General features: G+C 39.9%; 3 protein-coding genes across 9 annotated transcripts; 2 read left to right on the top strand and 1 right to left on the bottom strand.

Moving 5' to 3' along the window:
* Positions 1–20032: 20032 nt before the first annotated feature.
* Positions 20033–37830, top strand: LOC113096290 (fucolectin-like). Its single transcript, XM_026261652.1, has 5 exons — positions 20033–20066; positions 20559–20838; positions 20932–21071; positions 30121–30203; positions 37741–37830. The coding sequence occupies exons 1-5, from the start codon at positions 20033–20035 to the stop codon at positions 37828–37830; spliced, it is 627 nt and encodes a 208-aa protein (XP_026117437.1).
* A 13223-nt stretch (positions 37831–51053) lies between these two features.
* Positions 51054–61062, bottom strand: LOC113096283 (receptor-interacting serine/threonine-protein kinase 3-like). 6 transcript variants are annotated; one of them, XM_026261648.1, is made up of 13 exons: positions 60745–61062; positions 60460–60639; positions 59815–60130; positions 58856–59007; positions 57946–57995; positions 57723–57878; positions 57565–57647; positions 57322–57394; positions 56372–56421; positions 54315–54351; positions 54180–54229; positions 54078–54096; positions 51054–51450 (listed from the first exon to the last, which is right to left on the bottom strand). In XM_026261648.1, exons 2-13 carry the CDS (start codon positions 60615–60617, stop codon positions 51356–51358), a joined length of 1239 nt encoding a protein of 412 aa, XP_026117433.1. In that variant the 5' UTR covers positions 60618–60639; positions 60745–61062; the 3' UTR covers positions 51054–51355. The 6 variants fall into 6 exon arrangements, 3 of the variants coding, with proteins under 3 accessions (XP_026117433.1, XP_026117432.1, XP_026117434.1); XM_026261647.1 differs by lacking the exon at positions 60745–61062 and having other exon boundaries at positions 60460–60733; XM_026261649.1 differs by lacking the exon at positions 60745–61062 and having other exon boundaries at positions 59815–60127; positions 60460–60733.
* Positions 61063–61440: 378 nt separating this feature from the next.
* On the top strand, positions 61441–69787 carry LOC113096278 (protein KHNYN-like). Of its 2 annotated transcripts, none has more exons than XM_026261637.1 (9): positions 61441–61877; positions 62825–63033; positions 63277–63411; positions 64567–66035; positions 67386–67516; positions 67600–67696; positions 67869–67976; positions 68183–68284; positions 68951–69787. In XM_026261637.1, the coding sequence occupies exons 2-9, from the start codon at positions 62836–62838 to the stop codon at positions 69285–69287; spliced, it is 2577 nt and encodes an 858-aa protein (XP_026117422.1). In that variant the 5' UTR covers positions 61441–61877; positions 62825–62835; the 3' UTR covers positions 69288–69787. The 2 variants fall into 2 exon arrangements, with proteins under 2 accessions (XP_026117422.1, XP_026117421.1); XM_026261636.1 differs by having other exon boundaries at positions 61443–61877; positions 68948–69787.
* Positions 69788–72089: the final 2302 nt, after the last annotated feature.

Genomic DNA, 72089 nt, shown 5'->3' with positions numbered 1-72089 from the left:
TTGAGAAGAGTCGTCAGTTTTTCGATGATGGGGTGGCCCCCATGTTTTCGAATTTCTGCTGATATCATGTCTAATCCAGGCACTTTGTTATTCTTTAGCAGACAGATCACTGTTGCCGTCTCTGTTGTTGTGATGGCATCCAGATTCACGGCCAGATCCTTGTCAGGAGCGGATGGGTTGAAGGCAAAAAGCTCTGCTGACATTGGTATTTTCTTAAACCTGCACCCGCCCGCACCTGCTATGTTTGTGTCCACTCCTGCCCACTCCCATGGACTTTATCTCAGAGTTTGTGAAACATTTACACAAATAGGTAGGCAGGATAAATATTTGTTCAATATAACATCCAGAATAACAGATTTTAATCATGATTTCATTTAAATAATATGAAGAAATCGATGCTAAACCAAAGCACTACATACAACAAAAACATTCTGTATTTTTTTAGCAGTATAAAACATTAACCGTTAAAACAAAACCACAAATAGCGGCACCGCACACTTGGCCTACTGCATACATGCACCAAACCAGGGCCGTGCACAGGGGGGTGGCCCGGTGGCCAGAGCCACTGCCAGTCTGCCCTCATAGACTGAGGTGCCCCTTTTCCCCACCGCTCCGCTCAAAGCATTCCGTTGATTCCGCGAATCGGCTCCAGGTTTTCCCGCTCGCTCCGCACTCCGCAGCATCGCTCACAGTATGTGTCTGCGGCGCTTGTAAACACGACAGTTCACGAAAGCTGTTGCATTAACAGGTAGGCTATGCAAGACAATGGTTGAATCTGCGAAATTAGTCTCTTTTTTTTTGTATTTATGTCGGTAATGTTTTGTGCTCTTGGTCTTCTACTAGTGCTAACAACTTGTACAACATATCCACGTTCTAAGAAGCTGCTTGTCTAATCAAATTATAATTGTACTCTCGATCAGATCAGATCTAATACAAATAACTACATTTTCTGTTGTTGGCACACTTTGTAGACAAGACAACCATAAAAAAAAAAAACAATGCCTTCACAAAAAAAGAAGACAGAGACAGAGAGAGAAAGAGAGAAGGGAGGCTGCTAAAGGCAGTTCAACATTGCAAACATGGATTCAAAGCTCCAGCAAGCCAGCAAGTAAATCATCATATAGAACAGTTAGCAGACAGTTTGTCTGTTTAATTATTGTAAGTATATCTCCCATTATAATCACTTGTCTTAGTTGACACTAACACATCAGGCTCTAAATGAGTTGTATATATAGATTTAGGCTGTATGATAATATGAAATTAAATGTCTATTACTTATTACTCCATTGAAGATGAGGCAGAGGCAGGCTCAGAGAGTGAGGGAGAGCCCATTCACCATCAGCCAAATCAGACACTTACAGGTAAGTGTTGTTAAATTGGCTGACAATAAAGGATTCTGAATATGCTAGAGTTTTATAACAAGAAAGATAGACATTCAATTATTTGAATGGAAGAGTAATTATATTACAAGAACATACATTTAATTAGCACTAAAGCCTAACAATTGTATTTAAAATATGATTGTAACAGGTTTGTTATTCATTCTCTATATTAAGATGAAAATGCCTCAGAATCAATTCAACAGAGTAAAAGTGAAGGTCTTGGAACTGAGCCGGAGACAGAAAAAGTTCAGAATGAGAAAGAAAGGCAATACAATGAGACAGAGAGGGAAGAGACAGATGCAGAACAGGAAGAAATGGAGAGTGAGGCAGCCACAGCCATGTATACAAGGGAGAAAAAGCCAGAAGACTGAGATCCTGCTCATGTAAAGAAATACAATGTAACATACAGTGTTGCTGTAAATGGAACAAGTAAATATAAAAAAGTATCAGTAATGTGTAATTGTGATGTTCTATCAAAACTTCTACAATAAAGTGTGAAATGTATTTGAGCGTGTTCTGTCTTCTTTTTTAATTGTACATTTTGTAATAACTGGATAATTTGTGTTAACAAGCAACCACCCCCTTAGTGCCCCTTTATTTGGTTTAGGCCACTGCCCCTAAAAATGTCTGTGCACGGCCTTGCACCAAACATTTAACTAGGACATAACTTTACCATTAAATAAGTAAACACAGAGAACTTTGAACATAAGCTACATATAATTTTTACACAATTAATGCAAAACAAAATAAATAAAACAAAATAGAACGTTTTTTTTTTAAATGTGAAGCGTTTTATATTAATGCAATTTCAATTCTCTGTATATGTGTACTGTACATAGGGAAATTTGACAATAAAGCAAACTTGACTTGACTTGCTCATAAAATAGTCCTTAATTTTTGATCATACAGATAAGAGTAATACATCTTTCAAATCTGTAAAGACTCTAGGTTTATTTGTGTGCACTCACAATACCATGCTTTTGTAAAATAATGAAAGTAAACATGATGCGCTTTCTACCGTCTCGGTCTGTGAACTTAAACGAGAAAACTCTGTGTATATTTTTGCCTTACAGACAATAAAATATATATCTATAGAGAGTGAAATGTATACTTTCAAATGAACCAATTCAAATGGAATACAAATTCTCAGATTATGTATGAAACATGTATACAGGCACATATTCTATACTGTGTCAGTGTCACCGGCTTCTGAAAACAAAGAAACACTAGTTTATCAAATTATTAAAATGTTCATGCAGCCTCCTTTCCTGTCACATTCACAATCATTTCTTCTGCCAGTGTGCTGTAGCAAGCTTCATGCGTGTTTGAGCGTTTATTAGGCTATGTGTGCAATTAAAGGCTCATTATAATGATTTAAATGGTTTATTAACAAACATGCGAATAGTTGACTACTGCATCTCATGATCGACTACTAATCAACCAAAAAGAAAACCTTAGTTGAGGGCAACCCTAGCTCCTAAAGACAATTTTATGATCAGTTTATAAAGGAAAACCTTTTGTCCATTTTTATCACAGGTTAAGGCAGGAAATATATTTTATAGTTTCTATAGGCTACTAAATGATAAGTCAAACAGTACTGCATTATATAAATAGTTTATTCTACAGCATCTAGTACTTCAGATTCATTCATCACACCCAAAGAAAGACTGCAGTGCTTTACAAATATAGGACAGGAAGATCTAATTTAACCTATCACTGCATCTAAACCATCAACATTCCTATTAGATCATATACCCACAAAATTACTGCAAGAGTTGTTACCTGTAGCAGAAGAACTGCTTCTCGATATTATTAATTCATCGTTATTTTAAGGTCACGTCTCAAAACCATTCAAACTGGTGGTTATTAAACATCTTATTGAAAAACAACAACTAGATCATAATGAACTGGCAATTACAACCCAATTTCAAATCTACCATTTATGTACCATTTATTTTAGAATAAGTTGTGTCTGCACAATTGTGCTGCTTCTTGCAAAAAAATAAATAAATCTCTTTGAAGAATTTCAGTCAGGCCCCACCATAGCACAGAAACTGCACTGGTGGGTGTGGTTTTCAGATTATGACGCGTGTCGATCTGTCTCTATAAGTTATTGGTTTGTTGGTTTGTTGCGCAAGAGCACCCTCTAGCATAGGGGTTTTTACCTCTAGAGTTTTACCTCTACTTGAACACACCTACCTTAATAAAGTACGGGGGACGAATTTACATTTCATTAAAATGTTATATTTATTAAATATAATGCAGCTATCGTTCTACACACAGCAATATAAACAAATGGGCCTGTTGTCTTTCGTTCTTGCTACTTGATTGAGAAAAGTTCAAAGTGCATTGATGGATCTTGTCTTTATATTATCTGACAAAAACTATTACTTTAAATTTTTATTATTACAGTATTTATTACAAAAATGTGGAGTGTCTTAAGAATAATTATCACAACACTGGTAAAACTGTCTCTTTATGACCACATCAAACAGGAGAATTTTCAGAAGTGCACTTCAGCTTCACTTCAGCATCAGGCACAAGTGAAACGAGTGTTAAAAAGCTAAAGCAGCCAAATGAGTTTCAGTAGAACAACTGTAATGTAATGTTGTTAGAATATGTCAGTAAAACATTCACATCAGCCATTTTACTGTGCTCACGGCAAACACTCTTCAACAGTACGCAAATGTGAGGTGCACTCTCTATATCACTTCATCATAAATAACCCGCACAAGAAACTATGAGCATACATACCAAGTTCTGTCTTCAGCTGAGTCATGAAATCATCAAAAAGTTGGTTAAAGCTGTAAATTGTGCATGTATACACAGCGCATAAGAATTTCTCTCAAATGCATGTACTAAAATATATTCTGCAGTTCGATATCTCAATATAAGGCACAAGTTGATATGCATTTTTTTTATTTGCAATTTATAATAGAACATATGCAAAAATGATTTAACTGCATTAATTAAACAAATTTTATATTCTGGCATTTATGTCTACTGTTGACTTCCAGCCTTTTTCACATTTTTATCACCATCTGCATGCTTCATCCATGAGTATGCAATGTTGGACAACAAGCATTTGGGAGTTTTGAAAAGGAAGGAATAATACAAAAATTGTTATATTCACTCAGTATTACTTGATATATTTCACAAAATGTTGTAGAAATTAATTGTACTCAGTTGTGTACAGTCCAGTACATTATAATCAAATAATCAAACAGATTTTATATTGAAATAATAAAGATTTCTGTGCCAGTGACACCTCAGGCTGTTTGCTGGCCCCTCTCTGGCCACCCCTATGAAAACATGCTTGCTCCGCCACTGAACAGATCAGATTTCTTTAATAGTACTAACTTTGATTCAATATTTAGTTTCAATCTCATACATTTTGAACTCTGTGAACAGAGCTGTTTTTGACAAGGTCAAACTGATTTACACGGCCTTTGAAGAATTTTAACCAAAGTTTGTTGAAGACATTTCATGAAGAATCATATAATCTTGTGGAAAATGGGCATCTGATGTCCCCTTAAGAAAAGAAAATTTTCAATTTAAGCCTAAACATATTTTAAATGTTGGGTGCTTGATGGAGTGGAAATCAGGAGAGATAAACTAAATGTCTGTGAGTTCATCTGGATAAGCTGGTATAATTAACATACAGTACATGAAGAGATTTAAAGCATTTGTCCAGATTTCATCCATATACGAAGAACAAAAGCAACTTTGTACAGCTGTACTTTCACACTGTGTTCCTGGTGATTTGTGTAGTTTTGAGAATTTCCACTGGTCTGTCAATATTGTAATACATATCTATTGAGTTTTACCTATTCTATATCATGTTAAATCAGTGAGAATCTTGAGTTTGCCTCAGAAATCCCTCTATTTTCAGTGAATCTTCAGTGACTGAACAATTTTCCACCAGAGACTAAAACACAATCTCCTGGACACAACCTGAGAAAGCAATAAAAAGGGGGTTTAAAATGGACAAAACATGAAAGGAGAATAATTGGTTAGTGTAAACAAATGTTGATCACAATCTACATGGTGATTTTGTGACTGTTGTGTATTGAGGTATTAAACACAAGACCGGAGTAATTCCTTCGATGCTCTTTTATTTAACACATGCCAAACTTGTCTTCTAGAACATATCACCTCTTACTCTTTTTCCAAGCAGCACTTCAACACTTCAACATTCCACTGCCACCTTGTGGTTAACTATGAACACAACATTTCCCCTCTTACTTGAAAGATTCTTCATATCACAGACTAGTATTCAGAACAAAGTTACTCTTGTAAGATTACTGGGTACTTGTTACTAACTCACAACAACTTAACCAATGTAGTAACTGACCTTGTTTTACTCTTTCTAATGCACAGTTTTAAGTATTTAAGCAATTATAACAGTTCACAAGCTCACAACATAACCAAAACAAAGATGCATGTTTTCTTTTCTTTTTCTTTCTTTCATGCATGTACAATTTCACGTCACTTCACTGTAAATCATATTCCTTCAACCACGTTGGCATTCTACGCACTCTACTACTCTTCCTAAGATTAAATGTCACTGGTGCTTGCAAGTTCTCATTCTGTGTGGTAACGGGCTGTAAAGCGAGCTAGTTTCGATACATTCCATTTCTTTTTGTCACTCAGAATGAAAGTACTCTTTCCAATTTGTTGCTCAATGTTCAGTGGTGGTGAGAACTGAGAAACACCCTTCCTCACATGCCCAGGTTGTTTCACTGGTCTCCTGGTTTGAAAGTGTGGTACTTGGCACCACGTCTTTTGTCAGTGTACTCTTTACTCTTGTACTCTTTGTTACTCACAGTCTCTTTCACTCGAGCACATTTGTCACTGTTGGGGCCAACAGGAAAGGCATTCAGCTTTGTACGCATTTTGCGATGATGGAGAAGCTCAGAAGGTGAAACGGCTGTAGTACTGTGAGGGGTAGCTCTGTAGCTTTGCAAGAACTCAGTCACTGCATGTTTCCATGTTTTCCCCATCTGTTCCGCAGAGAGGATGCATTCTTTCAATACTCTGTTCCACCTCTCCACAGCCCCATTGCATTGTGGAAAATAGACTGTACTACGCATGTGACTTATTCCTCTCTCCTTTAAGAATGCTGCAAACACACTGGAGAGGAATTGAGGCCCGTTATCAATCACACACACTGAGGATTTCCCTCTCTACTAAAAACTGATTGGAGGAATGATGTGACCACCTCAGCAGTGACTTTCTGAGAAAATGCTACTTCAGGCCACTTACTATGGTAATCCACCATACAAATGGCAAAACGACAGTCAGACCTGCATACCGGCCCGATCAATGCCTTTGGTTGCCAATAGTGTAGTGAGCGCACAATGATCAGTTCTGAGCGTAAAGTGTCGACGCCACAAATACGGTCACCATTTTTCTACGGCCCAGACACAAGCCAACGCCTCCTTCTTGACAGTAGAATATTTCCTTTCGGCAGCAGTAAGGGTTCTAGAAGCAAACGCTACAGTTCTCTCAACACGCTCTGTGTGTATTTGTGTCAACCCCCCCCCCCCCCAATCCATAGTCAGAAGCATCAGTCAACACTATAGTGGGGAGGGAAGGGTCAAACAACGCAAGCACCTGACATCCAGAAAGCAGTTCTTTCAGCTCTTTGAAGCTGCGTTCAGCAGACACAGTCCATTCAAATTTAGAAGTTGACGCATCTCTAAGTAGTGCACCTAACGGCTCAGCAACAGAAGCAAAATTCGGCAAGAACTGAAAATCCTTAGACAGGGACACCCCTAACAGTTACTCTCTTTATCTTGTGTGAGTTTGTCAAACGATGTTTGACAGCTTGGATGGGAAAGCTGGTTAACATGTTGTTTTAATGGACAACCATTTCAAATTCTGTCAACAGACAGAGCTAAAAATGAACTAAAACTATAAATACAAATGTTATTTTGAATTTAAATATTAAAACATAGTATGTGAGCACTGAGAGAAGGAGAGAAACAAACAAATGTAAAATGCTGACACTACGTAGAATGAAAATATATTGCAATTATGTCATGAATAGTCTATGACATCATTTAGTGACATTCTGCAACTTTTTGAGCAGCCTTTAGCTACTTTCCTTTGAAAGAAGTTGGCAACAGTGGTTCAGATGTGTTTGGATCTCGATCTTTCAGGAAAGCAGATCTTCAGGAGCAGAACTGATGATTGTGAGCTCCTGCTGCCTTCAGCTTCCATCATGCTGTTTATATAGTAATAATATTGTCCTATATGCTGTTAAAAAACCAGAGTTGATTGCATGGGGAATTGAGCTTCACCTATCTCCCTTCAATTAGTAGTTTTTTAATGCACTGTTAATTGGATCTCAAACTAATTGTTCCTAATTACAATATAATGATGAGCATGTCAGTGGATTACATATTTGGGGGAGAAAGTGTGCATTTTGATGTCCCCAAATGCAATTATTCCCATTCAGCAATACTGTAGAGTCCACAAATGAAAGACAATTCCCAGAGGTCATCTGTCCTCTTCTGTGAAGTTGACCATAATTAAAATCAGGCTGATTGAAATTATCTCAAAATTTAGAGCATGTGCTCTGTTGATCACACTCACTTGAGGGGCATTTATAACCAGTAAAACCCAATGGACTGCAGGACTAGATTTTTGAGATGTGCAATGTGTCTTAGTACCTTCTGAGTAAGAGTTTCACAACAGAACTATTTTAGGACTGTGATTTTCTATTTTATCTTTTCTGTTTTTCTCTGCTGTAGTTTTCCTGGATTACAATTTAATAGTTTTATGACATTTTAATACTCTAAAAGGATGTCCAATCAATTGAATTAATAAATCTTTAATGTCATAATTTATTAAATTTTTATTAAATAATAGTATCATCTTTATATATATATATATATATATATATATATATATATATATATATATATATATATATATATATTTTTTTTTTTTTTTTTTTTTTTTTTTCATTCATTCATTTATTTATTTTTCAAATATTCTGTTTTGTCTGATTTAATTATTTGGGATTTTGTGCTAATGTAATTTAGTACAGTTTATTAAAAAAATATATTGTAATCAGATGAATGCACAACATTTTAACAATTTAATTCATTTTAAAATGTAATCAAATAAAATTTGAACAGTTCCTTTCATTTATGGCAATCAAAGAGCTTCACAACAAAGGCTTATGGTTCAAATTAAAACATGATCTAAAAATTTGTATACTGTATACTGTAACGGCGAATGAAGGTGAGGAAGCAAGTGCAAGTGAATAGGATATTTAATAAACAGAGTCAGAAACACAAGGAACATAAAACAGGATAACAGGTGGGTGAGGTGAAGTCTGATGGCGATCCGGGAAGTAACAATGTCCGTGTCATAACACTGGGAACTGTAAACAACGCTCTGACAAACACAAGACGAAAGACAGGGATCGGGTAATGAGCTGGTGAAAATGAACAATCAGTGCTGACACGAGACACACACAAACTCCACCACCATAGTGCAAATCCCAAGGCCACGGTTTACCAACCGTGACAGATATTTCCTAAAAACTTACTTTTTTAATGAAGTATTATAATTATTAGTTTCAGAAGAGCATTGTATTGCACAATAGTAGTAGAATATTTACAATAATATTCCTGTCAGTTTCTTTATATTTTATTTGGTGGTTTGTAGTGAAGATCTTTGAGTTTCTGTGTATGTCTGATGATAGTTTTCTCAAATGAAATGGTGAAATGCTGGTGAAGTGACTCTCAGATGAAGTTCATCATGTAGTGAGACACAGTTGAGCTTCAGTAAGTGCAGTAGAGCAAACAGACATCTACTTGACAGTCTGTTAGTATTTGCAGACACTCATCCATGTCATGGCTTAAGTGTATAGCCCTACTTTCATTTTTTCATCCAAATTTTCCCAAATTCTGCATTATACAGTAAATTCTACTTTCATCGCTGGATTCTGTGATTCCGTCCCTGTGTTTTCCACAACATGAAAGTTATAGAGTCTTACTATTTCTGCAGTATATAGCATGCACATTTTCTTTCTGACCTACTGTACCAACATTTTTCAGACAGTATTTGTGTAGTATGTGACAATGGCACACTATATGGAATACAGTAGCATCCCACAATGCAATGCACTCGAACTTACCTTCTGGTTCTAGTGAGAAGGACTGTGTAAACTGCAAGTCATCAAGAAATTTGAACACAGTGAAGAGATTTAATCTCATTGGCAGGCACTCACCTATTACTATCCGTATTGCTTTCAGCAAATCAGTCAGTATGAACACAGAAAATGTGATTAATATTCATTAACTCAGCAGCTTATTAATAGTGCATTTTAAATTTTTAGTAGTATTTTTTTATCTGAACAGTATTGTTTATCTTTGAATATATATATTTATACAGTATTGTTCAAAATAATAGCAGTACAATGTGACTAACCAGAATAATCAAGGTTTTTAGTATATTTTTTATTGCTACGTGGCAAACAAGTTACCAGTAGGTTCAGTAGATTCTCAGAAAACAAATGAGACCCAGCATTCATGATATGCACGCTCTTAAGGCTGTGCAATTGGGCAATTAGTTGAAAGGGGTGTGTTCAAAAAAAATAGCAGTGTCTACCTTTGACTGTACAAACTCAAAACTATTTTGTACAAACATTTTTTTTTTTCTGGGATTTAGCAATCCTGTGAATCACTAAACTAATATTTAGTTGTATGACCACAGTTTTTTAAAACTGCTTGACATCTGTGTGGCATGGAGTCAACCAACTTGTGGCACCTCTCAGCTGTTATCCCACTCCATGATTCTTTAACAACATTCCACAATTCATTCACATTTCTTGGTTTTGCTTCAGAAACAGCATTTTTGATATCACCCCACAAGTTCTCAATTGGATTAAGGTCTGGAGATTGGGCTGGCCACTCCATAACATTAATTTTGTTGGTTTGGAACCAAGACTTTGCCCGTTTACTAGTGTGTTTTGGGTCATTGTCTTGTTGAAACAACCATTTCAAGGGCATGTCCTCTTCAGCATAGGGCAACATGTCCTCTTCAAGTATTTTAACATATGCAAACTGATCCATGATCCCTGGTATGCGATAAATAGGCCCAACACCATAGTAGGAGAAACATGCCCATATCATGATGCTTGCACCTCCATGCTTCACTGTCTTCACTGTGTACTGTGGCTTGAATTCAGAGTTTGGGGGTCGTCTCACAAACTGCCTGTGGCCCTTGGACCCAAAAAGAACAATTTTACTCTCATCAGTCCACAAAATGTTCCTCCATTTCTCTTTAGGCCAGTTGATGTGTTCTTTGGCAAATTGTAACCTCTTCTGCACATGCCTTTTTTTTAACAGAGGGACTTTTCGGGGGATTCTTGAAAATAGATTAGCTTCACACAGACGTCTTCTAACTGTCACAGTACTTACAGGTAACTCCAGACTGTCTTTGATCATCCTGGAGGTGATCATTGGCTGAGCCTTTGCCATTCTGGTTATTCTTCTATCCATTTTGATGGTTGTCATCCGTTTTCTTCCACGTCTCTCTGGTTTTGCTCTCCATTTTAAGGCATTGGAGATCATTTTAGCTGAACAGCCTATCATTTTTTGCACCTCTTTATAGGTTTTCCCCTCTCTAATCAACTTTTTAATCAAAGTACGCTGTTCTTCTGAACAATGTCTTGAACGACCCATTTTCCTCAGCTTTCAAATGCATGTTCAACAAGTGTTGGCTTCATCCTTAAATAGGGGCCACCTGATTCACACCTGTTTCTTCACAAAATTGATGACCTCAGTGATTGAATGCCACACTGCTATTTTTTTGAACACACCCCTTTCAACTAATTCAACTAATTGCCCAATTGCACAGCCTTAAGAGCGTGCATATCATGAATGCTGGGTCTCATTTGTTTTCTGAGAATCTACTGAACCTACTGGTAACTTGTTTGCTACGTAGCAATAAAAAAATATACGAAAAACCTTGATTATTCTGGTTAGTCACATTGTACTGCTATTATTTTGAACAATACTGTATATATATATATATATAATGTATTACGCACTACCACCTGTCCTCAGTTCAGTTAAAATGAAAATTAAGCATTCACAAACATGGGGTAACCATGTTTTAGTTTTAATTATTAAGTTCATAACTATAATTTAAAAAAAGAAATGCTTGATTGGCTGATGTTAAGAGTGTACTTTCAGATGAGTATAATAGTAACTATATTAGTTTGGCAAGGCAACTAAAAAAATCTACTAGCCCATGGTGATTCATTTGCCAAGGTGTGTATAGAGGGTTGGAAAACACTTTTTCCTTCTCTGCACTCTCTATTTTTATGCAGTAGTTTTTATGAAGACAGTTGGGTAACACTTTCTATGAAGCCTGTATTTATAATACATTATAAGGGTATTCTTAAAGCATTATAATGAATGCACAATGCATTATAAAAAATTGTATACGCTGTATCATCTCATGAATATTCATAAGAACAGTTTTAATACATTATATTTACTTATTTGTGGTTATAGCTTTTAAGAGTATGATGATTTATAACACAATGAACACGTTGCATCCACTTTTACAATGGATTATATTTCTCATAGTTATAATGCATTATAACAAATAACAAACCACATATAAGTAGTAGTAATAATAATATATATGTATGTATGTATTTATAATACATTATAAGTATATTCTTTCTATAGCTCATATCTCAATTTAGACGGTTTAACATAACATTTGTAATAACCTGTTATGTACATAAATTGTTTATTTAGTATTAGCCAACATTATGTATTTTTAACAGCGTTATTTACCGATCATTATTACCTCATTGTTTTTTATATAATGCATTTTAAGTTTTTAGTTTTTATAACAACAATAAAAATATTACAGTATATTAATACTTCTTTGCAAATTATTGAAGAAACAAAACCATGGTTAATTTGCAGTTACCATGGCTACAAGAAACATGATTTTGGTGTTATTCTTGTTAAAACCATGGCTAATTTTCATAAGGGAACATGGAAAGTCAGAGAGAACATTAGATGCGTTAGTGGTGAAATTATTTCAATATTAAAACTCGTTATTAATGTCAACAGCCAAAAAAAAATAAATAATAATAAATAAAATTAGAAAAGCACAGGAATGTGCATGAAACAGGCCTCTTTTTTACCTTAATGATTTACAATTTACTTTAATAAATATTAAAAACGTTTTAAAATGTAAATGTAATAAATATTAAAAAAGGTGTGCCTTGAAGCTGACACCTAAATGAACACATTACAGTTTGTTTGTATGACTGTAAGTCTTTCTCCTCAAATACTATTCAGTTTCAAATTTGTGTTTGAGCCCATTTGGTTGTGAAAAAGTAGCATCATTTACATATTATCTAGACTGGACAATTGTAAAGCACTTCTAGGTGGTTGTCCTGCTACGTCAATAAACAAGCTACAGGTAGTCCAAAATGCAGCAGCTAGAGTCCTTACGAGGTCAAGAAAATATGATCATATTACCCCAATTTTACAGTCTCTGCACTGGCTACCTATTAAGTTTCGTATCAGTTACAAATTATCATTACTTACCTATAAGGCCCTAAATGGTTTAGCTCCTGCGTACCTAACTAGCCTTCTACCACGCTACAACCCATCACGCACCCTAAGGTCACAAAACGCTGGACTTTTGGTAGTTCCTAGGATACTAGTCCACTAAAGGAGGTAGAGCTTTTTCACATTTGTCTCCCAAACTCTGGAATAGCCTTCCTGGTAATGTTCGGGGTTCAGACACACTCTCTCTGTTTAAATCTAGATTAAAAACACATCTCTTTCACTAAGCATTCGAATAATGTATCTCTTAAATTGTGAGTGTAGTTGTATCTGATGAAATGTGCATTCTTATTCTTTAGCTTGGGTTAAACTCATTAATTTTACTTTGTTGGAACAGCAGCTATGCTAATGATGTCTCTATTTGTTTCTATGTTTTGCCACAGGATTTACATCATCTCTTCTCAGGATCCAGAACACCTGAGAAGAGATGATGCTGACCCCCAGAGGACCTCAGATTATTCTATCTCTGAATCAACACACAGGACTAACAAATATTGCTACAAGTGTGACTGCATCATATAATAATTGCTGTTAATAATGTTCATCTTCTGGCTGACTAAGTCTTGTATTATTTTTTCTTAAAAATCCTGTCCTACATGCACAAACTGACAGTCACCACTTATAAGCTTCTACTAAATATTGTAGAAACTGAATTTTCTGTAAAGTTTTGTAATGATTTGTAAATAAATAAATACAAAAAATGTAAAAGGTGTGCATTATAGTTGACACCTAGATGAACAATAACAGTTGTTTGTATGACTGGAAGTCATTCTCCTCAAAAGCTATTCGACGTTAGAAAGGTGTATACCAATATTACATCTTTAGAGACGGTCACTAAATCTGCAACTATCAAATGTTCACCACCAAGATAACTTTATGGCTGTTTTTGTTTTACTTTCTTTTGTTTTCTTTTCTCTGCCCCAGATTGCTGATGTCTTTTAACCAGACATAGATGTCCATACAGCCGCAAGCGTTTGTTTTCGACATCAGCATGCGCATGCACGCGAGGGGAGTCAGAATTAGAAACACCTGTTTCACATAAGTTAACGTTAAAACACAAATTTGGGGACAATAACTGCACAAAAGCCCGAGCTCACTCAGTACGCGCTGAAGGCTCGTTGCAAAATAGCCAATGCGTTTAACAGACCAGAAATAGAAGATCCTCCAATAACCAACAGGTCTGGTGTTTGGGTGCACTTTGGATTCCCTGTAAGCTATAATGGTGATGGCAAGAGAGTGGTGGATAAAAAACAATGGTATGTCGCATCTGCTACATGACAATAGGGTACACCAGCGGGAATAAAAAAACAAAAAAAAAAAAACACTTGAAACTTGAATACTTGAAACATGAGACATTTACGCTGACATCACCTTAGTATGTCAGTATCTGGGAAAAGACGGAAAAAAGGAGAAACATACAAGCAACAAACTATCCCCGCAGCATTTAGACAGACATTTCCAACTGACTCAAACAGGGCAAAAGACATCACTGCGACAATTGGTAGCCTACATTTATGTTACATTTACATTATAGCCGCGGATATGAGACCTTACTATTTACCATTCATTCTATCATCACCATTATAGCTTACAGGGAATCCAAAGAGCACCCAAACAGACCTGTTGGTTATTGGAGGATCTTCTATTTCTGGTCTGTTAAATGCATTAGACATTTCGCAACGCGTGGAAAACACTAGGCGCGTCTTTCTCCTCCTTTCCAAAGTGCTCGGGCAGAAGTGCCCCTGAGGCGTCTGCCTTTGCTAAGCAACAATGACGTGCTCTCTCCATAAAGACGCGGAAATTTCGGCAAAGGATAAATGGATTTGCAGCTCTAAAAATCGCTTGCAGTAGGCTAGCTCTGCTACTAAATTTATTTCAAAATTGCAATCCATATTCAATTATGATCAGCTGTTCCTTCATCTTGGCTGAGCTTTCAACATTGTTACGGGAAAGGATGAAGCTGATTGGTTAGTTCTTGTTGTGTTATCACTGTGTCATCTTCGTGTCAAGATTCACCTGTGTCTGAAACCTCTGATTCACATTAAACACTATTGCACTGAATCCTCTGTGTCCTTGTCTGTGTCTGAAAGAAGACCAGACCAAATGCAGAGCTCTTCAGATACAGGCGAGGACCGCACCGCGGATCCCTTCACTGAACTATTACCATCATGTCCAGTACGACCTCCATGCCCAGCGGTGAGTACCATCCATATACCACCTTAAACTGCTCCGACCCCGCTTGATGAGGCATGACTAAAACCTGGGTTACTTTAAGACATCTCCACTCTTCTGTTTCAGTACAAGCCCTCATCGACTCCGGTTCGGCGGGGAACTTCATCAAGCAAACATTCACTCGTCTAAGTGTCAAGCGTCATCGAAGCCCCGTCGAACTCAAAGTAACAACTATACAAGGAAAGCCGCTGGGCAGAGGTCATGTCCGCTATTTCTCCCCCACAATCATCCTCCGCGTGGGTCTCCTGCATGAGGAAGACATCACGTTCATGGTGCTGGAGGAATCCACCGCAGACATCATCCTGGGATGCCCATGGCTTAACCAGCATCAACCACACATCCATTGGCCCACAGGTGAGATCCTGAAATGGGGAAAATCCTGTCATTCCACCTGCATCACTCCACCAGTTAAAGTTCCCAAGGTCATTCCTTCCCTCAAGAAGTCATCCCTACCGGTCCAGTCCACATCAGTGGAAAGCCCCGAAACTAAGGTTGAACATACCATCCTTCCAGAATATCGGGCGTTCCAGGATGTGTTCAGCAAGCGGTTGGCAACGAAACTTCCACCTCATCGGCCATGGGACTGCGCTATCGACCTCCTGCCTGGAGCAACCCTTCCAAAGGGACGAGTCTATCCTCTGTCCATTCCGGAGCAGAAGGCCATGGAGGAGTACGTACAGGAAGCTCTCGCTCAAGAATTCATCCGACCATCTACTTCCCCTGCCGCATCCAGCTTTTTCTTCATGGCCAAGAAGGACGGAGGCTTGAGGCCGTGTATAGATTATCGCCATCTCAACTCTCAAACAGTCAAATTCAGCTATCCTCTTCCCCTGGTCCCAGCTGCATTAGAACAACTACGCAGAGCCAAGATCTTCACGAAACTGGATTTGAGGAGTGCCTATAACTTAATCCGCATCCGGAAGGGGGCGAGTGGAAGACGGCTTTCATCACTCCTTCCGGGTCATGCCGTATGGGATATCCAACAGTCCATCCGTCTTTCAAAACTACATGAACAAAGTCTTCAGAGAATACCTTAACTAGTTCGTAATTGTCTATATCGACGATATCCTCATTTACTCAACATCCAAGGAGGTACACATCCAACACGTCATATTCGTACTCCGAAAACTCCGGGAACACCATCTGTACCTCAAGTTGGAAAAATGTGAGTTACACACGCCCTCAGTCCAGTTCCTGGGATATGTCATCGACCCACGTGGCGTGAAGATGGACCAGGGGAAGGTGAAAGCCATCACACACTGGCCCCAACCTGGTTCCATTAAAGAACTCCAACGCTTCCTGGGCTTTGCCAACTTTTATAGGAGATTCATCAAGAACTACAGTTTACTCAGCTCACCTCTAACCTCACTTCTCCGGAACTGGTCCAAGTCTCTGTCCTGGAACCCCATGGCCACTGAAGCTTTCCACCAGCTAAAACAAGCCTTCAAGACCGCTCCGATCCTAGCTCACCCTGATCCCAACCGACAGTTCATCGTGGTAGTGGACGCCTCATCAACCGGGGTCGGAGCGGTACTCTCCCAGCGGCAGGGGGATCCTCCACGACTCCATCCATGTGCCTTCTTCTCGAAGAAACTATCCCCGGCGGAGCAGAATTACGACATTGGTAACCGTGAGCTACTGGCCATCAAGCTGGCTCTGGAAGAGTGGCTTCATTGGCTGGAGGGAGCCAAGGTCCCTTTCGAGGTAATAACTGACCACCGGAACCTGGAATACCTCCGTAAAGCTAAGAGACTGAATCATCGCCAAGCTAGATGGGCCCTATTCTTGATGAGATTCGACTTTAAAGTCACTTATCACCCTGGATCCCAGAATAATAGAGCTGTGGCTCTCTCCCGCCTTCATCAGGCAGATCCAGAACCAGAATCTCCTGAACCAATCCTCCCTCCAGCCATGATTGTAAGTCCCATTCAATGGGATATTAATCGTCTGATTGAACAAGAAAACCTTCAACACCCTGCTCCGCCAGGAGGTCCAGAAGGGAAAATCTTCGTCCCTCCTCAACATCGGATTACCCTTCTGGACTTAGCTCATACCTCTCCGGGATCTGGACATCCAGGCAGGAGGAAGACCCCTCGCTCCTGCAATAACGTTACTGGTGGCCCTCGATGGATCAGGATACCTTCCTTTACCTCAAAGGATGCTCAGTCTGCGCCATAGCGGACACCCCTAGGAGACTCCCAGAAGGTAAACTGGTGCCTCTGCCCATTCCAGAATGTCCATATAGGTGTGGATTTCATGACTGACCTCCCCCCTTCTCAAGGCAATACCTGTGTGCTGGTGGTAGTCGACAGGTTTTCGAAATCATGCAAACTCATCCCTCTCAAAGGACTTCCCACTGCGTTTGAAGCGGCAGAGGCACTATTCCACAATGTGTTCCGTCACTTTGGCATTCCAGAAGACATCATCTCCGACAGGGGTCCCCAATTCATCTCCAGGGTCTGGTCAGCTTTCTTCTGCTCCTAGGAGTATCCGTCAGCCTCTCTTCAGGATACCATCCACAGACCAACGGCCAGACTGAACGTAAGATACAAGAGATTGGGAGGTTCCTGAGGGTATACTGCCACCGTAACCAGGACTGTTGGAGCAAGTACCTACCCTGGGCAGAATACGCACAGAACTCCCTCCAGCAATCGACCACCGGGCTCACCCCCTTCCAATGTGTCCTCGAATACCAGCCTCCACTCTTCCCATGGTCGGGTGAGCCCTCGGAGGTCCCAGTGATAGATCACTGATTCCGACAGAGCGAGAGGGTCTGGGACTTGGCTCACTTGCATCTCCAGCGGGCAGTTCGGAGGCATAAGGAACAAGCGGATGCTCGTCGAAGACCTACACCGCAATACCAACCTGGACAGCAAGTCTGACTCTCGACGAGGGACATCCGCCTCTGGCTGCCCTGCCGTAAGCTGAGTCCCCGATACATCGGACCATTCACGATTGAACGGCAACTGAACGAAGTGACCTATAGAATCCAGCTAACTGCACAGTACCGTATCTCACCTTCATTCCATGTTTCACTCCTCAAACCATTCACTGAACCTTTGTCTCCTCCATCCGCAGAGCCTGGTGATGATGCCGTACCTCCTCCTCCCGCCATTGAAGAAGACAACAACATCTTCCGGGTGAGAGCTATCCTCGACTCTCGACGAAGGGGTCCTCAACTTGAATACCTTGTGGACTGGGAGAACTACGACCCCGTCGTCGCACAAGATCCCAGCCGTCAGGAGCAGCCCGTGGAGGGGGGGGTACTGTCACAGCCACACCATCTACACTCCCTGAATCGGACACTTACGCCACGCCCACTCGTTTCCAATCACCAGAATTCTGAACACCTGTGCATCATCACCAGTGCCACATATAAAGCCCTCCGTCACCATCACCCATTGTCTGGTCTTGCACCGATCTCCTCACACTTACCTGAATGCCATTTGTCTGACCTACCTGATCTGCTGAACCCTCTTCATCATCATCTGTATTCCTGTTCTTATCGTCTTCGTCTAAGTCGCCTTCTGTATCACCATCACCTAAAGGAAAGTTGTGTTATCACTGTGTCATCTTCGTGTCAAGATTCACCTGTGTCTGAAACCTCTGATTCACATTAAACTCTATTGCACTGAATCCTCTGTGTCCTTTTCTGTGTCGGACAAAAATACAGATGAGACAGACACTACTCCTGGAAAACTCTGAATATGAAGTGAATATGAATGCAATTTAAGATCTTTTCAGCCATAAGACCATTAAAATCTTGTCTGTCCTACTGGGTTCAGATGATCTATTATATAGTGCATGAGTTATATGGACTACTATTATTTAATATTATATTAACCAGTGGAGTTTTTACTGCAGTTGTAACTCTGGCAAACACACACGTTTGCATGCTCATGCATTTGTTAGGCTAATGACGCCTGTCAGTACTGAAAAATCAAAGAAAGAGTTATTTGCATGGAGTGTCATGTTTTCAGTAACAGTCATTCAGGATGAAGATACACATATCGACCAAGCTATATTATATTCATATTATAAATTAACTAGTTTAGTTTCATTTTATTTATATTTTACAATAGTATAGTTTTATCAATGCCTTTTATTTGACATTTTGTATATACTTATAAAACTGATGTTTTCAGCTTCATCCCATTAAACGTTGATGGATTTCAGATCTTTGATAAAGCTAAGACGCCAAGTTGTTCATGTTTGACATCGTATGAGTGCGGTTTTTGCGTGTCTAGAAGTTTGTCGTCGAAGGATGTGGACAGCAAATCTTATTCGGCATTCGATGACAACTTCTTGGAGTAGGCGAGTGTCAGTTTGACGATAAATCTCTTCATTGCTGATATGGTCTCGGTACGACACACCCAGAAGTTTTTGCAGACATTGCTGCTGGAAAGTATTAAGTCTTTATAGGTGTGTCTGTGTTGTATCTGTCCATGTGCTTTAACTGAGGCAAGAGTATGTATGTAAAAGGTAATTTACCACAGTTGTAAAGTGCTGGAAAATTTTTATATCATTGGAAGTGCTTGAATTTTACTTGGAAGGTGTAAGAAACTTGGTGTACTATTCTGTGAAGTCCTCATCCTTATTTGCATTTTGTCAGATTTGTTTAGTAAATCAGACTTGACCTGAGAGGTGTTCTGAGAAAATCAATTCTGGAGGTCCTGTGATGTGTGAAATATATTCAGCAAGAATGGAGACTCGAGCTGCTAAGAGAAACACAGATAAAAGGAGGGATGCATTCTCTTGTCATATCTGACCATCACAAGTATCTAACAAACAAACAAGATGGAGGAAATCTCTTATCTGTTCTTACTTTTGGGTGAGTATAAATGACATGCATCAGTCCGATGATGTGCAATTATAGATGCTGTTTAGCTATGTTTTATGATTTTTTTTTTTAAAGAATCAAATGCAACACAACCTTGATGGACATCCAAGAAAGCAATGGAAATATATTGTTTTTGTAACAGGTGTCTTTTCCATTCAGGGGAGTTCAGAAAACTTGGAAGGTAAAAAGTAGTAACTGATGTCCCATTAGTTAACATGCATTAACTTACATTAACGAATACAAAACTTATAGTATTTATTAATATTTGATATTAATATTTGATAATGTTGGTAATAAAATACAACTGCTCATAGTAAATTTCATTTAAGTGTGAATACATTAAAAATATTAACTTCAGATTTAAATGTAGTAGTAAATGGAATTGAGTGTTTTGGGTTGGAATATATTATTTGAAACCAAATGGAATCTACTGAAACTTCACACATTTTGGTCTTGACCCTTTGTCTCTTTACATGTTTTCAGAGAATTTGGCATTAAAAGGAAAAGCTGTACAGTCATCCATATATTCCACTTGGGGAGCGTCAAACGCCATCGACGGCATCAGATACGCTCCAGGTCCAGGCTCAACCTGCTCCCACACAGATAACGAGCTCAACCCGTGGTGGAGGCTGGACCTGCTGGATTCTTATCACATTTACAACGTGACCATCACCAACAGAGCCGACTGCTGTCCGGAGCAAACGACTGGAGTAGAGATCCGCATCGGAAACTCTCTGGAAAACAACGGCAACAACAATCCCAGGTGAAGTTATGAAAACAGTTATAAACGTGTCAGGAGAACTGGATTTGAGCAGGTCAGCTGATTGTGTCGTGGTTTCTCTCTTTCTCTCTGTAGATGTGGTGTCACTTCATCTCTCCCAGTAGGCAGTACTGTCAGTTTCTTTTGTGGTGGAATGGAAGGTCGTTATGTGAACATGTACATTCCTAACATCCAGAGAAATCTCGCGCTGTGTGAGGTGGAGGTTTATGGAACAGGTAATTCGTGAAATTTCACGTGGAAAAAAATAGGTCCATCCATTGTCAATAGTATAGAGACGTATGAACCACCGCTCACAAAGATATCACTTTCAAGCCCAGCATCTTTCAGTTGGTCGAATTTGCAGTGAAATCTTTGTGGGGAATTTTTTAGCCCTTATGGGAAACTCCGGATCACACAGAATCTTATTGGAAGTACAGATTCGTTTTTGCGGGCAGCAGTGTTGCCAACTAATTTTCAGGGAAATTTGCTAAAGGCAGGCTGATTTGTTGCTAAAAGTTGCTAAATGACGTTGTGATATCATTATGATGTTATTTTGATGATGTTATTACATGATGGAAAATTACGTCATTGTGTAGAATACTAAATGAGATTTCTCAAATCTCAACAAAAATATGATTTGTCTCTGTTCATTTTAAATATGTTTGGAAAAATAATGTAATGTAAAATATATTTTTAAATGATACAAACATTATATATACACAAAACTTTTTTTATAATTAGATATTTTTATATTTAAATTTAAATTCAACATTGGATTATTGAACATTTACACATTTTTGAAAAATTACATTTTATGTAAAAACTACACATTCTGAACAGTTATAGTTTTAAGCATTAGTTTGTTAGTATGCCACACTCTAAGAAATGTATATAAAAATTGGGCAAAAATGTTACTTATTACTTTGTTAATATGAAAAAGATTTCTTTATTGATATTTCACAAGCATTTTACCTCTATTTAAAATCATGCTTTACATTTTGTGTAGGCTTACAGGAAATGTCTATAAACATCATGAATAATGTCCTGGCAGAAAGTTAGCCTACCTTTTCCATTTTTCTACAGAGATTTCTTAACTGATTATGGGTACAAACTAATAACAAGGCGTATCATAAGCAATTACTGATTCACATGTGATGTGTGTACTTGTGGCAGGGCGGTAAAGGGCAAGAATTGACACTAGAATACAATAATTAGCACAGACTACGCCACCCTGTTTCTATGAACGGGGAAAGTTATACCCAAAAATATAGCACACAGGTTCGTTACCACTGAATACAAGAGACTTGGATATAAATAAAAAATGCTTTTATTTCACAATAATTAATTCAAATGTAAAAAAGTGTTGACCAAAAAAAGAAAATAAAAGAAAACCAAGAAACTTTCCGGCTGAGGCTTACCAGTAGGGCAGCTAGCTGAACAGTGAGTATCCTAAGACACACCACTCAACCAACTATGCCATGCACAAACACTCACACCACACACACTCTAAGTGAGGGAGACACAGATCTCAAATGGCAAAAACACTCTGTGAGAGAAACTCCACCACCACAGGGCCAAAACAGCTAGCTTCCCTCACTGGGGGCCTTCAGCACCTGAAATAAACAAACAAAAATAAGAAAGTAAAATAAAACATTTAGTTCAACTCACATTCAATCCAACAACTTGCATTAGAATAAGTTCAAAGCATGGTGGGGAACAGCAATGGACGATTTACTTGCTACAGGGGTCAGACAGAGAGATGTAAATACTCAACTAGGTTCGTGCCAAAATCTCATGAGCCTAGACATATCATGGAGCAGCAAGAGGTTAAAGAGAACAGAACCTGAAAATAATAAAGCAAACAATACAAAAAAAAAAAAAAAAAAAACTAAAGTTAAATAACAAAAAAACTTAAAGCTGAAGAGAACTCAGCTAACAAAACTTAGGTCAACATTAAACAAAAACATGCTACTGGTGGTAATATAACAACCGGTGGGGTTAAGCAGGCACCGTTAACAGTAAATCTCTTTAAATGACGACTCAGACTAGCCACCCTTCACCAAAAACAACAGCATGAGTGTGAAAAACAAAAAGCAAACACAGCAATAATCAAATACAAAAACGGTCACAGTCATAAAAATAGCAGCAGAACAAACAGTGCGGTCTTAACGCCGTCTAAGGAGAGTTTTGCCCTGCTGTCCACAGCAACGAAGTGCTCACGAGCAGCTGCACCAGAAGTAAATCACTAAACACGCGGGTTCAGTTACTCACAGCTTTATCCCTAATCGAAGAACTGCAAATATGCAGGCGTTCTGGAGCGAAGGACAGCCTGTACCCAACAGCAACGTCGCACCAATCGTGACCATAACCTGACTGCACGCACACACACCAATATGATTGTACGCTGTGTACCCAGGTAACAAACTTTACCTTAAATACACCTGGAGCGGCAGCCAATAAGCTGTCGCACCTGTCATGCAGGTGAAAACCACGTTTAATAGGGCAGTACCTAGACTGCCCTACCTCATACTACTAGACACCTCTCTCCAGGCTGAGGTGCTGCTTGCCGGTTCAGTGGTTTCTTATTTTCTGTGTAATTTAGAGGTAAAATACATGTCTTTTAGGGCTAGGTGACACACAGGTAGTTTAAATGTAATGAAGAAATGGTCAGAGATATGTAGAGGTTCTACCAAAATGTTGTCTGGAAAACAGTTGCGTGTGTAAATTAAGTCAAGTTGGTTGCCTGATTTGGGGATATAATTTGGGCAGGAGGGAGGTAAATGACCACAACCCAAAGTTTTTTAGAAGCTATTACAGTAGTGGCATGAGATTCAAATGAGTTATAATTGCATAGGGGAGAGTGGGTTGAGTATTTCCACTTTTAAGAAATGAGCAGACCAGTGCCCCCACCCTAGCCAACCTGACGGGGGGTGTGAGAGAAAGAGACAGTTTGTTAGAGCAGCTGGGGTTGCTAAGTCTTCTGGACAATTCCAGATCTCAGTCAAGCCCAAGATGCTGAGTGTGGACTGTAAAGAAAAAGAAGAAATAAAGTCTGCTTTGTTGACTGACAATTCCACAGACCCACAAGAAAGAAAGATGTGCAGTAGAGGATGTAGAGATAGGATGCAGGTTAGCAAGATTGTGCTGTGTCTGCGTGTGACATTAGAGAGTTATCAAGAGACAACCGGAATGTTATGGATACACATCACAGAGAAAAAGAGGACAGGAAAGCAGAGTGTGTAAAGGGAAGATAGAAATAATACTTAGTGTGTTAGTGGTTTCGTTGCTCTGTGAAGTCGAGCAGGTTAAGTTGCAGGTCCTTACACTGGTTGATCTTCACACAAGAAGGCTGGACACGAGGCCTGAACGCTTCCACCAATGCTTCAGCATCAGCACACAGACCTCAAATAATATCCACACTCTATGAAACTAAAGTGAAAAAAGCTGTGGCCGCCTTCTAATTAGCACAGCCAATGGGGCAATTCCTCAAATCGAAACTACAGTTCGCACATTAGTGCAGAAAGGGAGCAATGCAAATAACACTTCTTCTTAGCCAATAGCAATTAGTATAATTACCAGTAAGTGCAATCAAAAATACAAACTACAGCGAAAATAATAAGTAGCAATAGGTAGATAACTAAATATTCCTTCCTACTGGAAAGTAATAATTATAAGACAAGCGGATCCAATACCTGCCTTTCTGAAACACATTGATTTTTACAAAGCTCATTGATCTGAAAAGCGAGGTGTACACTGATTGGCCAGCTATTCAGTGCATTGGGATTGGCCGGATACCTCAAGTGTTTAACAAAAATTTTACGCCCCTTAGCATACTGTGATGCTGTGTGTCCCGGCATGATGAGACAAAACCACTAAAACCCATTAAAAACGAGGCATTTGTTGCATCCAGTGGGGACATAATTACTGATTATAATGATTTATTGTGACGTTCCTAAACCCAATGAAACAAAGGGAATGAGAGATCCAATAGCAGTAATGTTTATTTAGGGTAATCCAAATCGTAATCCAACAAGCCGGAGTCAAAACCAGAAAACAATCCAAATAAACAAACAAAGAAGGAACAGGAAGGGAACAGGAACAGAAACAGGAACAGGAACTCGGAATGCCAGGAACTCGGAAGACGGAAGACTGGGTACGGAAGGAAAGGACTCCATGCAGACAACAGGAAAAGACTGGTTAATATAGGGAGGCTAATGAGTAATAAGTGAAGGCACCTGGTGCAATTAACAGGAGTGCAATTACTGTGATGAAGGGACAAGGCTAGTGGGAATCGTAGCGCCTACGGTGAGGTGAGACTACTAGTGGACACCCAGGGAAATGGAGACCAGACAGCGTGACATTACCCCCTCCTCCACGGAGCAGGTACAAGATTCTCCACCCGAACCCAAGAAGAGACCAAAGAACAAAGAGACCAGGAGGGAGGTGGAGCGGCGGAGGACCAGGGGGAGAGACAGAGGGCCAGGTAAAATGGGGAAACAAAGAAAAGAGGACCAGGTAAAATGGGGAAACAGAGACAAGAGGACCAGGTAAAATGGGGAAACAGAGACAAGAAGTGCAAACACAAAAACAAGAAGCCCAGGAAGGAGGTGGACTGGCAGAGGATCAGGGGGAGGGACGGAGGGCCAGGTCCTTAGAGGAAAACGGAGAGAAAAACAAAGACAAGGAACCCAGGAGGGAGGTGGACCGGCAGAGGATCAGGGAGAGGGACGGACGGCCAGGTCCATAGATGGAAACAGACAGAAGAGGAGAAAACACAACAACAACAAAACACAAGTTCAGGAAGGACAAAACGTGAAGCCCACCAGGGCGGAGCAGAAGGCCACCACATCCGTGTGGTCGAGACAGAATCCCACCAGGGCGGCGCAGAAGACCACCACATCTGTTTGGTCAAGACAGAAGCCCACCAGGGTGGAGCAGAAGACCACCACATCCATGTGGTTGAGACAGAAGACCACCAGGGCGGCACAGAAGACCACCACATCCATGCAGTCGAGACAGAAGCCCACCAGGGCGGCGCCTTGACCTTGCCCTTGCCCATGAAGAACACTGTTGACCATGAAGATCATTGGTGACTTGACTTGTCTCCGGAGTGTCAACGGTGACTAGCCCTGACTCTGGAAGGTCAATAGTGACCAGCCCTGACTCTGGAAGGTCAACGGTGACTAGCCCTGACTCTGGAGGGTCACTGAGCACTTGACTCAGCTCTGGAGGGTCCACGAACACCTGACTCGACTCTGGAGGGTCAACGAGCACCTGCCTCGACTCTGGAGGATCAACGGGAACCTGCCTCGACTCTGGAGGGTCAACGAGCACCTGCCTCGACTCTGGAGGGTCAACGAGCACATGCCTTGACTCTGGAGGGTCAACGGGCTCTGACTCGACTCTGGAGGGTCAATGGGAACCTGACTCGACTCTGGAGGGTCCACGGGAACCTGACTCGACTCCGGAGGGTCCACGGGAACCAGACTCGACTCTGGAGGGTCAAAGGGACCTGACACGACTCCGGAGGGTCAACGGGAACCTGACTCGACTCTGGAGGGTCAACGGGAACCTGACTCAACTCTGGAGGGTCAACGGGAACCTGACTCAACTCTGGAAGGTCAACGGGAACCTGACTCAACTCTGGAAGGTCAACGGGAACCTGACTTAACTCTGGAGGGTCAACTGTGACTGTCATTCTGTGCAGAGGCACTGGACAAGCAGCCATCTTGTGCCATGACTCTGGACCAGCGGCCATCTTGGGCTGTGGGGCTGGACCGGTGGCCATTTTGGGCAGTGGCGATTGGCCGGTGGCCATCCTGGACAGTGGCGCTGGGCTAGTGGCCATCTTGTGCTGTGGCGCTGAGCTGGCGGCCCTCTTGCGTCGTGACGCTGGGCTGGCGGCCATCTTCCATCGTGGCGCTGGGCTGGCGACCACCTTGTGCTGTGGTGCTAGGCTGGCGTCCATCTTGCCCCATGGCGCTGGGCTGGCGGCCATCTTTTGCAGTGGCGCTAAACTTGTGGCCATCATGGGCAGTGGCGCTGGTCTGGCGTCCAACTTGCCTCGTGGCGCTGGGCTGGCGGCCATCCTGGGCAGCGGTGCTGGGCCGGCGGCCATTCTGCACAGCGGCGCTGGGGTGCCATGCGCCTCCTCTCCCCTCTCCGTCCGCAATGGTGAGAAGGTGGCTCCGATCCGTCCCTCACGAGCCCTGGGTCGAAGGGGAGCCATGGTGGAGAGCGATGCTGAAAAATGACCAGGCGGGTTCCCTCAAAAACACTCTTTCTGTCCTGCTCGGTGGCTAGGGAGGAGACATCAAAAAACATACTGCTGGATCTTAGTGGATGGAGCCCTTCTGTGACGTTCGGAGACCCAGTGAAACACAGGGAACGAGAGATCCAATAACAGTACTGTTTATTTAGGGTAATCTAAATTGTAATCCAACAACCCGGGGTCAAAACCAGAAAACAATTAAAATAAACAAACCAAGAAGGAACAGGAAGGGAACAGGAACGGAAACAGGAACTCGGAATGCGAGGAACTCGGAATGCGAGGAACTCGGAAGACGAGCAGACTGGGTATGGAAGGAAAACGGAAGGAAAGGACTCCATGCAGACAACAGGAAAAGTCTGGTTAATATAGGGAGGCTAATGAGTAATAAGTGAAGGCACCTGGTGCAATTAACGGGAGTGCAATTACTGTGATGAAGGGACAAGGCTAGTGGGACTAGTGCCTACAGTGAGGTGCCTAAGGGGAAGTGAGACCACTAGTGGACACCCAGGGAAACAGAGACCAGACAGCGTGACATTTATGTATTTTTTATGCGTTGCATATCGTGCTGTGTAAACATAAAACCCATGTCTGCATTTGCAATCAGAGAATTGACAAAAAACAAGCGTCACTCTGCTCAAAACTTGCATTTGAATCATCAGTGGCAAATTATATTAAATATGTAAACATACTTACAGACTGTGAGTTAGAAGCACCAGACTGTCCTGGCAAAGTTGGAATTGCCTCATTTTATAGAAACAGACACCGGCATTGTAGGCTACTCTCGCAGGACACAGTCCTCCGTAAAATGTGCTGCACACATCTGAATATTTGGGTTGAACTGTTCTGTTGTAAATACAACTCGACCACTGATTTCTAGTTGTTTAATGGCCTTTTCGGTTTTTGGCCGATAGACTTTTATCACCGAAACAACACGGCCGAAATGTTGTGATGACGCAAACAGAAACCGCAACCTGCACGTGCACCTGCATAGCGCAGACCACGAGCTCCACGCGACATTCACTTAACACCAGTGAGAACATTCTCTCTCTTCATATTCCTTTATTCACAGCACTAAAACGTCTCCTAACAAAGAGATTAAGACGGACCACGAAGTAAAAACAAAGAAAAGTACAGTCTTATAGAGTCTGTTAGCACACGTCTCACTGAGATCTTTTCGGGTCCTCTGCACTTCATCGCGAATGTGCTTGATCCGCGTTATAAAGACCATTACTTGGATGCGGAAATAAGGCAGCGCGCACGAGAAATGATCCAGGCCGCGCTGGATGCGGAGAACCCGCGTGGAGACGGAGAAGCGACAAGCGCAGGAGACTGAGATCAGAGGGCAGAAAAAAAGACTGGTCTCTGCACCAGATGAGTGGCATGCACCCTCGTTGTCTGATATGTTCAGTGGAATTCTGCAAGAAAGTGCCTCAAATAATAATAATACGTTGGCTATTTTGTTCTTAGGCTACTATATATATATATATATACACACACACACACAAACATATATACATACATAAAATCAGATTGTGGCCATATTTATGCTAGATTTTCTGCTAGATTTCTGCTTTAATTTGATAAAAAATGTTTATTTATGCCCTGGCCCTATTTAAATACACTCTCTCAAATATTTCTCAAATGTCAGGCAGATGACAAGCTCAACTGCTCAACAGCTAGATGGTTATCTGTCTGAAGTCCCCATCCCCAGAAGTGATAACCGTCTTGCCTACTGGAGAAGTAATGCACTTTCTAGTCCTACATAGAAAATTTTCAAATACACTTCACCTAAATGCACTTTGTTTTTATGAGAGAACTGTTCATTTTAAAACCTTTCAGTAGGCCAGTAGGCCTACTGTTTCTGTTTGCCTCTTTAAAAAGAATCACTTTATGTATTCCCCTGTTTTAAGATTCTTTGGATAAAAAGTCTACAAAATGACTAAATGTAAATGTAACTTGCTACTCAGACATTAACTAAGTAGAACGAAGATTGTGCTGGTCCAAATAATTATTATCGTACACTTGATGATAAAGTATGCACAATGACTCAGTACTTCTACTGTAACACTGGTAGCTCATTCATACATACATCCAATCCTCTCAATTTCGACATTTTGTTATGTATTTAGAAATAGTACACGCTAGAAAAAAAATTCTAAACATCAGCAAGCTACTCACATATCACACAACAGACACACTGCATTCAGTTCAAGGAGACAGCAGTCCAGAACATTTAATCTAATCACCAAACAGCCAAAAGTTCACTTCAAAAATTTATAAAATTGTGTTGCTGAGTTTGAAAAACAGAGCAAACGTGAAGAGAAAGTGTGATCTGTATTATTATAGCTCTCGATCTAAAGCATACAGAATGTATTAGACCTACAGAAAGAGAAATGCTGTGCCGAAGTATTCACTATACACAATCTTCCAGCCTAGGATAAAGTAATTATGTACATTAACAATAATTTGGGAGAAATATAATCTGATTTTATGGAAAACTATAAAATCGCGGCAGAATTTCTAACAGCGTCGGCACAGACAGTCGTCGAGTTGTGCCACCGGTGTGCATACACTCAACACAAAGATGTGGAACAGCACTGCGCTTCTCATCCGGTCTCTGACCCCTTTTACTCTCACACCCAGATGTGTTCTCAAGCACTGAAATTTGGCACCAATTGATTTAATTAAACATCTTATTGACCGGGAAAAAAAAAAAATGCCCGGGGAGGAGTTGGATGTTCAGTGCCTTGCTCAAGGGACACCTCAGTCATGGTATTGCCAGCCCCAGACTCAAACCCACAACCCTAGGGTTAGGAGTCAAACTCTCTAACCACTAGGCCATAACTTCCTCATCACAAACCTCAAACTAAAATTGCAAGGGCAGATGTAAGTACATGTTTAAGATTTGTGGTCAAAGGGGCTTGGCTGTCAAAAAGTTTATGAATCCCTGATTTATATGTTCAATTAGTAAGATATAGTAAAACTGAGTAACATATATGATGTTTCTCCGACAGTCAAGAAGCAGGTGGTCCGAATGCAGGTGAAAGCTGCTGAGAATGTGGATGAAGCTGAACTGAAGGAGCTCGTCTTAAACAAGGTGGTTTTTATAATACTCATCTGACTAAAATTAATTGTTGAACATAGAGCAAACACAAAACATCAGGTCAGTTTAGACATCAGTCTAAAAAACAAGATATTTTGATATTTTATGCCAAACCGTTCTTGTATGTGACTCATATAATGGAGGTCTATGGTCACCACCTCAAAGATATTAAACAATTCCCCATCATAAGTACACACTGATGACCTAAGACACGAAACAAGCGGTTTGTGTAAGAAAACGAACAGTATTTATATAGTTTTTACCTCTTGTACACAACCACATCCAACTGATCTGAGTGTGCGAGTGCTTCCTGATTTGACGTGCGCGCACTCTAGCTTAGTCTGCGCAAGCACGGAAAGTGCCGGAAATGATCTCTCGCGCATGAACTTCACTCATTGTTTACACTTACTGTCTGTGGTTTACACGAATCTCGGAAGTATTACCTTTGACTGTGAAGATCTAAACATATTTAGACGTACAGTAAATCGCAATGGAAGACAATTTCAATATATCAACAGACAACATTGAATTTTTTTCACAACTATATTTATTTGAACTACAATACACAGATCAAGTACTCGGGAGCGATCCGCTGCAGCAGCATGTCTTCAAGCCACCGGCGGCGCCAGGGGGGGTCTTGGGGGGTCTCAAGACCCTGCCAAAAAATGCCTTGACCCCCCATTTGACCCCCCAGCCTCTTCCTGATTAAAAAATATATATATTCGGGATAAAGATCCAAAAATGTTTCTCTTCAAACTACGCAGAACAATAATAAATAATAATTATTTCGACATTTATTCATACACTGGACCGAGAACCGTTTCTGTCGGACGCGTCCGTTTCGAGAACCGATGAGCTGATGATAACTGCGCATGCGTGATTCAGCGCGAATCAGACTGACACAGAGCGCATCTGAACCGAACTGATTCTTTTGGTGATTTATTCTGATTCTTTGCTAATGTTATAAGCGCGGGTAAACCAAAGGCTTGAATGAAGGGCAATCATCGCCAATGACGGCATTACATCGAGCGCAAAAGAACCGGTGAACCATTTTTTTTTTCAGCTGGTTTATTTGATCGAATTGTCCGAAAGAACCGGTTCACTTGAGCACCTGCTCCTTTGCCCCTTAAGTGCCCTTTTGTCAAAGCAAAATTTCCTCAATTTTTTTTTGTAATAACATAAACTTTTGTGAATGCCTGCCCACGCCCAATCATAATATTAGTACAATTTATTAATAATAATTTAGCCGTAAATAAAATGACCAACATGATGACAGTTCACCTGACTACGACCTCATCCAACCGGGAAGATTCCTCATGCTGCACGCGCATTTTTTAATTGCTAGAGGATATTTTCAACATCGTGGCAGCCGGTAAGTGGTGTTTCATTCTCAGCGAAGTGATTTTGATGTTTATTTACTTATTATTATTTTACAAGAACGATGTGATGTGAGAACATGCAGATACGTTGTTTAAATTGCTGTGTGTAGCCTGTAGTGTAGAAGTAACACTAGCGTGCTGTTAGAGGGAGAAAAGTTTTACAGGCATCGAGGGGTCTGTTCTTTTTTATGTTATTTGAATAAACTTTTATTATATTACAGTACTTATTTATTTTTAACACGTAAAAATAATTATCACAACACTGGTAAGGCTTATTCAGATTTTCTCATTCTCTGAATTATCATTATAAAAATAAAAACAATTCAGAAATGTGATGCAAATATTTTTTCTACAAAAGCAACAGTGTTTACAACAGCAAGACCACTTTAGCCTGTAAACTCAATAATATCTATCTGGAAATAAATGTAAAAATATCAATGTCAATAAAAATGCATAATATACCTGACATGAAAGTGCAGTGTGAAGGATATGAATAACAAATGTAGCCTGTCATTTGTTTACATTGCAAAGGTGTTTTTGTTGTTTAGTAGCAGAAATATGCAGTTATTAGCCATGTCCACTGTATTTTTTGTTGGTTTTCATGAGACCCCCCTTGAAAAGACCAGGACCCCCCCATTGCCCCCCCAATCAAAATTGTCTGGAGCCGCCACTGCTTCAAGCCTCAGAGAGACAGACATCTCTTCAAAATTGGTGGTGTTTTAGTAGCAAGTGTTGTGAGATGCCAACAGAAGTGGAGTGCATATGTTGTCATGAATGGAACAACTACAAGACGACGACGAGGACATTGGCAGTATCGCATCACACACCTGCCTGACTGAAGATCCTGAGTTTACTCCGCTGTTGAGACGCAGTGTTTTGCACGTTGTGTTTAGTTTGCCACGTATAAACTGGAGGCGACGCCCAATACCAGAGGGACCCAATGAGTGAGTAATGTGTTTTTATTATAACCGCAACGATTATAGGGTGCATTATAAACAAATTAATTGATTGCAATTACTGCATTATATTTCAAACAGTGCGTTGGCGTATCGTGTGGTAAATAGTAAATAATGAGTGACGTTCATGCGCGAGAGATCACATCCGGGGCTTTCCGCGCTTGCGCAGAATAAGCCAGAGCGCGCGCACGTCACATCAGGAAGCACTCACGCACTCAGATCAGTTGTACGTGGTTATGTGCAAGAGGTAAAAACGATATAAATACTGTTCGTTTTCTTACACAAACTGCTCATTTCATGTCTTAGGTCATCAGTGTGTACTTATGATGGGGAATTGTTTAATTTGGACTCCTCTGTGCATGCTCTTTGAGGTAGTTACCATAGACCTCCATTATATGAGTCACAGACAAGAACGGTTTGACCTAAAAATATCAAAATGGGAAATACTGAGGAAACAAAGAAACCTACATCTTGGATGTCCTTGAAGTAAGATAATACATATCAAAATTTTATTTAAGAGTGAACTATGCCTTTAAAGGGGGGGTGAAATGCTATTTCATGCATACTGAGTTTTTTACACTGTTAAAGAGTTGGATTCCCATGCTAAACATGGACAAAGTTTCAAAAATTAAGTTGTACGTTTGAAGGAGTATTTTTGTTCCAAAAAAACCTCTTCCGGTTTGTCACAAGTTTCGGAAAGTTTTTTTTAGAGTATGGCTCTGTGTGACGTTAGATGGAGCGGAATTTCCTTATATGGGTCTTAAGGCACTTCTGCCGGAAGAGCGCGCTCCCGTATAGCAGAGCACTGAGAGGCTGAGCACAGACTCACTGATCAGAGTGAGAGCGTTGCGAAAAAGTCACAAAAGAAGTGTGTTTTTGGTTGCCAGGGCAAGACAACCCTGCACAGATTACCTAAAGAGAAACAGCATTAAGGGACCAGTGGATGGAGTTTATTTTTACAGAGCATCAACGGAGTTGTGCAAGTGTTTGTGTTTGTTCCCTGCATTTCGAAGATGCTTGTTTTACAAACAAGGCCCAGTTTGACGACGGATTTGCACATCGTTTATTTCTTAAGGATAATGCAGTCCCAACGAAAAAGGGTCACGATTGTGTGTTGGAACCGCATGCGGTGAGTAAAACTGCTTCAAATATCTCTGTGTTGTTAACTTAGTTATCGGCGCGTAAGCGCATCAAGTAAACAACATGCGATGTTGTCATCAAACTGCACTTTCCACATATACAGCTTAAAAAAAAAAAAAAGAAAAGACGACATAAAGTGGAACTTAGTCATTTTCCAAAACCGCTAAGCAAATATATACAGTTTCAGTACATACCACATAGAGAAGCCTTTGCTGATGCTTCTCTTGTTAAATTTCAGCCTCTGGATCTGTGTCACAGCTTCCAAACACTCTCAACGCAAAAGCCTACTCGTTCTCGTGATTTTTTAGCTCCGCCCACACGTCACGCCTCTAGGCGCTCTTGGTTTTCCGGGAAAAATCGGTACAGACTATCTTTCTCTTATAAATATAAGAAAAATAAAGACTTTTTGGAGTTATGCAGGATGCAGTACTACTCTATATTGGTACTCAAGATTAACAGGATATTGAGTGAAAACGAGCATTTCAACCCCCGCTTTAAGATTTGTAAAGTAAGAGATGCTCATTTTGAGTTGAAATGCCTCAAACTTGTCTGTGTGGGATTTATCCACTGAGTAACTGAAGACTGTTTCTGTGTTTAGTTAAATCAGACGCTCAGCGATCAGGACGTCACACTGACATGGAGGACACAACCCAACGGGAAAGTCTTCCAGAAGAACAGAACTGTACTGAAACAATCTCCTGTTTGTTCTTCTTTGAAGTGAAAATTTAATTGAAGTTTAAATTTTTAATGCAATTCATTCTTGGTTAAAGATATCTGAATTATTACATTAGATTATTGCACTAGACTAACAATTTATAGTTATTTCTCAAAAATAGTTAAATATATTCATTTTTCATTGATTCATTCAGTTGATAGATATATACTGATAGATATGTACACCTAAATATGAGCGAGTGGTAGAATGTGTTATCATTGTAGTTAAACTGCTACACTTGCCTTCTTTAGGAAGGATCAATGCCTTTGGGAGGATTAAACAATGCATCAAATGTTCTCACAAATTCATTTTACAAAAGAATAAAGCAAAAAGCACCAGCCTATTAAACACTTTTCAACACTTAAAGGGATCATGACATGAGAAATCAAATTTGCCTTGTTTGTTTGTACCATTAAAGGGTCATGAACTGGTTTTAATGTTGTCTGAGGTCCACTTTACATTCAAAATCATACAAATTAACAAGGAATAGGTTATTTTCTACCTTGTTTTCGAGACCAGCTCAAGAAACGCTCTGTATTTATATGCGTGCTGCATTGAAGACATGGAAGTAAACGCCCACTGCTGTGATTGGATAACAGTTTTGCAGAGTAAACTACCTTTGTGTGTGTCGGTTTGACAAGCTACGTCCTTCATAGTTGGAGCCTTCTGTGACTTTGGTTAGACACATCCACTTATTCAGTACATATCAAGCGATCTCTAACAAAGCATGTGCTGGTCCATTCCTGTCAGATCCAATACAGACGGCACTATATGGGGAAGTCGTGGCCTAATGGTTAGAGAGTCGGACTCCCAATTAAAAGGTTGTGAGTTCGAGTCCCAGGCCGGCAGGAATTGTGGGTGGAGGGAGTGCTCTCTCCACCTTCAATACCACGACTTAGGTGCCCTTGAGCAAGGCATCCAACCCCCAACTACTTCCAGGGCGCCGCAGCATCTGCCCACTGCTCCGGGTGTGTGTTCACAGTGTGTGTGTGTTCACTGCTCTGTGCACTTTGGAAGGGTTAAATGCAGAGCACATATTCTAAGTATGGGTCACCATACTTGGCTGAATGTCATGTCACTTTCACAACATTGCTTTTTAATATGGCTGTGTATCATGTTCGATACTTTTTAGGCACCAACCGAATTGCCTCTATACTCTAGTCCTTCCATACCAAATTTCGATACCTAAGGGGTTCATCTAATCAAGGTCAGTGAGCCAGTAAACGTGCAGCATGCTTGATGTGCCTAAATCAATGATTGGCTCTGGTGAGGCGTCAAGGAAAACACATTACATGACCATTCACACTGTAGCATCAAGCTACATAAAACAATTTATAAAATGTAAACTATGCTCTTACTCAAAACTCACTTTAAACCACCATCGAGTATTTGTAATAACTTTAGATTGAGATCTATATATCATGATAATGCTGCAGAAATATGCTATTTGTAACATTTTTATATAAAAAATCGAAAAAATATGTTTTATATCAAGCTAATTGTCACAGCAACTTTCAGACCCCTTTAGCAATATTAAAAAAATAGCGCCTAGCGACAAATCTAGTGTCTTCTTGCATAAACCTTGTCTAGTTTGCATTTGATCTGTTCATTGATTGACTGAGAGGAGCAGCACATTCAGTTAAATTAGATTATGTTGCTTCTCACCTGAATGATCAGTTTACATGTAGAAATACACAGCACAGTTACTCTCTTTATCTTGTGTGGGTTTGTTAAATGATGTTTGACAGCTTGGAAGGGAGAGCTGGTTAACATGTCGTCTTAATGGGCCGCATTTGTGTCACCATTTCAACAACAGATAGAACTAAAAATTAACTAAAACTCAAAATACTAATTTTATTTAGAATTTACATATTAAAACATAGTATGTGAGCACTGAGAGTATGAGAGAAACAAACAAATGTAATAGACTAACACTATGTAGAATGAAAATATATTGCAATTATGTCATGAATATGCTTATGCTTATTAGCCTATGACATAATTTAGTGACATTCTGCAACATTTTGAGCAGCCTTTAGCTACTTTCCTTTGAAAGAAGTTAAAAATTTGTATATTGTATGATATTGTAATGGCGAATGAAGGTGAGGAAGCAAGTGCAAGTAAACAGAGTCAGAAACACAAGGAACATAAAACAGGATAACAGGTGGATGAGGTGAAGTCTGATGGCGATCCGGGAAGTAACAATGTCCGTGTCATAACACTGGGAACTGCAAACAACGCTCTGACAAACACAAGACGAAAGATTGAAGTGACTCTCAGATGAAGTTCATCATATAGCGAGACACAGTCGAGCTTCAGTAAGCAAACAGACATCTACTTGACAGTCTGTTAAGTCCATTCCATGGCTTAAGTGTACAGCCATACTTTAATATTTTCATCCAAATTTTCCCAAATTCTGCGTTATACAGTAAATTCTACTTTGTTCGCTGGATTCTGTGATTCCGTCCCTGTGTTTTCCACAACATGGAAATTATAGAGCCCTACTATTTCTGCAGTATATAGTATGCACATTTTCCTACAATATCCTTTTGACCTACAGTACCAACATTTTTCAGACAGTATTTGTGCAGTATGTGACTATGGCACACTGTATGGAATACAGTAGCATCCCACAATGCAATGCACTCGAACTGACCTTCCAGTTCTAGTGAGAAGAACTGTGTAAACCATAAGTCATCAAGACATTTGAACACAGAAAATGTGATTCATATTCATTAACTCGGAAGCTTATTAATACTTAGTGCATTTTATATTGTTAGTAGTATTTTTTTATTGTTGTTTATCTTTGAAAAGAAAAAACATAAATATATATACAGTATATATATATATATATATATATATATATATATAAATATATATATATAAATATAAATTTTTACAGAATCACTCATTGACCAACAATGTGTTAAGCACTACCAATTTAGACAAGCATTCACAAACATGGTAACCATTTTTTCGTTTTATCATTTATCATTTAAAAAAAGAAATGTTTGATTGGCTGATGTTAAGAGTGTACTTTCAGATGAGTATAATAGTAACTATATTAGTTTGGCAAGGCAACTAAAAAAATCTACTAGCCCATGGTGATTCATTTGCCAAGGTGTGTATAGAGGGTTGGAAAACACTTTTTCCTTCTCTGCACTCTCTATTTTTATGCAGTAGTTTTTATGAAGACAGTTTGGCAACACTTTCTATGAAGCCCGTATTTATAATGAATGCATAATAAAAAATCGTATATGTTGTATCTGTCATGGCTGTGAGTAAGGACAGGAAGCAGTTGTGAGTAATTGGTATTTATTGAACTGTGTAATGGTATGTAGATGATGGTGGGTGACGCAGGGACCTCAATGGCAGCACAGACAGTTGATGAGGTGTTTGAGTGCGCTGGTGGAGATGGTGGTGGTGAGTAATCCGTTGCGATGACTGGTTAATCCAAGAGCGACCGAACTGGTACAAGACACAACAAAGTAGAGCTGGTGGAATACAGACATGTAGCATGGAGGACCTCAAACAACGATCTGACAAACAGGAGACGAAAGACAGGGCATTAAGTAGGCTGGTGGAATGAGCTGCAGCTGCTGCTGATCAGAAGATCCTCCTAAGGACGCCTCCTGGTGTCCCCAGACTCCCTTACCTGTCGATTGTAATCATCGATAAGGGAGTGATCCAGGATGTCCCTAGCAGGCACCCAACTTCTCTCCTCCAGACCGTAACCTTCCCAGTCCACCAAGTACTGAAATCCGCGTACCCTCCGTCTAGAGTGCAAAATATGATTGACCTAGTATGTAGGTTCCCCATCTACGAGTCGTCGGGGGTTGGGGTACTGGGGAAGGCGGATTAATAGGAGAATGAAATACAGGCTTTATTTTAGATACATGAAAGGTGGGATGTATTTTCCTGTATGCTGGAGGAAGTTTGAGGCGGACTGCCACCAGACTAATGCTTTTGGTGACAGTGAACGGGCCAATAAATTTGGGAGCCAATTTATTAGAGACGGAATGGAGAGGAATGTTCTTAGTAGAAAGCCACACTTTTTGACCCATGACGTATATGGGTACGGTAAATCGTGGTAAATCATGTTAAACTATGCTAAATCATGCTAGAATCAATAAATCATACTTGAACATGGTAAATCATGGTATACTATAGTAAATCATGGTAAACTATGGTAAATCGTGGTAAATCATGGTAAGCTATGGTAAATCATGGTAAACTATGATAAATCATGCTAGAATCAGTAAATCATACTTGAACATGGTAAATCGTTGTATAATATAGTCAATCATGGTCGGGAAGTTGACGACAGGGTCTGCCACGACCCCAAGGAGCTGGACGATCTGGGTGTTCATGATGGAATTGGGTAAGTCCAGGATGTCATTGCAGTTCACCCAGCATCGTTCCTCGGGGCCCTAGTCTTCCCAGTCCACGAGGTATTCCAGCTGTGGACCCCGTCGTCTGGAGTCGAGGATGGCCCGCACCCGGTAGATGTTTTGAGTCTCATCGATGGCAGGAGGAGGAGGTACCACATCATCACCAGACTCTGTGGAGGGAGGAGATAAAGGGTCAGTGTGAGATTTCAGTAACAAGACATGGAATGAAGGTGAGATACGGTAGTGAGCAGGGATGTTGAGTCTGTAGGTTATTTTATTCAGCTGCTCCTCGATGGTAAATGGACCGGGACTCAGCTTACGGCAAGGCAGCCGGAGATGGATGTCCCGAGTGGATAGCCAAACCTTCTGGCCAGGTTGGTATTGCAGAGTGGGACCTCTTCGGGGCGTCGGCTTGTTCCTTGTGTCTCTGGACTGCCTGTTGGAGATGCACGTGAGCCGAGTCCCTGACCCTCTCGCTTTGCTGGAACCAGTGGTTGAGAGCTGGAACCTCGGAGGGCTCACCTGACCAGGGGAAGAGGGGTGGCTGATAGCCCAGCAAACATTGAAACCGGGTGAGCCCAGTGGTGGTTTGACGGAGTGAATATTTGTGCGTATTCAGCCCAGGGTAGGTATTGGCTCCAGCTCTCCTGATTCTGGTGACAATACAGTCTCACGAATCTCCCGACTTCCTGGATCTTACGCTCAGTCTGGCCGTTGGTTTGAGGATGGTATCTGGAGGAGAGACTGATGGACACCCCTAGGAGACGGGAGAAGGCATTCCAGACGCGTGAAATGAATTGGGGACCTCTATCCAAGACAATGTCCTATGGGAGTCCGAATTGGCGGAAAACTTGATGGAAGAGTGCTTCTGCCGTCTGTAGAGCAGTAGGTAGACCCTTGAGGGGAATGAGTTTGCAAGATTTAGAGAATTGATCAACCACGACCAGGTTGCTTGTGTAACCTTGGGATGGAGGAAGATCGGTCACAAAGTCTACTCCAATGTGCGTTCAGGGTCACTCGGGGATGGGCAGAGGCAAGAGTTTCCCTTCTGGTAGCTTCCTAGGGGTGTCAGGAATGGCACAGACTGAGCATCCTTGCACATATCGAGAGACGTCCCGAGACATGGAGGGCCACATGTAGCGTTGTTTCAGGAGAGAGAGGGTCCTTGTCCTGCCTGGGTGTCCAGAGCCCGGGGATGTATGAGTTGAGTCCAAGAGGGGCTGGCAATGGGTTGGGGGAACGTAGAGACGCCCCTCTAGACCTCCCGGCGGAGCTGGGTTTTGTAGATGCTCATTAGTGATCTGTTGGTTGATGGTCCATTGAATCGGGTTAACAAGCACGGCTGGAGGGAGAATGGGTTCAGGAACGGATGGTTCAGGATCGGCTTGGTAAAGGCGAGAAAGGGCATCCGCTCTACAGTTCTTTTCACCTGATCTATTGGTGACCTGGAAATTAAATCGGGTGAAGAAAAGAGCCCATCGGGCCTGGCAATGATTCAAGCATGCGGCTTAACTGAGATACTCAATATTGCGATGATCTGTAATGATTTGGAAAGGTTGCTTGGTTCCCTCCAGCCATTGTCTCAATTCCTCGAGAGCTGATTTTATGGCTAGGAGCTCCCAGTTTCCCACGTCGTAATTCTGCTCCACCGGGGATATCTTTTTTGAATAGAAGGCACATGGATGGAGCTGTGGGGGGGTCACCCTGCCGCTGAGAGAGGACTGCTCTGATCCCGGTTGCTGAGGCGTCAACCTCCACTATGAAGGGCAGATCTGGATTGGGCTGAACCAGGACCGGAGCCGATAGGAAGGCCTGTTGCAGTAGGGAGAAGGCTTCTCAGGTAGGTGTTGTCCATGAGAGAGACTTGGGCCTGTTCTTTAGCATAGAAGTAAGAGGAGCACTAAGCATACTGTACTGGTTAATGAAGCGTCGGTAGAAATTGGCAAATCCAAATAAGCGTTGAAGTTCTTTCACGGTGTTGGGTAATGGCCACTGCTGGATGGTTTCCACCTTCCTCTGGTCCATCTTGATACCATGTTGGTTGATGATGTAGCCTAAAAATTGGATGGTGGAGGTATGGAACTCACACTTCTCTAATTTTAGAAACAGTTGATGTTCTCGTAGTTTTTGAAGGATTTGGAGTACATGCTTCTCATGTTCTTTCATGTGAGCAAAGAAGGTGGATAGTGAAGTCATTACAGGAGCATTTGTTTCCCAGAGGGGTTGAGCCCATCGTAGTGATCGTCAAGAGAGAAGTGAGATGACGAATGCAACGCGACCGTGTTCATTCTGGAACAGGTGAGTGTTGGCCTCGATGTAGAGCAAGCACTGAAGCAAAAACCCGCTGCAATCCTCCGCCGCGCTGCTGTATGTCGCTGGTTGGGCCACAAGACTGGCAGAGGCAGCTGATGAAGTAGTTGTTGTTGCAGGTGGCTGCTGGAGTGCTTGCTGTACGGCTGTGATGATCTCGGGAGAAAAATGGGTTAGGCTCGTCATGGTTTGTGGTAGCACTTCTAGTTGGTTGTCCTGCTTAATCAATAAACAAGCTACAGGTAGTCCAAAATGCAGCAGCTAGAGTCCTTACCAGGTCAAGAAAATATGATCATGTTACCCCAATTTTACAGTCTCTGCACTGGCTACCTATTAAGTTCCGTATCATTTACAAATTATCATTACTTACCTATAAAGCCTAAATGATTTAGCTCCTGCGTACCTAACTAGCCTTCTACCACGCTACAACCCATCACGCACCCTAAGGTCACAAAAACTTTTGGTAGTTCCTAGCATAGCAAAGTCCACTAAAGGAGGTAGAGCTTTTTTTCTCATTTGGATCCCAAACTCTGGTATGGCCTTTCTGATAATGTTCGGGGTTCAGCCACACTCTCTCTGTTTAAATCTAGATTAAAAACGCATCTCTTTCACCAAGCATTCAAATGATGTATCTCTTAAATTGTGAGTGTAGTTGCATCTGATCAAATGCGCATTCTTATTCTTTAGCTTGGGTATAAGTAATTAATTTTACTTTGCTGGAACAGCAGCTATGCTAATGATGTCTCTATTTGTTTCTATGTTTTGCCACGGGATTTACATCATCTCTTCTCAGGATCCAGAACACCTGAGAAGAGATGATGCTGACCCCCCAGAGGACCTCAGATTATTCTAACCCTGAATCAACACACAGAACTAACAAATATTGCTACAAGTGTGACTGCATCATATAATAATTGCTGTTAATAATATTCATCGTCTGGTTGACTACATCTTGTATGAATTTTTCTTTAAAATCCTGTCATACATGCACAAACTGACAGTCACCACTTATAAGCTACTACTAAATATTGTAGAAACTTAATTTTCTGTAAAGTTGTTTTGTAATGATTTGTATTGTAAAAAGCGCTATAAAAATAAACGTGAACTGAATATGATTTCATATATATATATATATATATATATATATATATATATATATACAGCCATTACAATGAAACAAAATATTATATAAATTTGCCTTTTTTATTTTCATTTTAACATATAGATAAATTGAATACAGACCACAGAAAACCTGTTAGATTTACCCTGCAGTTCAGTTCAGTTATATAGCACATTTAAAAACAACCATGGTTGACCAAAGTGCTTAACAATGTCTAGAAAAGAAAACTAGAGAGTCACATACAAATAAAACAAATACAGTAAAAACATACCAATGTCACAGCTCAACTTGATATAAAAGCCAAGGAATACAAGTGTGTCTTAAGAAATGACTTAAAAATTCCAACAGTCTGAGCAGTTCTTATGTGTACAGGTAAACTATTCCACAAATTAGGTGCCACCACTGAAAAAGCCCGGTCACCTTTATTTTTTAACTTAGTTCTTGGAACACTGAGGAGCACCTGACTGGATGACCTCAATGCTTTAACGGGGGCATGGACATGTAAAAGCTCTGATAAATACGCAGGCGCCAACCCATTTAAAATCTTAAAAACAAACAATAAAATCTTGAAATCAATCCTGAAGCGGACAGGAAGCCAGTGTAGTGAAGCTAGGACAGGGCTAATGTGCTCATACTTTTTAGTCCCAGTCAAAAGCCGAGCTGCTGCATTTTGGACTAACTGTAAGCGTTGAAGAGATGACTTATCCAGACCAACATATAAAGAGTTACAGTAGTCTAGTCTAGATGTTATAAAAGCATGAATTACACTTTCAAACTCCTTACGTGGCAGGTAGGGCTTGACTTTAGCTAACAGTCTTAGTTGAAAGAAACTGGCTTTTACAACAGAACTAATCTTTTTTTCAAATTTAAAAGCACTGTCAAAAATCACACCGAGATTCTTGGTAAATGGACGAACATATAACCCTAAATTACCAAGTGCATCTACACAAGCACTTAAATCCCCAGGACGACCAAACACAACAATCTCAGTCTTATTTTCATTAAGACAAAGAAAGTTCTGATCCAACCATATTTTTAAATCTTTCAGGCAATTCAGTAATGAAAGAAACAAAGCTTTGTTATTAGTATTGACAGGCAAATAAATCTGTACATCATCTGCATAACAGTGAAAAGTGATATTGTGCTTTCTAAAAATATACCCCAAGGGCAGCATATACAAAGAAAACAACATAGGGCCCAATACTGACCCTTGAGGGATGCCACAAAAAAGAGGGTGGGCAGATGATGAAAATTCACCAAGGTGAACAGAAAAACTTCTGTCTGTCAAATATGACTGAAACCATTTAAGGGCTATGCCCTTAATACCGACATAGTGTTCAAGTCTAGATAAAAGAATAGAATGATTGACCGTATCAAAGGCCACAGTAAAATCCAAAAGGACTAAAAGAGCAGAGTTACCGGAGTCCACAGTTCAAAGAAGATCATTAGAAACTCTTAAAAGAGCAGTTTCTGTACTGTGACGGGGCTTAAAACCAGACTGAAAATTTTCATATTTACTAAATTCATCAATAAATGACTGAAGTTGATTAAAAACAACTCTCTCCAAGACTTTCGATAAAAAGGGGAGTTTAGATATAGGTCTAAAATTTGACAAATTGGAAGGATCCAAGTTATTCTTTTTCAGTAGTGGTTGTACAATGGCATGTTTAAAAACAGATGGTACACACCCTGAGCTGAGAGATGTATTGACCAAAGATACAATGCTTTGCCCAACAGTGTCAAAGACATCTTTAACTAAACGTGCAGGAATACTGTCAAGGGGGCAGGTCGTAGGACGTAGCTGTATAACTATGTCAAAAAGATAGGAAGACAGACTGCTGAAAGACAGCTGGGCAAAAAGAAAAATCAGGGGAGTTACTGATAACTGTAAAGGGTGGAAAACTGAGACCAGCAATTTTGTCCACAAGGTGTTTCAGAAAGTTTTCACATAACATTAATGATGGCACAGTACAATCTGAATCACGTGGGTTAACGAGAGAATTAAATACATTAAAAAGAACCTGAGGCCGCTGGCTGTTACAGGCTACGAGGTCAGAATTATAGCAACTAAATTATATTTTATGTTTAACCACTAAATAGACATCAGAGCCAGCGGCACACATCAGAAGGTCTAGCCGAAGTGAGGCTGCTTTTCGGCGGATAGATGATCACTGAGCTCTTGCTGATTGCGGAGCTGACCGTCTCTGAGATCGGCGAAAATAGGCGCTGTCTTTATAAATAAACCACAGATTTGAGTTTTAAACAACTACATTCTCGCCTGAAATACTTTTAAAATTACATTTCATGACACAATAACACTAATATTTTGAAAATGATCCAAATAAATGCTGCGTGAACTCAGATGACCATGGCTACTGCAATTGTCCTCTCAGTATATTTATAATAAAACGAAATCGGATATCAAATACCACTGCCTCCTTTCGTTTTCATGTAAACATACTAACACCTGCAGAAATGTACTTTGTTCAGGGAGATGTGTATATACAGCCATTACAATGAAACAAATATTATATAGTTTTGTCTTTTTTATTTTCATTTTAACATATAGATAAATTGAATCCAGACAAAAGAAAACCTGTTAGATTCACCCCACAGCTGAATTATATTTTATGTTTAACCACTAAAGACACATCAGAGCCAGCGGCACATATCAGAAGGTCTAGCCGAGGTGAGGCTGCTTCTCGTCGGATAGATGATCACTGAGCTCTCGCTGATTGCGTGGAGCTGACGGTCTCTGAGATCGGCGAAACACATTTTTAAATAGGCGCTGTCTTTATAAATAAACCACAGATTTGAGTTTTAAACAACTACATTCTCGCCTGAAATACTTTTAAAATTACATTTCATGACACAATAACAGTAATATTTTGAAAAGATTTTGAAAAGATAAATGGTGGTTGAACTCAACCAATGCTTCGTGAACTCAACCAATCAGCATGTTTAGCGCCCAAGACCCGCCCCCGAAAGTTCCGGAACTTTGAAAAAGTACCACCTCGCCAGCCTTCTGAGGGGCATTTTTTTTACCCAGAACTTTATTTAGTTCCTGGTTCCTGCGGTGGAAACACACCGAGTACCGGGCCAAAGTCCCTAGTTCCTGGTTAAAGTTCCTGTGGTGGAAACGGGGCATAAGATAACTTTATGCCTGTTTTTGTTTTACTTTCTTTCGTTTTCTTTTCTCTGCACCGGATTGGTGATGTCTTTTAACCGGACATAAGCTGTGTCCAAATTCAGGGTCTACATCCTTCGGAGGATGCATTTGAAGGATGTTACGTCACAGCGCCGCGACGAAGGCTGTCCAAATTCGTAGGATCCTTCAAATGCGGCCCACAAATGCGTCCTCCTTTTCCCCGAATTGGAAGGATGTTTGTGGTGGATCCTTTCGCGTCCTACCTATCCCATAATTCTTTTCGGCAGGACAAAGCGAGCTGTAGCGGAGTGGGGGAGGAGTATTATTTTCGATGTTTTTTAAAAACTGGCTTTTCAAAAATATATATTTTCAGTGGTTTTCTAGTTAGGCATTTTGTTTTAGCGTTAAGCATTTTTTTGTTTACATTTGTACGTGTATATGTAAAAAAAAAAAAAAAGTTTACTTTCGTAAACTAGCTTCTTCCTTACTGCCTGTGTGAATATCCCCTTACACACAGCTTATTTGTTAGTGATTGAAGCTGTTTTTAACGCTTCTAAGGACGAAAGAGCAGATAGAAGTGTTTATAAAGCTCCGGGGAGAGAACCATGAGCTCTTCACCCGCTTCTTGCTTGGCGCTGTCACGGTTGCTAGGCGACAGGATATGAGCAACGGTTAAGGGAGGGAACTGAAAGAAGGGTAGGCTGTCCAAATTCACAAACACCGACTTCCGGTTTTTGCGGTCGTCGGAGGACCCATCCTCCTTCAACCGGGTAGGTAGGATCCTAAGGAGGATGCAGACCCTGAATTTGGACACAGCTAATGATTCAGCCGTGAGCATTTGCGAGTGTGTTTGGAAGCTCCTACCTGCAGGTGTCGCTGTTGGACAGTGTTTTTTTCTGCTTCCTGCTGGCCTTGCTGCTGCTGTTTTTGATCATAGCTGTAGTGTAGCTGTTTTTTTTCTTTTCTAGAATCTTTATCTTACTATCACTCTCTGTTTTTTAAAGTGATAAATTATAACTTAATTCCCACCATATTTCTGATATTATCTATCAATCTTATCAGATTCATTTTGATGATTCACTTTTATTTTAAATCCATGAGTGCAGTGCACCTGCATTGCGTTAGCACTCATTAGTGTCATAACCCGGCTCAAAGGCCATGACAAATGTGAAGAGGACACGAAGAATTGACAAAAATATACATATTTATTATAACAACTTAAACAATAAACTAACAATTAACAATATAGAGTGTGTTAATCAGTAGCATCAGTGGTGTAAATGTGGATGAGTGGCTAGAGTAAAGAAAAGTGTTGAGAAGCTGTAATAAAACAAAATATAACAAAACAAAGGTGTGGTGCTGCTGCTAGCAGGAATGGAACCGAATCAGAGCCAGCCCGAAATCAAAAGAGCCGGAGTATTTATCCTTCCCACAGAGTCTAGCGCAGGTGCTGCCAATCTGGATTACGGGCACTGATACCTTCAAGGACAAAAAGAGACTGTAAACTGCCCAACACCACACAGTTAATGACCTAACCATGCCTGACCGTCAACCCCCCCTAAAGTCGGTATTCCCAGGGACCACCGGCCCAGCAATAACACCTAACAAAACTACTCAATGTATCTTAATAACCTAAATTACATCAATATGACACAAAGAAGATACATAACCTCAGTTTCAGCCACTTCACCTGGAAACTTCCTTACTTCTCCTCAGTAACCCTGATACCTGAAAACCAGATTAAGATAAATGCATACAGAAGAAACATATTTAGGACAGTACAAGAAACATCAACTTTGGAGCTCATACTAATTCCCATCAATGCAGAGGAGCACGAGAAAGCGCATCTGCAATAATATTCTCTGACCCCTTTATGTATCTAATGTCCAGGTTATAAGCCTGGAGAAACAATGACCAATGAGTCAATCTCTGCTTGGGACATCTGAGTGACCGCAAAAAAACAAAATACAAGGGAAGGCCCAACTGGATGCAGAAGGAACAGCAATATTATTTTGGAGCATGTAATTCACCTCAGCATCCAAATAACTCAGTTTAGCTGGTGCCACACGATAAAAATGCTGTTTAATCGGCTGAGCATCTCCAACATCTATGTCATGTGAGTAGCAAACTCAGCCAATTCACTACGTTTAGACTCGGGCAGATGAGCTAACAACTTATCCAAATTACAAAGAGACTCCGAATTTTTTTAGTCTCCCACAGAGCAGACTTTTGTCTGGCTCTGGTACCCCATCTGACTCCTGCGTAAAAACATCTGAAGTCACCAAAAGTGCTGGGCACACAACATTCTTCACATCTTGACCTGAATCAATCTCAACTACGCGCTTGTAGTAAGGTTTAAGGAGATTAACATGATACAGTCGTCGAGTTTTCTTACGTCCCGGCGTCTCCACAATAAATTCTGAAACTCTGAAACTAAATTCTGAACTCTTCTCCACACAGTATATGGACCAATATATTAAGCTTGAAATGGTGAGCCCACAATAGGCATCAGGGCAAGGACCTGGTCACCCGGACTGAACTCTTGTCTCTCGGTACGTGTCATAAAACTTTTTCATTTTACTTTGAGATACACCCAATTATTCTTGTGCCATACACCCAGCTTTAAATAAACTGTGTCTGAACCCATTCACAAAGTCAATCAAATTCTTCGCTTTTTAAGACAGCTAAAGGACCCCTCACTGTATGCCCAAAAACCAGTTCATTCAGGCTAAAGCCTGTACTGTCCTGTACAGCCCCTCGCACAGCCAACATTAGCCACGGGAGTCCATCTTCCCAGTCTCTATCTAACTCCGTACAGCATGCACGCAAAAGAGACTTAAGCGTCTGATGGAACCTCTCTAAAGCACCTTGGCTCTGCGCATGATATGTTGAAGAGTTATTTTGTTTAATGCGCAACAGCTTCAACACTTGACCAAACATGTGAGCTGTAAAATTTGAACCCTGGTCACTATGGATCACCTTAGGATTGCCAAAAATGGAAATGAACTGTGTTAAGGCCCTAACCACTGACTTAGTCATAATGGTCCTCAAAGGGTATGCAGCTGGATACCTTGTGCTCTTACACATAACGGTAAGTAAATATTTGCAACCAGATTTAGCACAATGCAATGGACCGACACAGTCAACAATAAGGTGTGTAAAAGGTTCTCTCACCACTGGAATAGGTTGCAATGGCGCAGGTTTAATACTCTGATTTGGCTTACCTGTAAGTTGGCATACATGCCAGGTCTTAATATATGCAGACCAACGAAACTTAGCTGGTACAACTACCTGGAAAAAAACATCTTTCAAACCATCCTCACCCACTGGAACCCATTTCCTGAACAACAATTCCTTATGCAAAAAGTAGCCAGAGGCCACATTACTAATTTCCAAGGCTGGCAAAACACATCTGAATATTTCCTTCAAAGACACATCATTGCACTGCTCCTGAACAACCTCACCACAAGACAGTGAAAAGCCAGAGACGGAACCTCCTGGCAGCTCAGCCAGAGACGGAACCTCCAAAGGCCCATTAACATTGTTAGATTCAGATAACCCATTGAGCTGTAATTTGTGCATAGCACGTGTAACCACACAGGCTGGGGAAACTTCCGGCAATGCACCAGAACTCTTATTCGACACAAACTCAGATGGACATAATGTGACTACTGGTGAAGGCGGAGAATCAGCCCAAACTCTACTACCAGCCAAGCCGTTCCCCAAAATCAGGTGTAAACCTTCAATAGGCAATGCCAATAATACACCCACATCAACCTCACCCTGAACCAGATCACAGTCTAGAACCATCCTGTGCAAAGTTGCTAGAAACACACTTAATCCCATTCCATGACTGAGAACAGTCACCAGTATCTGTGTCCCCTGAAAAAGGCAACGCAGAGCTCACAGTGTAGTAGTTATAAGCCCCCGTATCCCTCAAGATCTTTAATGGGATTTTCACATCACTGCCTACCAGTGATACAGACCCATCTCGAATGAAAGGAGAATAAGCTGCCAAAACATCCACTTCACAAATGAGTGGTGAACATACCTCATAAACCAAGTCAGTTTTTACATTTGCAGCAAATGTTATAGGTCTAATATTAGTTTTCATTCCCTTTGTTTTAGCCTTTAATACAGCACAATCCACCTTCCAATGACCCTGTTCATGACAATAGTTACAAACATCATTATCATCAAATATACTACTTGTTTTACCATCAGGTTTCATATGACCGATTTTTGTAAACCATGATCTCGAGATGTTTACACTTTGTGGTGAATTCTGTGTGTCCCGCCTCTGCACTGATAAGTTGTGGGCGTCTCCGTTAATTGTATCAGCAACAGCTGCCACTCATTACTCATCCACTATATAATGGCTTGTCTCACATCTTGTGTTTGTGAGATCGTTGTTTAATGTTTGATGTGGTTACCCTGTTCGTCTGGCTCACTGAAGTCAAGGGAGATTCTAATTGGCTTAACTGCTTAACTGATGATCCATCACAACTCCTAGGTTTATGTCTGTCCTGGAGGGAGTTATGGTTGATGAACCCAGCTGTATAGAGAAGTTGTGATGAAACGATGGGTTAGCTGGAACCGCCCGCACTTCTGTCTTAGTAAGCTTGAGCTGAAGGTGATGGTCATTCATCCAGCTAGAAATGTCACTCTATGTGAACAACTACCGTCGGGTCATCTGGTTGGAATGAGAAGTAGAGTTAAGTGTCTTCAGCGTAGCAGTTATAGGCAAAGCCATGCTTCTGAATGACATATCCTAATTATGCCATGTAGATGGAGAAGAGAAGTGGTCCAAGTACTGAGCCTTGAGGAACCCCAGTACCAAGTAGTTGTGACTTAGAAACTTCACCCCTCCAAGACACACTGAAGGATCTATCGGAGAGGTAGCACTTAAACCACAGGAGTGTGGTTCCAGAGATGCCCATCTTTCTGAGGGTGGACAGGAGAATCTGGTGATTAGCGTTGTCAAAAGCAGCAGACACCCTTACGAAAATTAACCATGGTTTTACTACAAATAAAACCAAAAAACCATGGTTACTGTAGTTAAACCATGGTAACCACAAATTAACCATGGTTTTGCTATATTAACCATAGTTTTACCATGGTATTTGTAGTAAATCTGTGGTTTTACAAATGGCAGTCAATACGCCAAAAAACCATGGGTTACTACAGTTTTACTATAATAAAACCATGGTTATTTTTCGTAAGGGCAGGTCCAGTAAGATGAGTACTGAGGATTTTGAAGCTGTTCTTGCCAGTCGTAGGGGTTCAGTAACTGAGAGCATGGCCACATTTGAAGCCAGATTGGTTGCTGTCCAGGAGGTTATTCTGATGATTGGAAAGGATAGTTAGTTTGGAAAGTTTGGAAACGTCAGTCTCTGAGAGTCGAGAGGAGGAGAGAGAGTGTGCATTAGTCGTTGTGAAGTTATCCTCAGTCTGCGGTCTTGAGAATTGGTCACTAATTTATATGTCTCAGTTTTAGTGTTAACTACATCAGGTTATACTAAATGGAATTGAGAACTAGAATAATTTACATTTACATTTTTATATGTATTTTAATTATTTTTTACTCAATGTTTAAGCTATAATATATATATATATATATATATATATATATATATATAATGTTTATTTCAAGTAACAAAAACATTATTATTAATTTGACCTGCTTTGTTAATGTATGACTGAAAAAAACATGCATTACATTAAATGTATAAGTTAATGTTAAAACTGTGTAATCCAAATGGATGGACATTTTATAAGCAATTCAAACACATCAAATTGGCATGGATATTTTTTGAGTGTCCAACTCCACTGAAAGTCTGTTTCCCTTTGGCACACAGGTATAGTTTGCAACTTATAACACTGAACAAGAGCTGATTCCTGCATAAGAGAGTGTGAAGAGGTCACTGGGGTTTTTTCGGGGAGTTCTCTGAACGGGAATAAGACGAGCCAACTCTGGAAGGAGCCGTTCAGTGTCTCTGGCCCGGTTTCTGAACAATATTCATGATGTTGTTGTTGCCGATCTGAACTCCACAGACATTTGACATGGTGATCTGGACACCGCCTGAGAGGAGAGCAGAAAGACAGATGAGTGAGATGCTTTCTGTTCCAATTCATTCCACCATTCAAAAAAAGGAAAAATAAGTTTTATATGTGTATATATATATATATATATATATATATATATATATATATATATATATATATATATATATATATATATATAGATATATTTGAATATGTATATATATATATACATATATATTTCTTTTTTAATCTAAAATATTCAACATTTTCTTCTTGCAATTAGGAGTTTATATCCTGCAATTCTAACATTATATTAAAATTAAAAGAAATCCAAATCGTAAGATTACAAATATTGAAATTAGCTTTTTTGTTTTTTATTCTGTAGCAGAAACAAGCTTAAGTAATTATTTGTTTTACATGTGTATGAACAAAGATGGTTATTTATTGGGTTCTTCACAATTACATTTTTTAATTGAATTAAGATTAATAATTCATCAAAGTATGTACACTACCGGTCAAAAGTATGGATCAGTAAGTCTTGTAATGTTTTTTTAAAGAAGTCTTTTTGCTGGTCAATGCTGAATTTATTGATAAAAAATACAGAAAAAAACAGTAATCTTGCAAAATGTTATTACAATATAAAATAATGGTTTCTATTTTAATATGCTTTGAAATATAATTTATTTCTGTATTGCAATGCTGAATTTCCATCATCATTATTACAGTATAAAGTGTCACATGATCCTTCACAAATCATTCTAATATCATGATTTATTATTAGAATTATCAACAGTTGTGGGGCCAAATATTTTTTTTGGAAACCGCAATAGTTTTATCAGGATTCTTTGATGAATAAAACGTTTAAAAGAATAGCATTTATTCAAAATATAAATATTTTCTAACAATATAAATCTTTGCCATCACGTCTTATTAATTTAACACATTCTTGCTGAATAAAAGTTTAATTTCTTTCATAAAAAGAAAGAATAAACATTTACTGACCCCATACTTTTGAACTATAGTGTATATTGTTAGAAAAGATTTATATTTTAAATAAATGCTCTTCTTTTTAACTTTTTATTCATCAAAGAATGCTAAAAAAGTATCATACGTTCCATAAAAATCTGAAGCAGCAGAACAGTTTCAACATCACTGATAATAAATCATTACATTTACATTTATTCATTTAGCAGACGCTTTTATCCAAAGTGACTTACAAATGAGAACAATAGAAGTAATCAAAAACAACAAAAAAGAGCAATGATATACAACTGTTATAACAAGTCTCAGTTAGCTTAAACGCAGTACACGTAGCATGGGATTTTAAATAATATAATAAATCAAAATAAAACAGATAGAATAGAAAAAGAATAGAGCAAGCTAGTGTTTGAGGTCTTTTTTATAATTGTATAATAAATAAAAAGAAAATAGGATACAAAAAGAAAAAGGTAGTTAGATTTTTTTTTTTTAAGAATAGAATTAGAATAGTGAGTGTTAAAGTTAGAGGGTCAAATAAAGATGGAAGAGATGTGTTATAAACCGATTCTTGAAGATGGCTAAGGACTCAGCTGCACGGATTGGGTCCGTAAAAGTGACTTTGTGCTTCTTTGGGATGGCACAATCAAGCGACGTTCACTTGCAGAACGCAAGCTTCTAGAGGGCACATAAGTCTCAAATAATAAATTTAGGTAAATGGCTGCAGAGCCAGTGGTAGTTTTGAAGGCAAACATCAATGCCTTGAATTTTATGCGAGCAGCTATTGGAAGCCAGTGCAAATTGATAAACAGAGGTGTGACGTGTATTCTTTTTGGCTCATTAAAAATTAATCTAGCTGCCGCGTTCTGAATTAATTGTAAAGGTTTGATAGAATTGGCTGGAAGACCTGCCAAGAGAGCATTGCAATAGTCCAGCCTGGACAGAACAAGAGCTTGAACGAGTTTCTGGCTGTTTTTGAAGGAGTTATGGTTGATGTGCCTAACTTGATGATGAAATTGTGATGAAACGATGGGTTTTCTGGAACCAGAAGCAGTTCTGTCTTGGCAAGGTTGAGTTGAACGTGATGGTCCATCATCCAGGAAGAAATGTCTGTTAGACAAGCTGAGATGTGAATAGCTACCGTCGGATCATCAGGATGGAATGAGAGGTAGAGCTGAGTGTCATCAGCATAGCAGTGGTATGAAATGCCATGTTTCTGAATGACAGAACCTAATGATGCCATGTAGACAGAGAAGAGAAGTGGTCCTAGAACTGAGCCCTGAGGCACCCCAGTAGTTAGATGTTGTGACTTGGACACCTCACCTCTCCAAGATACTTTAAAGGACCTATCTGAAAGTTATATTAAATAATAATAATCATAATAATATAATAATAATAATTAATCAGTACATTAAAATGATTTCTGAAGATCATGTGACACTGAAGACTGAAGTAATGATGCTAATAATTCAGCTGCACATCACAGAAATAAATAAGAAAACATTAAAAATCATTCTGATCCTATAATTTTGAACAGTAATTTATTCATAATAAAAAATATATACTTTGTGTTATAAATAACCATCAACAGCCCTGCTTACACATGCTAACGTTTATCTGCTAACGTTTATCATGAAATGTGTCAGGTACACTTCCCTTCAGAGTAAGATGAAAGCGGGTGAAACTGACCTGGTGTGGAAGTTTGCCGCTGTAAGAGGACACACAAACACACAGCAGACGTTAGCACAGAAGAATATATGAGCCGGAGGTGTTTGGTTGTTTGTTTCAGACCTGTGTTGTTCTGACAGACGTCGCTGGTGGAGCAGGACCAGGAAATGATTCTGTGAGAAACCGCCACAAACAAATACATTCAGCACCAAACAAATCATATGAATCATCATAAAGCATTTCTGGGGCTCAGATTACCTTTCTTTATGGGTTTCGCGTAACTCACAGCCGTTTCCTACAAGACAAAATATTAGTTAATACACATTCTCAGTTCAGATTGCTTTATTCATTTTAATACATTCATTTTTTAAATGTATATTTTATTTAGTCATTTAGCAATCAATCATTCGTTCGTTATCTGGCTTGGCTTGGTGTTCATCTTCAGTTCTCTCTTCACAGCAGTTCAGTCAGTCTGTAAATGAATTACTCCAGGATATTGGTTTGTTTTAACTCAGAGGGAGTGTCAGCCACATTAAAAAAGTTAACATAAGTCATTCGTGGATTAATGCGTATCGGAGATGTGAACCATTTCAAACGATTCCGTTCGATTTGGTGAACTGGTTCAAGAAGATCCAGTTACATCGAATGATTCGTTCCTGAACCGGATATCACAAACTGCTTTGATTTGAACTCTCTCTCACACAGACACGGAAGAGAAGACAATGCTGAATAAAGTCGTAGTTTTTGCTATTTTTGGACCAAAATGTATTTTTGATGCTTCAACAAATTCTAACGGACCCTCTGATGTCACATGAGCACTATTCGGACGGGACTATTTTTGTAAACTACGTTTGAGTTTCGATTCTTACCACCTGACGTCTGTGATTTTCATGTACCAATTCGGACGGGACTGGTGGGAGGGTCTGATTTGTGCATCTGGGCGTCATAGAGATCACGCGCTCTGTATGCGTGCATTGCATTCATTCAGAATGATTGCCTTAGTATTATTACACAATAAATACTAAATGGCTAGTATAACAAAACCATGTTAATGTGTGGTTCCTTTAGTTTAACTTGTTTTCCTTTTTTTTTTATTAAATGTAATTAAAACATTATGTAACTGAGTATACATAAATGGACGTGAGTAATCTTACCTGATGCTGATATTAGCTGGTATTAACAGTTTACACGATCTTGCTCTTGATTTTATTATTTGAATTATTTTTTTATTATTATTTATTTGCCGCTAAGCAAATATATCAAACATCCGCGCGGTAAGAGCATCTACGGTAATTCACGTTGGCCAAAACACACAAGGAAAGCGGTGTGAAATAAAATATCACCGGCAATCACAGACATTCGCATTCGGACGGGATTAGTTTTCTCAGAGGATCACTGAGTTTGCTGAAAAACGGTAGGTAATTTGCTCTGGAATTATCACAGAGGTTGTGTGAGAAAAACACAGACGTGGCAGATTCGGACGGGATTAAAATCACCAAGTACGTCTGTGAAACGCAGATTTCTCTAACGACCCCCTGTAAAACTAGTCCCGTCCGAATAGGGCTATGGACTACTTTGATAATGTTTTTCTTACCTTTCAGGACATGGACAGCAAACCGTACACACAGCTTCAATGGAGCGACTGAGAGCTCTCGGACTAAATCTAAAATATCTTAAACTGTGTTCCGAAGATGAACGGAGGTCTCACAGGTTTAGACCGACATAATGGTGAGTTATTCATGACATAATAAAAAAATTTCTGTGGACTAGCCCTTTAAACTGTTAACTTTTTTAACGTGGCTGACACTCCCTCTGAGTTCAAACAAACCAATATCCCAGAGTAATTCATTACTCAAACAGTACACTTACTAAACTGCTGTGAAGAGAGAACTGAAGATGAACACCAAGCCGAGCCAAATAACGAACAATAGACTGAGTTTTTCGCTCGCGCATCTCCGCCGCTGCGCTCTGAATCCATTCAGTGTGCTTTATCAGCTCGCACACGTCAGCTACACAGGTATTAATACTAAATGTTTAACATTATATTCATTGCATAGATATCATATGTTGACAAACTTTATTTCTAATAACTCCATTCTGCTGTCTGTTGTTCTGTTGTCTGTGATTCTTTGTCTGAATATGGCATTTATCACATGCTGTTTGGTATCTGCGTTTGGTATCGGGGTATTTTATCGAGTACGAGTACAGGAGCTCAGTATCGGGCTGTATCAGTATCGGGTCACTAGTGCATCGCTAGTTAAGAGTGTTAAGATTTGAGTTTTAATTACAAGTTTAAGCATAATTTGTTTATATACCTGTTTAGGAGGCGTTCCGGTGATGCAGGACAAACCCTGAGAACCAGCTTCTGAAACACAAAGATCAACATAAAACAGCTTTATGACCCGTTCGACATATTTAATGTGACACACGTCCAGTATGTTCATTAAATAACAAACCACAAGAGAGCAGGACTGGATTTCTCCATCAGGAATCGACTGTAAAATCAGAGGGGATTGATTGACAGACTGAATCAACTGATGAATCAATAATACACAATAAAACCAGGAGCACTGAAGCAGAAGAACATAAACAGGGTTGATTTAGATTTCATATTGACTTCACATTCAAAGCATCATAATAAAACCAATCCAAAAAGGGGTTTCTGTACATTTAACAAGCTTCCTTTATAGAAATGGTCTCAGCTTTTCAAAATCAGTGTTATAGCGAAACACAAATTATGTCTTACAATAATGTTTTTCAAGCTCTTTCATGATCAGATCGCTCTGTTTATGTGAAACAAGTCAAGTTTCCTTTATGTGTGAAATGTACATTCTATATGTGAAAATGTATTCTCGTAATATTTCAACTTTAATCTCATAATATTTTGACTTTATTCAAGAAATATTACGACTTTATTCTCGTAATACTTCAGTGTTATTCACAAAATATTACGACTTTATTCATGAAATATTACGACTTTTTTCTCGTTATATTTTGACTTTAGTCACAAAATATTTCGACTTTACTCACAAAATATTGAAACTTCATTCTCGAAACATTTCGACTTTATTCTCGTAATATTTTGAGAATTAAGTCAAAATATTACGAGAATAAAGTCGAAATGTTTTGAGGGCTTTAATCTCGTAATTTTAGAAAAAAAACAAATTTCAACGTGGCACTAAAACGCCATCGTAGTTATTAGATATATTGTTTTGCGTTTACATTTTAGTTGAAGTTGCATATATATAGAGTCAAAATTTAATACCATTGAGTGGTTTGTGGCTGATCTGGATTGATTTCAAACTGGAACAGACATCATAATCATCATCATCATCATCCTGCGTATGAGAAAACATAAGGTTAACGGAGGATAAAAGTAAAGGTTCAGTGAATTTTCTTTCTCTTGCAAACTGGCCTTTGGATATATTTAAGTGTTTACGCCATTCACAATCAATTTTAGTTCCATCGTTTGACAAAATGGTGAATAAAACGCTAAAATGAACTGTACCAGCTGCTTCAGAACATCATAGACGGCATCGTTGAGTCCATGTCTGTGCATCTGAAAGATCTTCTCGGTCTCATTAACACAACCTGAACACAGAGACAGTGAGGTGAGAAGACGCAGAGGCTGATTCTCATGAGAAAGGGACTGGGTTCGAGTCTCACAGAGGAACGACGGTCTCCTGTCGGGGTCCTGATGCCAGCATTCAGTCATGAGCTGCACCATCTCATCCAGACCTTCGGTCTCGCAGCGGTCTATGGAGGTCAGGTCAGGTCTGTCCCCCTGAGGGATCCGGAAGCACACCAGACTGGACAGAGCGCCTGCGGGACGGACACGAGTGAGACACTGGTGTGGACAGGGACCAGAGAGCAGCTGAAGGATACTTACCGCTGTAGGGCTCTCTCCCGGTGACCATGGACCACAACAGCACGCCATAACTGCAGAGCAGACCGTTCACAAAACACACACTTCATCTTCATCTCAGTCATGAACGAGGAGTCGCATTCAGAAAACATTTGAAAAATTCTGCATTTTTAGTACACGAGAAAATGTTTGCATAAGGATTAAAACTATAATTTGTTTATTCATTTATACTTTTTTATGATATTTAAGCATTTAATCTGAATCGTTACACCTTTTGCATTCAGATCAGTTTTAAAGCAGTACATGAAATTGTCTAAAAATTGTCTTTTTAGTACAGAAAAAACTTTGCATATGGATTAAGACACATCATTCAAAAACACATTTTCAAATATATTTTTAAGTGATAACCATTTGAACTAAATTGCAACACTTTTTACATTCACTTCAGTTTTGAGTGAAGTGAAAGTGAAAGTGACATACGGCCATCTATGGTGACCCATACTCAGAATTTGTGCTCTGCATTTAACCCATCCAAAGTGCACACAACACAGAACAGTGATCACACACACACACACACACACACACACCGTGAACACACACCCGGAGCAGTGGGCAGCCATTTATGCTGTGGCGCCCGGAGAGCAGTTGGGGGTTCGATGCCTTGCTCAAGGGCACCTAAGTCGTGGTATTGAAGGTGGAGAGAGAACTGTACATGCACTTCCCCCACCCACAATTCCGTCCGGCCCGAGACTCGAACCCACAACCTTTCCATTGTGAAGTAGTACATTAAATAAAAAATAAAATAAACAAATCATAAGAAAATAACATTATATATATATATATATAACAATATATTCTTTAGTTTTAATTTCCCTAACCATTGACCTTTTTTTTTGTTTTGTTTTTTATAATGGTGGGCGTTTAACAGCTGTACCTGTAGACGTCGGAGGCTTTGTTGGCTTTGTAGTTGACGGACTGCAGCGCTTCAGGAGGCATGTAGCTCAGCATTCCTCCCTCGTCCTCGTCTTTCTGTCCGGAGCATCGAGAAACGCTTTGAGCCACTCGGGACAGACCGAAATCTGTGAGCTGCAAGACGGACAGAAACAAACACAGGGTTAAATAAAAAAAATTAAAAGTCTGATGCGTTTTCAATTCTAAGAGAGACATTACATTTACACTTAAATGATTAAATTTGTGTGAGTTAATTTGATTACTGAAATAATATTTTTTATTTAAATCATAAAACACAGAATCCAGATAATTTGAAGAAAAAAAACTTTGAAAAATTAAACTTTCATATTCAGATTTTTACGAGCTATATAAAGGATGAAGTTGTTAAAGGTTTATGAATTCAACTTATTAGATAAAAAATGAATTAATCTGATCAGAAATACTTTTGCGGTTATTAAAATAGAAGTAAAACATTACGTTAAAACACAATCCTGAAAAAAGCTAGAAAGGTAAACAGCATTTGGGGGAAAATAAAACTGAATTTGAGGAAAATTTTAGAAAAACTTTTCATAGGGTACTACTATTGTTAAAAATGTAATAAATTATTAAATACATAAGTTTTATGACTTCAACTGATTAGACATCCTTTTTTTATTATTACTAAAGCTTATTTTAAATATTTAAAACAGAAGTCGGAAAAATGAAAAGGGTAAATATTATGTGATAAAAATAAAACTGAATTTGAGAAAACACTTCATAGGGCACTATTATTATTCTTTTAAAAACGGCAATCAGTTATTTCAATTGATAAAGTGTTATGAATTCAACTGAATCGAAATCCTTTTTGATTATTAAAACTCTACTGATTATTAAACTCAGTTAAACTGAAAATCCAGATGTGTTCAGGATCTGGGTGTAATGAAGCAGATGTGAGCGTCTGGCCTTGGCTTGGAGGCTGTCGTCCAGCAGCACGTTGCTGGGCTTCAGGTCCAGATGCAGGAGCGGAGGAGACAGATGATGGAGGAAGTTCATGCCCAGGCTGATCTCGTGGGCCATGCGGAAGGTCAAAGGCCACGGCGGAGGCCCGGCCAGCGTCTGCAGCAGGTCAGCCACCGAACCCTTGGGCATGAACTCCATCACCAGCCCCGACTGCAGCCGCTCGCCGTCCACACGACCCTCGTACAGACCCAAGATCCTGATCACGTTAGGATTCCCTCCCTGGAACATCAGCTGAGCTTCTCTCTGAATGGACGATCTGCTGCACGAGCACAAACACAAACAGGTCAACATCTGCAAAATAAATAAATAAATACATAAAATTCTACTTTAAAAAAAAGTCATGTCGAAATGTGTGAAATCTGGCTCGTTCTCCTGACGTGCGGCTGTCAGCGCGCTTCAGTGTCAACTTCCCAGTGTGACATCATCCCCTCATTCAACAACACTAACACACAAACTGAAAGAAAGATCGCGTCTGATACTGGCTGAAGGCTAAATTAATGTATCATAATTTTACATCAGTAAGGTTGGATTAGGCCATGTAAAGGCTATCGTGGTAAATATTGTAAGGTGCACGTGGAGTCAGATTACCCGTCTTTATAATGTAAAAACTTGATGGCCACGTCCATCCCCAGAGTCGAGTGCTTCGCCCGGTACACATCCCCGAACCTGCCGGCCCCGATGCTCCTCCAGCACCGCAGACATTCATCTCCGAACACGTTCAGCCGGATGCAGTAGTTCTCGCCCATCTCACCCGAGTCTACTCAGCGACTGGAGAGAGATTAGACATGTCATGTCCGAGATCCTCGATGATGGAGACGCCTCCACTTCCCCATCAGAGCCCCGTGAGGACTGACGTGCTGTGCGTCACCTCACCTGTCTGTCTGTCTGTCTGTCTGTCTGTGTGTCCGTCCAGAGGGACGATTTCAGCGCGAGGACATCTCAGATAACAGACAGATCTCCTCAGAACGCGTTGCCATCGTTCCCATTAGTCTACAACTGTTACTTCTGAATGTATTCTGAAAGTTCCAAACATTAAGAGAGAGTTCCATTTTAGAACTTTGCAAACAACTGTTACTTTTGAATTTCTCTGAACCATCTGAAACCAGTAGACTGAGCAGTTTAAAATAAACCTTAGACAAACGTGAAACGGAGATGTATAAATGATGTTTATTCTGTGTTTCCTGCGTATAACGTTTAAATTGAATGTTTAAAACTTATTTTTTTCCTCGATTATGTTAGAGAAACATTAAAGGAATATTCTGTTTTATATGAACGTTGCTTTTGAACCGTCTAAATGTCTAATGTTTAGTAATGTTACGTTTCAAAACCTGTCAAACAATGATAAATTATCACCCATTCTGATACAACCTACAGAACTGAAACGAAGAAAGAAAGTTTGTTGTATGTTCTGTGCCTGTAAACGAGCTTAAAGTAACTTTGGTCAATGATTACAATGGACTTGGGAGTTTTCTATAGGTTAACATGTTTGCTGTTGACTTTAAACGGATGTGGCATTTTTGCGTCAGTGGAAATTCCCGCACGATGTCACTGTATCTGCCTAAAGCCATAATAAAGCCTGCGTCCGTCTATTTTTCACGCACTTCCATATATTAAGTCATATAACGTGTTTTTAAATCGTGTCTGGTCAGATGTCCCTCGTGTTTCAGTGTTTCACGCCTGTAGATGTCTGTGAGCACGCGTTAAAGCGCGTCAGCAGACTGTCCGTGCGCGTGCTTTATGTTCATTACGGTAGAAGAAGATCAGCGCAAAGTTTCCCTTTGGTTTCATTTGATCAACAATCATCATGACCTGTCCAAAATGTGGATCAACGAGTCTCGCGGAACCACGAGCGATCTCTAAACCAAAAGAAGCCTTTTATAAGCGAGCAGGACTACATTTGGACTGAATCTGGAGCGTCGCAGAAGAGCGTTCAGACTCGCTCCGGATTGTTTATCGCGACGCTTCGTAAACACGAAAGAGCGCAGTTTAAAGTTCACGCGATTATGGTAAGGACGCCTGTTTACAGTCGCTCGGTTCTATGTAAAGTACACATTTCTGTTTTATACTTGTGTTTTTGTTAATTAACACCGTTGTTGAGTTTTTATCATGAATCTGTTTCGTTCGTTATAATTGTTAAACACATTATATTTAATCGTTTGACCGATTTTAATTGCGAAACCCAATAGTACTCGAATATAAACATGTTCTAAGAACGTCTCGCTATTCCTAACGTTCCCTTTAAGTTCTAAAATGATATTTGTGAATGTTCTCTCAAAACTTTCAGTGATGGTGTATTATCTTTTTTCTTTCTTTCTTTCTTTTTTTTTTTTTGAGGAGTGGGTGGGGGGACTTGAGGTTATGTTTGGGCCCTTCTGTACACTACATGTGCCATCACATAGAACATCAGCATGGAGTAACACAAAATACACAAACATATGCTTTGAGGTTCATAAATAGTACAATTAGTATGCAACATGTTTAGGCTACAGTCAAAGTTTAAGTGTAATATTAAATATTCATTATAATAATAAACAGGATCTGTTCTCTAAGTTGAGAGATCAAAACCCTCACATAACTTTGAGCAAAAAAAAAAAAAAAAAAAAAAAACAGAGATACTTATAGTATTATAAAAGTTATTGTGTTGAAGCGATCTTTAACCCACATCTGTGTTATCTGGGATTTCCATGTGACTGTTTTCTGAACATAATGAGAACATTAGTTTGGATGTTCTCCAAACCATCTGAAACTTATAAGTAGTAATGAAAAAAAGACCAGATAACTTTGAATGAACATGCTATTAACATTATTTGGACCCTGGGATTTAATCGATTAGTACTTCTGAACAATGCAAACTTCTGCTAATATACTGAAGTTGGACTTTATATAGTTTTGTTCTTGTTCTCTCTCGTCTGAAGCTCCACCGTTGACTGTGTCCTTCTCACGTCTCTTTCAGTGAGTTGCATCATGGCTCTCTCAGGTCTGATGGAGGACGAGTTCACCTGTGCAGGTGTGTTGAGGGGGGCGCTGCTGGCACTGCAGCCCACCGTCGAGCGGATCTTTGGGGTGAAGCTGAGTATCGGAGAAGAGGACGCTCTGTCTGCGCAGAGTGGTCAGATCTGGCTGCAGCTGCTGGGGGCTTCAGGAGACGTGCAGGCCGCGAAGGTGCTTCACACTCTAAGACTTTCAGTTTCTGTGCACCTAAAGTGAAACGGCAACAACAACAACAACAACATGTATTTATAAAGTCCTGCTTGATGTGGAATAACAAGTCTAAGTCTAGAACTGCATGTTCCCATCACAGATGCTTGTATTGGTTTAAGGATGCAAAAGCTATAATTACAATAGAAATGTTTCCTAATCGAATTCCTGAGGGTTTACTCAACTTATATGTTATGCATCTTGTAGCTGTTTGTGAAAGGTGTCGTCAATCAGGAAGCTCAGCAAGAGATCCAGTTTCCTGAAGTGCTTCACTGTGTCTTCAGTGGTGCTAAAGGGCTGTTTATGGATGGCCTGATTAAAAATTCCTCCGCTCAAATAGTGGTGAGTAAAGGGTTTTCTAAAGACCATCTGTGCTGTATTTTCTGATATAGTTTCAATGCTACTACCCTTTAACCCCTTTTCAAAGTATATATAGCTGAAGGTTTTTATGTGTAAACATATTACTTTTCTTTGCACGGCACAAAAACATTAGAGCCAAACCTGATTTTTTTCATAAACGTCGATTATGAAACATTGCCATTTCAATCAAACTTGCGCAAATATCTGAAGATGGTGGGTGCATAAACAAGCTTCATTGTTCCACCCGCCTCCTTGCAGCAACGCCTTTTTTAATACGCATGACATCATTTCCATATTCATATTTCCATCCAGATGTTATTCTACCACCTTTGTTACTCGAAACTAGGAAAAACAGAAGGTGAGACAGACACACTACAGTGGCCTCAAATTTGAAACGTATCTAAACATCCATAAAACAAGATAAATCTTACCTTAGAAAATCAAACTGCATAAAATCAAGTAGATCGATGTAACATAAAAAATTACATAAAAATGCAGGATAAATGTAACATAATAAATTCTTAAAATGCAAGAACACAATAAATGCATAAAATGCAAGATAAATGTAACCTAATAAATGCATAAAATGTAGGATAAATGTAACATAATAAATGCATAAAATGCAAGATAAATTTAACATAATAAATGCATAAAATGCAAGATAAATGTAACACAATAAATGCATAAAATGCAAGATAAATGTAACACAATAAATGCATAAAATGCACGATAAATGTAACCTAATAAATGCATAAAATGTAGGATAAATGTAACATAATAAATGCATAAAATGTAGGATAAATGTAACATAATAAATGCATAAAATGCAAAATATAAACATTACATATAATATGAACATTACATAAAAACAGCTTGAAAATCACTTGGAAAAAAAATTCACAAAATGCAAGATAACAGTTAACATTAAAAAGAGCATAAATTCGAAGATAAATGTAACTAGAGAAACAAAATTGTGTAAACGTATAGATATAAATGTAAATCATAGTAAAATGAAAATCAAAAGAAATTACATAAAATGCCAAATAAATATTACATTGAAAAAAAAAGAAATAATAGATGTTACTTGATAAACATATAATGCATCAAATGCATGACTTGTGCTTTCCCGTCCTACAGGTGGGATCTCAAGGCATCATCCTCATAACCGGGCTGGCAGAACCTGTGGTGAAAGCCTATTCCTTTATTACTGACCTGCTGGAGAAGTACAAGAGCAGCCAGGGACGGCGCAATGAGGCTGGCCTCGAATCCCTGGAGTCACGTCGGGCCTTCAAAGCCATCGTGGAGAGTCTGGAGGACCGTCACACCCTGGACCTGCTGGTGTTACCTGTGCTGGTGAAAGAGGTCCTGCTGGATTTGGTCAAGCAGTCTGGATTGGACTCGTATGCAAAGCGGGACCGGGAAGGTCTGATCCCGTTCAAAGGCAATGGATCGTGGGCGATGCAGAGAACTGTTGATGAAATAGATTTTGGAGGCTCTGAGGGGCAGCTGAGATCGAATTATAATGCAGAGAACTCACCTTCCAAGCAGCCAGGTCTTTATCTACAATCTGCCCATCACAGAATTAACGGGACGGATGATTTCAGCAGAAAATCATACAACTCTTTTTCTCAAAGCTTGGCCCTTGACCCAACACACTTTGAGATGCCGGCGTCTCCAGAACGAGGTTCGCCACAAGAAACCAGATCTAAAACGCCATCGCATGACTCTGTGCTGTTGTCCGCGGGGAGCAGAGAGGATTTCGACCACCTCCTCATGTTCTTCACCACAATGGGATTTGCCAAGGACGTGGTGCAAGCTGTTCTAACCCGAACCGGTCCCAGAGAAGCCTCGCAGCTTCTGGATTTGATCCAGCAGGAGCAGCACAAATCTGGCCAGCGGAACCTCCCCAGCGAGTCCCAAAATGTGACGGGAATTGGTGGAGAAATGCATGAGGCACTTCAGATTCTAGAAGCCAGTAAAGAAAAACCCAATGCTAAAGAGGAAGACTTTGTCTTGGATGTGTTGAAGAAGGCTGCGGCCACTTGTGGCTACACCGAAGAGACAGTAATGGAAGTGTGCAGCAATCTCCCCGAACTCAAGCCACACGAGCTGCTCATGGAACTGCAGAAACAAGGAGAGGTGAACAGGACCAGAGGAGGCTCTAAAAAAGCTGACTGGAAGATTGGTCCAAATTCAGTCGCAGATCTCGACACCGGGAGTGAAAAGGCTGGAGCAGAGATGAGGACCACAAAGGTAGACCCATCCAATCCAGTGAACATTAATGGCAGGCCTTTATCGGTGAGAGGACCACCGCAGACGACATACTGCTTTGAAACCTTGGACTCCGAAGTACAGCCAATGGATTCACACGTCCAACTGCCTCCACGGACTATCTGTCAGAACCCAGATCTCAGTTCCCCAAATATCTCCAACCAGTCCATTCCGCACAAACCTCAACACGGCAGATCAGGTGCAGCATCGGTGGTCACAGGATCACAGCGGTTCCTCGAGAGCCTCAAGACACCCTTCAAACTGCAGCTGTCGGACGAGCCTGGTGACTCCATGCTGCGTCAGATCATCATCGATGGGAGCAATGTCGCAATGAGGTAAAAACCACGAGATGGTGTGCCTTCTAGTGGTCAGAATGAGAACACAGAGACTCCCTGATTCTCGCAAAAGGCATCATATGCATTCCTGTCTGTCAACAGTCAATCTCTAGTGTGTTGTACTTAAAGTGTAGCAAGTATTGATCAGAATTTAAGATGATGTGACTGGTATCTTTTTTTCGAAGCCCCGCACATGACATGCAAGAAAAAATAAATAAATTGTGCGCACGATTTACTAAAACGAACAATTACTATTGCGTTCCCTCAATTTACTATTGCGTTCAGGAACTAATTAGTAAATCGTGCACACAATTTATAAATCGGGTGAACGCAATAGTAAATCGTGGGAACACTATAGTAATCGTGTGGACGTTTTAGTACATTGAGGGAACGAATTAGTAAATCGTGCACACAATTTAGCCTTATATTTCCCTGCGTGTCATGTGCGGGCTCCATACTTTTTTATGACTGATAGTCTTTTTTAAATATATTGTTGCTGTAGCCATTAAAAACTACAGTGCTATGAAAAACTCATTTCTAATCCATTTACACACAGAATGGTTCTCCTGTGTAAATATTCTTAAATCAAGAAACATTTTCTTGAGCTGCGCAATGACACGTTAAGGCCAGATACGACAGGTCAACACAGTAAAATGTTTACTAATCGATATCGCCGTCTTCGAACTGCTGAGTACATTGAGACAATTGTTGTGTATTACAAGTTTTTTTGAGTTAAATGTTTAAAAATGTTATGTCAGCCAGGTTGAAAATTCTTGTATGCTGCGTCCTCTAGCTCCCTGCCATGCTTCGGACGAACACGTTGGTGTTTTTTCAATGTATGCTTCAGACACGGGTCACAACGAGGGGTTCCCCATAGCGCCCCCTAGAGGATGCAGTTCGAAGTTCCCTTGAAAGGGAACTGTACATTTAGGTGCATTTAACTTCTGCTGAAGTAGAGAAAGAAACTTGTTTTGAGAAAATGGCTTTAAAGTTATGTTCTGAATTTGAAATCTACTGATGGATATAACACTTAAAAGTGAATTTTGGATGTTTTCTTTTAACTATCCTGAGAGAAGACATGTTATTGAGTCTGGTTTAATAAAAAGCTGGTCAAAATTCAGTGAAAATTGATAAACCTGTATATGCCAATGGGATCAGGGAAATAGATGTTTTATCTTTGAATTATTTTTCGGACACCTATTTCTCTGATATTTGTTCTTGTTTAATTTGTAAATTCAGGTAAATTTGAAACAAGACTTCATATCCAGTAAAGATTTTTCATCTCCAGTAAATGTATCTTGATTTAAGAATTGTACATGAACCTGTGAATCTGATGCCTGTCTTCTGCAGTCACGGTTTGGGGGTGTTTTTCTCCTGTCGAGGCATCGCTCTGGCCGTGCAGCAGTTTTGGGCGAGAGGTCATCGTGAGATCACCGTGTTCGTCCCTCAGTGGAGACAGAAGAGCAACTCAAAGGTTAAAGGTGAAGCTCACTCTATGCCTTCACATCTCAGTGTGTTGAGACCGCAGCGAGTGTGTCATCATGTGACTCTGTGTCTTCTGTAGAGAGGCAATACATGAATGAACTCTGTGATCTGGGTTTCCTCAAATACACTCCATCCAGAGAGGTCGAGGGCAAGAGAATCAACTCATACGACGACCGGTAATGAATCATTTCATCTCAAATCAACACAAAATAGCCGGATATTTTACATGCAATTCACATACATAAATCTTACATTTAGGTCTGAATATTAGTTGAGTGCAAGAGCATGCAGCCGAGGCGTAAACTAAAACAGTGCTGATTCGTTAGTTAATGAGTGATTGTTGGTTAGATTCATGCTGGAGCTGGCGCAGAAGACCAAAGGAGTGATTGTGACCAATGACAACCTGAGAGATCTGGTGGACGAGTCGCCCGCCTGGAGAGACATCATTAAGAAAAGGTTATATTCACAGTCATCCCATCTCAGATTTGTGTAACTAGTATATTATGATTGTTCTATGTGGAAAGCGAGATCTTCATAATTGAAGCTTTCCTGAAGCATCTTAAAACGATTCTTTTGAGGGTAGCTCACTAGGGTTCGTCTGGTGAACAGGGTTTTATATCTGTCTCAGTCGTGGTCATTCACTGATGGAAGTGTTGTTTCAGTTTGCTTCAGTACGTGTTTGCCGGCGATCTTTTCATGTTACCTGACGATCCTTTGGGCCGCGGTGGTCCTCATCTGAGAGACTTCCTTCATAAACACAACAGGTACTAACATCCACTCCACATCACACTGTCTTCTAGAGATTTTGGACTCAAATGATGTGCACTGCTGTCCAGAAGTTTGGGGTTGGTAAAGAAAGAGGTCTCTTCTGCTCATCAAAACTGTATTTTCAGCATCATTCCTCCAGTCTTCAGTGTCACATGAGCTTCAGAAATCAGAATAATATGATGATTTACTGCTCAAGAAATTGATTATTATCAATATTGAACACAGTTGTGCTGCACAATATTTTTGTGTAATAATTGAATAAAACTAAATAAATCTTACGACCCCAAACTTTTGAACGGTACTGTACATGATTAATTTATACTTTTGTCACAAAAACGCAATGCATTATTCATATATTTAAATATGAAGAATTATTATACGATTATATATAGGCAGTGATTACAAACTGAATGGCCACAAGTATTTAGTATTTTAATCAGTATTATGTGTTTTCACCGTTGGGTAATATTTAAGCTGAAAATGCAAACATGGTGATTTCAGGGGATTGTTGGGTTTTGTTGTTTAGGAGATTTACCAAATGATGCCTTTTTTTCTGTAGAACACCATTTTTTGAAACAATCTATGTGCTATATGTTCTCTAAATTTTGACAACAACAAAAAACCCATTGTGTTGTGTTTGTGTGCCTGTGCCTCGGCAGTAGTTTACCTGTCCCAGGCAGTCACTCATACGCAGGTGCATCCGCGTCCTCTCCTCATCGGCCTGCCACGCTGCACGCTCACACCGAAGTGCTGCGCTTTCGAGACCGGACACCGGGGGGTCCCAGCAGAGGTCAGGGGTCAGGCAGAGGTCAGTGGGATGAGGGCGAGGGGCGTCAGGAGGTCAGGGAGAGGACGGCGGAGGAGACGCTGAAGCTGCTGCAGGGTTTAGTGACGATCTTTCCTGGCCAGGAGAGCGTGATTATCATGATCCTGCAGTGTCACCCGAGGATCAGAGACGTCAGCCGACTCACAGACCTCATCCTGGAACAACAGGAATGAACTGAGACGAGCAGAGGAAGACGGGGACGGCCAGCGTCTGGAAATATTGTGTACTGAGCAATACATAAGAATATAATCATCATTTCTTACGATTCCAGAGCTATTTAACTCCCAATGTGCTTTCATAATTTATAATTTACATAATTTATATTCAATGAGTGTGAATGAGTTTTTATGAACTTTTAAAAATTTTTTACAACTGCAGTTGTGCTTTAGAATGTGCTTTTAGGAGTTTTAATCTGAAATATCAACGCTTGATACTATTTATTTTCACATGATGTAAGGACAATAAAAATATGACGAGTGTAAGAGACCAAATCAAGCAAAGAATATGCCTTAAAGAGTTTACTTAGACATTTGTCTTGTTTTCATGGTTTTCCTTCAGGGACGACGGATGTACATCAGCAATGTCGCTATGCTCTGAAATGTTTACATTTTGTATTTTTATGCAGATGTTCATTAATGCGCTCTGTCCCTATTAAACAGCTACGTAAATCAGGTTGTCTGTGAATTTGTGTTGCAGGTAATCTATTTAAAACACATCAGACCTGTTGATTCAACCTATGGAGTCATTTTTTATTGATTTGTTTCAGTATTATATTCAAACTGATTAAATAGTTTAATATTTATTAAGAACTACATCTGCACCTAAAGTTTACTTGATATTTATATGATCAATTTGAACACTTTTTAAAAACTGAATATCCACAGCGCAGTCATGCTGTGTACCAGCAGAGGGCGCTATTGCACCACTGATGCTGCATACATAGTGAGCCATATGAGTGAATGGGGTATAAAATATCCTATAGATTATAACCATACTCACCCAGTAGATCGTTTACATTAGGAATTGCAATTGTTTGTTACTATTACAAGTTTTCAGAAATGTTATGTGCAAATGAATTGGAAAAAGCTAGGTCCAAAATGTGCAATTATGTTGGCATTGATGGAAGTGCATTAGCAAGGTTTAAATCCTACTTATATGACCGCCATCAGTTCGTAGCAGTGAATGAAGATGTATCATATCGATCACAAGTGCAGTATGGAGTACCTCAAGGCTCAGTACTAGGGCCGCTACTCTTCACGCTTTATATGTTATCCTTGGGAGATATCATCAGGAAACATGGTGTTAGCTTTCACTGTTATGCTGATGATACTCAGCTCTATATTTCCTCGCAGCCCGGTGAAACACACCAATTTGAAAAACTCTACAGTGTGGAGACGCACAACAGTTTTGCTTAATTTAGGTTGGCGAACTCGCACAAAAACAAACAATATTGACAATATCGTGTCTAAAATCTAACGGTGTATTAAATTATTGTTTATTGGGGGGGGAATTACAGTTTAAAATCAATCAGTGCATCTTTACATTTACAAGTTTACCTCCATATTATATGTAGGCTACTTTCCGTCTGACCCTGTCAGGGGGGATCAAGCCTTCTGCTTTTAAGACACTACTGGAAGAGAGTTGAACTGAATGATGACATTAGTGAATCGTCAATTAACTGATTTTAACTGAAAAAACTGTCTGTTTTCTGTTGTCCTCTTTCATTATCAACACACCTTTTAGCTGTTTAACATTGTAAAGCTGCTTTGATACAATCTGTAAGTTGAGCTGAAATAAGACTATATTGCCAGAGCTTTGAAATAGTTTCAAATATGTGATGAAACCTTGTTTTATTTAAATAAATTTACCTGCAGAAAAAAAATCACTGTCCAGAAAAACATTGATGACGTTAATGGTGGATGCAAAAATATTTGACTGGAAAAATTCAAAGTTTTAAATGTGTTTAAAATAATCCTCCTAATAAAATCCTCTTCCATTAACAATGCAAATCAAAGAGAACAGCTTATTTGCTTGATACATGCAAAGTGCCTAAACAAACATTTCAAAGAAAGCGATCATGAAATCAGAAAAGGATTTGCAGAACAAAGAAACTAAAATAGTTTATAACAAAAGTGTAATTTTTAGTCAGAATAGTACATCTAAACCAATGGTCTTTTCGGCATGTTATTTCTGTGAATTCATGTCCTTCTCCAGCGGGAGGAAGATCTCGCCGTCCGACTGAACTCTCCACTGTAGTTTGGCATCAGTAGGCATTCCCAGACTCATGAGTTTCTGCTGGATCTGAGATTATAAGTGACACAGTGAGTTAAGTGACAAAGATACTGGTGCTGGGCTCGATCACACAAGCAGAACTCAATCAGACTCACCTTCTGCACGACGGACACCTTCATCACAGGATCATCCATATTCTGACCTGATCTCAGCTTCATTCTCAGTATCTGCATCTTCACTCCTGTAGGAACAGTTTGAGATCTGATTATCAGATTACCATGCGTGTTCATCTAGCTATTTTTCCATGTTAAATAATTTATTTAAAGGAATAGCTCCCCCAAAGATGAAAATTATCTTAATATGTGCTCACCCTTAGGTCATCAGAGATTTTGACCCAGAGAGAGTTTTTCATCATGTTTGTAGAAATGTAGCACTGCATCAGTGTCTCATCAATGGATGCTCTGCAGTGAATGGGTGCCGTCAGAATGAGAGTCCAAACAGCTGATTAAAGACATTTTTAACACTTATATTTAAGTTAAAATCATCTTAATGCTGGATGTGTTTTATCTTTTGTCTTCTCCAGATGTTCACTGATGGACTGGAGTGCTGTGGATTATTGGGATACTTTTATCAGCTGTTTTGTACTCTCATTCTGACGGCACCCATTCACTGCAGAGCATCCATTGATGAGACACTACAAACCTAATGAAGAAACTCATCCACATCTTGAATGACCTCATAAT

Source organism: Carassius auratus, unplaced genomic scaffold (genome assembly GCF_003368295.1).
Source record: "Carassius auratus strain Wakin unplaced genomic scaffold, ASM336829v1 scaf_tig00215906, whole genome shotgun sequence".
In the NCBI taxonomy this organism is placed as follows: domain Eukaryota; kingdom Metazoa; phylum Chordata; class Actinopteri; order Cypriniformes; family Cyprinidae; genus Carassius; species Carassius auratus.
The sequence above is the reverse complement of the archived record's forward strand: the minus strand, read 5'-3'. Positions and strand labels throughout refer to the sequence as shown.

What these genes read in the sequence shown, in the direction of transcription:
- LOC113096278 (XM_026261636.1), top strand. Translation starts at nt 62,836, where the DNA reads ATGGCTCTCTCAGGTCTGATGGAGGACGAGTTCACCTGTGCAGGTGTG. An exon ending in GGGAGCAATGTCGCAATGAG is followed by an intron (nt 66,036 to 67,385) that starts GTAAAAACCACG and finishes TGTCTTCTGCAG; the next exon opens with TCACGGTTTGGGGGTGTTTT. An exon ending in TTCCTTCATAAACACAACAG is followed by an intron (nt 68,285 to 68,947) that starts GTACTAACATCC and finishes GTGCCTCGGCAG; the next exon opens with TAGTTTACCTGTCCCAGGCA.
- LOC113096290 (XM_026261652.1), top strand. Translation starts at nt 20,033, where the DNA reads ATGGAGGAAATCTCTTATCTGTTCTTACTTTTGG. An exon ending in GGTGGAGGTTTATGGAACAG is followed by an intron (nt 21,072 to 30,120) that starts GTAATTCGTGAA and finishes TTTCTCCGACAG; the next exon opens with TCAAGAAGCAGGTGGTCCGA. An exon ending in AGGAGCTCGTCTTAAACAAG is followed by an intron (nt 30,204 to 37,740) that starts GTGGTTTTTATA and finishes AATGGTATGTAG; the next exon opens with ATGATGGTGGGTGACGCAGG.
- LOC113096283 (XM_026261648.1), bottom strand. Translation starts at nt 60,617, where the DNA reads ATGGGCGAGAACTACTGCATCCGGCTGAACGTGTTCGGAGATGAATGT. An exon ending in AAAGCCTCCGACGTCTACAG is followed by an intron (nt 57,996 to 58,855) that starts GTACAGCTGTTA and finishes TCTGCTCTGCAG; the next exon opens with TTATGGCGTGCTGTTGTGGT. An exon ending in CGCGAAACCCATAAAGAAAG is followed by an intron (nt 54,230 to 54,314) that starts GTAATCTGAGCC and finishes GGTTTCTCACAG; the next exon opens with AATCATTTCCTGGTCCTGCT.